The sequence below is a fragment of the Anomaloglossus baeobatrachus genome, chromosome 2 (genome assembly GCF_048569485.1).
Source record: "Anomaloglossus baeobatrachus isolate aAnoBae1 chromosome 2, aAnoBae1.hap1, whole genome shotgun sequence".
NCBI classification, from domain to species: domain Eukaryota; kingdom Metazoa; phylum Chordata; class Amphibia; order Anura; family Aromobatidae; genus Anomaloglossus; species Anomaloglossus baeobatrachus.
Window position 1 is genome coordinate 25,073,436 of NC_134354.1, and position 72,089 is coordinate 25,145,524.

Genomic DNA, 72,089 nt, shown 5'->3' on the forward strand with positions numbered 1-72,089 from the left:
GACAACACATGGATGTCTGAATGAGGCCTAAAAAATTTTATAAAGACATCACTGGGGTTGCCTTTGAATCTGAAGGGTTCACTTCATTATGGCAATTGTGCTTTTTTATCTATATTTGATGGTTTTCAACTGTTTTAAATTTGCATTTGCACCTTTATAAATTCTTTTTTATGTGTTCGGCTGTTGTTTTTTTTCTTTGTTAGTCACTGTGGCCAACGTACAGTTGAAACCAGATGAAGTTTCCCTCTACTCTCCATACAGACACATCTACAGATTTCTCCCTCCACTTTCTATAAAGACACATCTGCAGGTTTTCCCCCCTGTTCTCTATAAAGACACATCTGCAGGTTTTTCCCTCACTCTCTATAAAGACACATCTGCAGGTTTTTCCTCTGCTCTCTATACAGACACATCTGCAGGTTTTTCCCTCCGCTCTTTATACAGACACATCTGCAGGTTTTTCCCTCTGCTCTCTATAAAGACACATCTGTAGGTTTCTCTCACTATCTGACATGAAATAAAAATAAACCTTACCTGTTTTACAGAGAGAGAGACACACACACACACACTTTTTAAGGCATTATTATTACTTTGTGCAAAGTCAAAGGTTTCCATAAACTGAGTACTATGCCTTTAAACAATATGGAACAGCCCATATGAGGATGTCATGTCTTTCGAAGCTTCTGATAGGTTTATTGGAGACATCTGAGTTAATTAGAGACACACCTGTAGATGTATTTTAATGCACACCTAAAACACACTGCTTCTTTGTGTAGCATCATGGGAAAGTCAAAAGAAATCAGCCAATATCTCAGGAAGAGAATTATGGAGTTGCACAAGTCTGGTTCATCCTTAGGTTCAATTCCAGATACCTGAATGTGCCTCGTTCATCTGTACAAACAATTATACGCAAGTACAAACAAGATGGGAATGTCCAGCCATCATACTACTCAGGACGGAGACAGGTTCTGTGTACCAGAGATGAACGTGCTTTGGTCAGACATGTGCACATCAACCCAAGAACAAAAGCAAAAGACCTTGTGAAGATTGTTGTGAATGTTAGTTATGTTTTGGCTGCTGGGAGGCTCCCTCTGGTGGCCAGGAATGGTTTGGACTTGGACCACGTGTGTTGTGCAATGGGCGTTTCCTTTGCTAACTCTCTGCTTATTTAAATCCTGGTCTGATTGCAGGCTGTTGCCAGATGTCAGTTGTTCTTTGTATCTCCAGCCTGTTTAATCCTGCTCTACACCACATCTACTCCAGATAAGTGCTTGCCCTTTATTTATTGTCTGGTTCTTTTGCTTATCTGGGTTTGTCATTTGTTGTGGTTGGTTTCAGTTTATTTCCTTCCAGGGATTTTCCCCCTCAGTGGATTGTTGAAGAACTCCGTGCAGTTCTGTGTGGAGTATAGCTCCTTTGGGTCCATGTGTTTGTGGCTTGTTGAATTTGTTATAATTCTTGTTTTCTGTTCATTGGTATGACAAGGGCACCTGGTATAGGACGGAGTTCAGATCGTGTGATCTGAGGGCCTTTTTGTACTATCAGGAAGTTGGTATTTTGCAGGGTTTTTCTCTGGCCACCATCAGTCCCTTTCCTGTCCTTTCCTATTTTAGTCAGCGGGGGCCTCACCTTTTGCTAATCCTGTCATCTACCTGCGTATTGTGTTTTTCCTATATCACCGCAGTCTTTGAATGTGGGGGGCTAGCTATTCTTGTCTATTTTCTGAGGCAGAGAGTTATTCATCTTTCCTACCTTTAGGATAGTTAGTTCTCCGGCTGGGTTTGCGGTGCACAGGATGTTAGTTCACCCCTCGGCTTCTTCTAGTTGTGATGGTTAGTAGGGGAAGGCGGCCAGATTAGTTGCCAATGCTCTTGTCACCTTTTTGCCAATGATTTGTGGTGGTCTTCCATGGTTCCGGATCATAACAGTACATCCGGCCAACAAATTTAAAGGGTTCTCTTAAGAAGGAAAAAAAAAAAAAAAAAAAGCTGCTGAGAAAACATTTTTTTTTTTTGGTGTTTTTCCTCTTCTTCTTTGGGTTCCGTGGAAGATTTCTTTTTTTTAGCATGGATGAATTGGGTGAGCGTGTTGCTCATCTTGATGCTAAGGTTCGTCATATAGAGTCTTATCTTGCACAGACTCCCCTTGCAGAGCCTAAGATTCCTGTTCCTGAATTTTTTTCGGGAGATAGGTCGAGATTTTTGAGCTTCAAAAATAATTGTAAATTATTTTTTGACCTGCGCCCTAAGTCCTCTGGGAATCCCGTACAGCAGGTTAAGATTGTCATCTCCTTGCTGCGTGGTGACCCTCAGGACTGGGCCTTCTCTTTAGCGTCTGATGATCCCATTCTCAGTGATGTGGACTCCTTTTTTCAGGCCTTGGGTTTATTATATGACGAACCCAATATTGTGGACCAAGCAGAAAAGGTTTTGTTGTCCTTAACTCAGGGATTGGATTCTGCAGAAACGTTTTGTCAGAAATTTCGTAAGTGGGCGGTCCTTACCAAATGGAATGATGATGCGCTTGCGGCTCTTTTTCGCAAGGGTATTGCGGATGCTGTGAAGGATGTAATGGTAGGATTTCCCGTCCCTTCTGGTCTTGATGCCTCTATGACCTTAGCCATTCAGATTGATAGACGGTTACGTGGGCGCAGGAAGATACCTGCTAGTTTTGTGCCTGTGGAACAGCCTTTGGAGCCTATGGAGTGTGATAGGGTCCTTTCTAATACTAGTCGGCAGGGGTTCAGATGGAAGAATAGACTATGCTTCTATTGTGGAGACGCTTCTCATAACATCTCTGTCTGCCCTAAACGTGAAAGTAGATTGGCTACTTCTGTTACTGTGGGTTCTTTGCAACCAAAGTTTCTTTTGTCTGTCACATTGATTTGCTCATTGTCTTCCTTTTCTGCATTTGCCTTTGTGGACTCAGGGGCAGCGCTCAATTTGATGGATTTTGGGTTTGCTAGGGATTGTGGTTTTCCCATGGTTCCTTTGCAAACTCCTATTCCTTTAAGGGGCATTGATGCTACCCCTTTGGCAGAACATAAACCCCAATTTTGGACCCAGGTGCCTATGAGAGTTGCACCAGCGCATCAGGAAACTTGTACATTTTTAGTATTGCATAATCTACAGGATACCTTGGTACTGGGATTTCCGTGGTTGCAGACCCATAATCCGGTTCTTGACTGGAGATCCTTGTCGGTAGCTATTTGGGGTTGTCAAGGTTTGCATCAGGACCTTTCCGTGTCGTCCACGTCTGCTCTGGCAGTTGATGTTCTGGCCTTCCTGTCTGATTTCCGTGATGTATTTAATGACCAGGAATCTGATTCTCTGCCCCCACACCGGGACTGTGACTGTGCCATTGAGTTGGTGCCCGGTTGTAAATTTCCCAAGGGGCGGATTTTCAACTTGTCTGTGCCCGAACATGATGCCATGTGGTCATACATCAGAGAATCATTGGAGAAGGGGCACATTCGACCCTCATCTTCTCCTTTGGGTGCTGGCTTCTTCTTTGTTGCTAAGAAAGATGGGTCGTTGAGGCCTTGTATTGATTACCGTCTTCTTAATAAAATTACGGTCAAATATCAGTACCCTTTGCCTCTGATGTCTGATCTGTTCTCTAGAGTGAAGAGTTCCAAATGGTTTACGAAACTGGATCTCAAGGGTGCGTATAATCTCATCCGTATTAAGGAGGGTGATGAATGGAAGACGGCTTTTAATACTCCTGAGGGGCATTTTGAGTACCTAGTGATGCCTTTTGGGGTCACTAATGCACCCTCCGTCTTCCAGGCCTTCATGAATGATATTTTTCGGGACCTTATTGGTAAATTTTTGATTGTGTATTTGGATGACATTTTGATTTTTTCTGATGATTGGGACTCTCATGTTGGGCAATTACGGGCTGTTTTTCAGATACTTAAGGATCATGCACTGTACGTTAAGGGGTCAAAGTGCCTCTTTGGGGTGCAAAGGATTTCCTTTTTGGGCTTCATCCTGTCTCCCTCCGCTATCGAAATGGACCCGGTTAAGGTTCAGGCTATTTACGACTGGGTGCAACCGACTTCTCTAAAATCCCTGCAGCGGTTTTTGGGGTTTTCTAATTTTTACCGTAAATTTATAGCCAATTTTTCTGCCATTGTCAAACCTCTGACAGATTTGACAAAGAAGGGAGCTGATGCTGAGCATTGGACCCCTGAGGCTATTGTGGCCTTCCAGGAGCTTAAAAGGCGATTCACTTCTGCCCCAGTTCTGCAGCAACCTGATGTGTCTCGCCCATTTCAAGTTGAGATCGATGCCTCGGAGATCGGAGCAGGTGCTGTTCTGTCTCAACGAGACGCTACTTCGGGTAAACTGAAGCCCTGTGCCTTTTTCTCTCGGAAGTGTGCTCCTTCTGAACGGAATTATGATGTGGGGAACCGGGAATTATTGGCTATGAAGTGGGCATTTGAAGAGTGGAGGCATTGGTTGGAGGGGGCTAGGCATCAAGTTGTGGTGCTTACGGACCACAAGAATCTCATCTATCTGGAATCGGCCAAGAGGTTGAATCCTCGGCAGGCCAGGTGGGCTTTGTTTTTTACCCGGTTTAATTTTGTGGTCTCTTTTTTGCCGGGCACCAAGAATGTTAAGGCCGATGCCCTTTCCAGGAGTTTCTGCGCTGACTCTTTGGAGGTTGTCGAGCCGTCTACTATCCTGAATGATGGTGTAGTTTTCTCGGCTATTTCGCCTGATCTGCGGTTGGCACTGGCGGAATTTCAGGGGGATAAACCTGAGAGATGTCCTATAGGGAAACTGTTTGTCCTGGACCAATGGAGAGACCGAGTTGTCTCTGAGGTTCATTGCTCTGTTTTGGCGGGTCATCCTGGCATTTTTGGTACTCGGGATCTTGTGAGACGCTCTTTTTGGTGGCCTTCCCTGTCCTGAGATGTCCGTCGTTTTGTGCAGTCATGTGGAGTTTGTTCTAGGTCCAAGCCCTGTTGTTGTTCACGCTCTAGTGGGCTATTATTGCCTTTGCCTGTACCTAAGAAACCTTGGACGCACATCTCTATGGATTTTATTTCAGAGCTTCCCGTCTCTCAGAAAATGACTGTGATTTGGGTGATCTGTGACAGATTCTCCAAGATGGTCCACTTGGTTCCCCTATCTAAGTTGCCGTCTTCATCAGAGTTGGTGCCTTTGTTTTTCCAACATGTTGTTCGTTTGCATGGTATTCCCGAAAACATTGTTTCTGACAGAGGAGTGCAGTTTGTATCCAGGTTTTGGAGGATTTTTTGCTCCAAATTGGGTGTTCAGCTGTCTTTCTCCTCGGCGTTTCAGCCTCAGACCAACGGTCAGACTGAAAGGGCTAACCAGACCCTAGAGACCTATTTACGGTGTTTTGTTTCTGCGGATCAGGATGACTGGGTTTCGTTTTTGCCTTTGGCTGAATTTGCCCTTAACAATAGAGCTAGCTCTACCACATTGGTGCCCCCCTTTTTCTGCAATTTTGGGTATTACCCTCGGTTCCCCTCAGGGCAGCTTGAGGCATCTGCCTGTCCGGGGGTGGATTCGGTGGCCAATAGAATGCAGCAGATTTGGGGGCAGGTAGTGGATAAATTGTTTCAGTCCCAAGAAACTGCCCAAAAGTTTGCCAACCCGCGTCGGACTGTTGGTCCCCGGTTTAAAGTAGGGGACATGGTGTGGTTGTCCTCTAAAAATATTCCTATGAGAGTTCCATCTCCTAAATTTAAGCCCAGATTTATTGGACCTTATAAGATTTCAGAGATTATTAACCCTGTATCTTTCCGTTTGACTCTGCCTGCGTCATTTAAGATTCACAATGTCTTCCATAAGTCCTTGTTGAAGAAACATGTGGAGCCAGCAGTTCCTGCAGCAGCACCTCCTGACCCTGTTTTGGTACAAGGGGATCTGGAGTATGAGGTTGAAAAAATTCTGGATTCCCGTCGCAGTAGGCGTCAGCTTCAGTACCTTGTGAAATGGAAGGGTTATGGGCAGGAGGATAACTCTTGGGTTGTGGCTTCTGACATTCATGCGGACAGGTTGGTTCGCGCCTTCCATCATGCTCATCCCGAGCGACCCGGTTGCGTGGGTGAGGGTTCGGTGACCCCTCCTCAAGGGGGGGGGGTACTGTTGTGAATGTTAGTTATGTTTTGGCTGCTGGGAGGCTCCCTCTGGTGGCCAGGAATGGTTTGGACTTGGACCAGGTGTGTTGTGCAGTGGGTGTTTCCTTTGCTAACTCTCTGCTTATTTAAGTACTGGTCTGATTGCAGGCTGTTGCCGGATGTCAGTTGTTCTTTGTATCTTCAGCCTGCTTAATCCTGCTCTACACCACCTCTTCCCCAGATAAGTGCTTGCTCTTTATTTATTGTCTGGTTCTTTTGTTTATCTGGGTTGGTCATTTGTTGTGGTTGGTTTCAGTTTATTTCCTTCCAGGGATTTTCCCCCTCAGTGGATTGTTGAGGAACTCCCTGCAGTTCTGTGTGGAGTATAGCTCCTTTGGGTCCATGTGTTTGTGGCTTGTTGAATTTGTTATAATTCTTGTTTTCTGTTCATTGGTATGACAAGGGCACCTGGTATAGGACGGAGTTCAGATCGTGCGATCCGAGGGCCTTTTTGTACTATCAGGAAGTTGGTATTTTGCAGGGTTTTTCTCTGGTCACCATCAGTCCCCTTTCCTGTCCTTTCCTATTTTAGTCAGCGGGGGCCTCACCTTTTGCTAATCCTGTCATCTATCTGTATATTGTTTTTTTCCTATATCACCGCAGTCTTTGAATGTGGGGGGCTTGCTATTCTTGTCTATTTTCTGAGGCAGAGAGTTATTCATCTTTCCTACCTTTAGGATAGCTAGTTCTCCGGCTGGGTTCGCGGTGCACAGGATGTTAGTTCACCCCTCGGCTACTTCTAGTTGTGATGGTTAGTAAGGGGATGGCGGCCAGATTAGTTGCCAATGCTCTTGTCACCTTTTGCCAATGATTTGTGGTGGTCTTCCATGGTTCCGGATCATAACACTTGTGTAATTCCAAATCCCTGTATAGGGTTTAAAGGGTTTCAGTGTTTTAGGGGTCCTGCTTGGTGAGTGGCTTCTTTCTATCCTATCCATTACAGCCCGTCTGAGTCTGTGGATCAAGGCAGGCGTAACACTGTAGTTGACAGTAATGCCTCTAATCAAGAATCATCTGCAAATATTAGAACCAATCCTAAAAGGAAACATAATGGTCCCAATAACACTTATAACATCTTTCAGAAGGAGAAGAAAAGCAATTCATCAGCTCCACCTAAGGTAATTAACTTTATCTTATCATGTACTCAATATGACCCAAGTTTCTCTTTTGGAAAAAGTGTAGGATCTTCATCTTTTCGCACGTAAGTTGATTTATCAATGTTTGTATTATAAATCTGATCATCAGGATAACTTGTTTAGTAGCCAAGAACAGGAAGCCTTGGAAGCTCTTGAAGCATTGGAGGAAGAGAATGCCTCCTAAACAGTACATACATTTCCGGCAAATTTACTTCCCAAATCCAATAAGTTTCCATCATGGAATCTGTGTCCAGCAGTTGAAGTCTTTACTATAGTGGTATCAGAAGAATTTAAAGAATAGTTTAAACATCAATGTGTTGTATCTAAATTAAACACACAAGAGAGACTGGCTCTTAAAGAACTTCAATCCTGGCATGATGTAGTGTTTAAACCAGCTGATATGGGGGAAATGTGTCGCCCTCGGGGCAGTCACTCGGTCCTGGGCTTAACAGGTCACTGGTGGCGGTGCCCGATTCCGTGCCCTGGGGTGGCTCCACAATAAAAGGGGGATAGTTTAAGTGGAAAAGTTTGTGATGCTACCCACAGTAGTGTGGTCAGGTGGAATGGCCACCGCTGTTGTGTTTCACTCCTGCTGGGGCCGGTGTTATGAGCAGCAGGTTGGTAAGCCCTCTGTGGGTAGGACTGGCCCCACTGGAGGATGAGAGTAGTAGTCAGTGTAAGTGTGCACACAAAAGTCACTGGGACAACACAGGGAAGTCGTTTAAAAACCTTTTTACTCACTGGGAGTGTTGGTGGGCCCCGGCGGCTGGTCTTCACCAAACTGGCCTCAGGATCCCTGTCTCCTCAGGTTCCGACACTGGTATTCTGCCTTGCATACTCTTCCCACTTTGTGTCCAGTAATTTGGTCCCTGTGACCTGTGGTTCTTGGGGCACGCTTTCCTGTACTGGTCTTAGTACTGGCCTGCACATCTGCAGCAGGGAACCTCTTTGGGGTAGGCTTCCTCACTTGTCTACCCAGGCTCACTCTCTTGCACCTAGGTCTCAGGCTTCTGGTGGGGCAGACTCCGTTCTGTCCTTCTCTTCCACTTTGCAGATTTACCAGAGGCTTGGAACTTCTCCCTGATCTAGTTTTCTGCACCTGGCACACACGATTCCAGGAGTCCTGTCTGACTTCCACCAGCAACCATTCACTTTCCTCCTCACAGTCCAAAGAGGTTGCCAGGAGAGCTCCTCACTGCTCGATCTCCAACCCACAACTCTCAACTCCTTGTTTCTACTCTCCTCCCCCAAACTGACACCTTCCCCCTGGGCTTGGACAAGGGTGGGCAATTTGATCTGGCTTTTGCATACCGGTGCTGGTCCCTTGGAGTTCAGGAAGATATTACACCTTAAGTGGGTACAATGCCCTGTGGCACCTGAGGTCGCAGGGGCGCCATAGAAACGTGCTCATCTGGCTAATGACCATGTACTAACGACAAGCCAAAAAGTTGTTGAGTGTGAAATCATGCTAGAAAAAGCATAGATAAGAAGGAAAAAAGGTGATCCAGCTCAACTGGGGCAAAGTCCGGCATGCAAGGATAACACTCTGGCAGTGCAAGGGTCCAATAGAAGAAAGAAAAATCCAGCTTCCGGAGTAGTAGTAAAACTGATGCAAAATTTTTTATTATTAAAGGACGTAAAAATTAATGTGATGACAAAAATAGGGAGCCCATATGCGGCGTAAGGCTACGCGTTTGTCAAGCCTGACAAAGAACGCAGGCAGCGTTCGAAACGCGTAGCCTTACACCGCATATGGGCTCCCTATTTTTGTCATCACATTAATTTTTACATCCTTTAATAAAAAATTTTGCATCAGTTTTACTACTACTCCGGAAGCTGGATTTTTCTTTCTTCTATTAGAAAAAACATATGTCCAATCATCTTCCTTCATTTCAGGAGGAACTTTTGGATATCTTGACTGCAACTTTTGAATAAGGAATCATTTTTTAAAAAACTCCTGAATTATGTCAAAACAATGCACCCCCGACTTGCCACTTTTTACTTAATACCCAAAGTACATAAAAACATTAATGATCCACCTGGGAGGCCGATAGTGGCAGGTAATGGAAACCTATGTGAAGTTATATGTGACATTATTGATTTTTACCTTTTTCCGCTGGTGGCTGAACTTCCCTCCTACATCAAGGATACTACATCAGCATTATGTAGATTGGACAGGATCCAACTTGATCCGAATACGATTTTGGTGATGGCAGATATTGAATCGCTGTACGTCATTCGGATGGTCTTAAGACAGTATCCTGGTTCTTACATAACAGTACCATCGACAATTCCACGGTTGAACTACTTTTGATTCTATTGGAATTTATTTTATCTCCCAATGTTTTTACTTTTAAAAATGAGATTTTTTTTGCAGACTCAGAGAACAGCAATGGGGGCCTCTTGTGCCCCTCCTATGCTAATTTATTTTTAGGAGCGTGGGAACAGGAATATTTTTGAATGACACGATTCCAGGATCTCATCAAATTTTAAACTGGATGCGCTACATAGATGATGTCCTCTTTATTTGGGAGTAATAGAAAATAACTCCGGCACACTCCAAAGAATTATGTTCAAACAAATATCTTTTTATTGTAGTATAGTCCGTAGTGAAAATTGGTATTATACAGACAGTGTCACAGAACGTTTTCGGCAAGCTATGCCTTTCTCAAAGAACTGTCAGTAGAAACTAATGAAGGGCACAAGGAAAGCAATTAAAGCTAATACCAATGTGTATGATCCATAGAAGACGGCCTGAAACTTTAAATATAGGTTTCATAACATGTATAACGATGTTAAAGAAAGGGGAGAGGTGGTCAGCGATGATAATGACTATTTTTACTGACTTTATTATAGGAAACAAATCTTATATCTCACAGGTCTATGTCCGCATTACCGTAGACAAACTGCTTTAAGCTATGGGAAAGAGGAACTTGTGTTAGTGTTGTGTGCAGCAGCATGTGTGGAATATGGGTAGAACTAAAAGGAGGAGCTACCACCTCTATGGCCCCATAAGTGTCCGGCCTTTGTATATATATGGTAACACTCACTTACTACAGTCCACATTGAAAGAGGGAAAATGTTACATCCCTTTGGTGAAAACCTTATGTGTATGAGATGAGTCACACAGGCTGCAATTCATAATGGGCACGGGAAAGAGGAGACAAACTCCTGGAATGAAAGCCTGTGATAAGGACGCTCATTGGGCAGGTGACCGCTGTGAGGGAGCAGGTAACTTAATCCGAATACGATTATGGTGATGGCAGATATTGAATCGCTGTACACTTCAATACGTCATTCGGATGGTCTTAAGACAGTATCCTGGTTCTTACATAACAGTACCATTGACAATTCCACGGTTGAACTACTTTTGATTCTATTGGAATTTATTTTATCTCCCAATGTTTTTACTTTTAAAAATGAGATTTTTTTTTGCAGACTCAGGGAACAGCAATGGGGGCCTCTTGTGCCCCTCCTATGCTAATTTATTTTTAGGAGCGTGGGAACAGGAATATTTTTGAATGACACGATTCCAGGATCTCATCAAATTTTAAACTGGATGCGCTACATAGATGATGTCCTCTTTATTTCGGAGGGCACCACTACAAAGCTACAGGATGTAATGAAGAGTTTGAGCAATAACACACAAAATATCAAACTTACGTTTAGCAGTGGGAAAATTATCGATTTTTTGGACATCCATATCGAAACTTTGAATGATGGCTTTCCTTCAACTTCCATTTTCAAGAAAAGTACTATGACCAACACTTTGCTTCATGCCAAATCTTCACATCTCAGGTCTACTATTGCAGGTATTCCAACAGGTCAATTCCTAAGAGCAAAAAGGATCTGTTCTGATAAGAATTACTTCAACAGTCAATCATGTGATTTGGCATCTCATTTTGAAGAACGGCCAGAGATTGATTCACAAGGGATACCAGTGTGCAGTAAGAACTTCAAGAAACTCTCTTCTCTTCAACAATGAATTCCATATAAAAGAGGAAGATACGAGGGGAGATCCAAAATAATGATAATCGGTTATTTCTATTGCACACAGAAATTAAAATAAAATGTTTTCTTCTCTCTTAGGTACCCACTAGTCCAGGAAAAAAAATCATTTAAATAGGCCACGATTCCCGGGAGCTACATTCATTTGAATATGAACTGCCGACGAGTGAACATCAAAATGGAAAAAAATGAGCTCAGAGCTGTCATCAAATACCTCTGCTTGAAAAAAATGACTGCCAAAGACATACACAGCGACTTGACATACACAGCGACTTGGTGGAAACATTGGGGGACTCTTCTCCTCCATATTCCACAGTTGCACGCGGGGCCAAGGAATTTAAGCTGGGAAGAACATCGACGGAAGATGAACATCGTGAAGGACGACCATCCACGTCCCTCAATGAAGAAAACGTGAAAAAAGTTGAAGAAGTTGTATTGGCAGATGGAAGAGTGACTATCAGGCATGTAGCTGAGGTCACAGGGATCTCATATGGCAGTATTCAAAGAATCCTTGCAAAAGAATTGCACATGAGAAAGGTCTCCGTGCGTTGGGTGCCAAAAATGTTAACCGACGAGCAAAAGAAGAAACGAGTTGTCATTTCAATAGCAAATCTCGAAATGTTCCAATCAGACAAGGAGAATTTTTTGTCACATTTTTTGACCATGGACGAGACCTGGATCCACCACTTTGATCCCGAAACTAAACAACAATCGATGACATGGAAACGAGCCGACGCCGAAGAAATTCAAAGTGTCAAGCTCAGCAGGGAAGGTTATGGTGTTAGTTTTTTGAGACGCTGAAGGAATTATTATGGTGGACTATTTGGAGAAGGGAGCCACTATTACGGGCTCCTACTACGCAGAACAAATAAGAAGATTGCGGGAGGCTATCAAGGAGAAAAGGCGCGGCAAACTGCGGGCTGGAGTGCTGTTTCACCAAGATAACGCGCCGGCTCACAAAGCTGCAGTTGCCATGGCAACCATTCAAGAAGCGGGCTTTGAACTGGTGGAACACCCCCCCTATTCACCAGATCTAGCCCCCAGTCACTTCTTTCTCTTTCCTCGCCTCAAGGAACACCTCCGGGGCAAGAAATTTGACGACAATAGCGACGTGATAACCGCTGTTGGGGATTTTTTTTGAGGGTCAAGATCAAGAATTTTTTTCGAAGGGAATTCTAAGTTTAGAAAAGAGATGGACTAAATGTATAGACTTGTTAGGAGACTGTGTAGAAAATTATATATATGTTTTTTTTAATATATTCATTGTGTTTATTATTGATTATCATTACTTTTGGATCGCCCCTCGTACACAAGTACATTTTATTACCACCTAACACAATCAATGGCAAAAAATGAGAGATATCATCTGCAAGCATTGGAAAATTCTAAAATTGGATGCCATTTTAAGGAACTTTCTCCCAAAGGGGCCATCAATAGTTGCCAAACGTTCTCGTAATTTACGTGATACTTTGGTACGTAGTCACTACCTTACACCTGCTGCCCGTAATCCCACAGTATTAGTCTCTAATATGGGTTTCTTTCCCTGTGGATTATGCAAGGGTTGTGCCAACCGGGTTAAAGCAAAACATTTTTGTAACCAAGAAGGCACAAAAACATGTACCATCAGGAAACATCTAACATACTTCCAAAAGAGTAATTTACTATGGACAATGTTCGTGTAACAAAATTTATATTGGATTAACAAACAATGGAGCTTAGAGTTCGGGTACGGGAGCACTGTAGAGACATAATTAAAGCTAAGACTACAGAAGGTCTTACCTCTTTGAAGACAATATCCTTTTCGAAGTTTTCACGACTACAATCCCAATTCCTTCAAAATGAAAGATATTGACCAATTTCTTTGGGTATTCGAGTAGGAGACTTGGGAAAAGTTCTGGCCAGTTTGGAGAGTCGATGGATTTATCAGTTAGGTGTGCTGGCCCCGAGGGGTCTTAATGAGACATTAGGGTTTAGTGCATTCCTTTAGTATATGTATATCTATTGATATTTTTTGGTATTGATGTTATCTTGTATTCTTGAAGGGTAGGTTGATTGTTTTTGTATATTGTTTTTAACCTATACTGTTTTATCATGTTTTTAACTTTCTTTCTCCTCTTCTTACTGTAGTATTATTTACATATTGGGCTAGAAAGCGTGAGGCTTCTTGAAGATGGAGGTTATTCGCTATATTTCATCACTCAAAATCTTATTTGCACCTTCATCATATGTGATTAATTTCATGTTTGATATAATTCATCATTTATAAAAAATGTCACCAACATCACATTTATATTTTTATAAAATCTATGTATATTTGTTCTATATCTGTGCATATATATTTTTTGCATAGTAAACTATATGCATGTATATGTAAAAGTGTTTCACAATTTGTATGATTTTTTTACATTATAGATGTATTTGTTTATTTTTTATTTATTATTCATTATATTTTTGTGTTTATGCACTTTTTTATATTATTTATGTAGGGTCTTCTCTAGTAACACTTTATAATTGATATCGGTACATCTTGTATAATATATCGTTAAATGTTAGTCCTGTTGAGGATAAAGAATTGAGTATCCAAAAATACTTAATTCAGCCATTTCATAGACTCAGTTATATAGTTCAGTAGATGTGAACTAACACACATATTTGTGAATGCTTTGTTTCTTACTAACATGTATATATGTATATTGCATATTCAGTGTATTTTCCTTAAACTCAGTATATACTAGGATATATATGTATAGCTTGAATATGGCCACCATTTCCTGGTTTACACCCAAGACAGATGGACAAAGAGAAATTCCTGGATCCTAGACTGACCAATCAACGGAGAATATGTAGATCTCTCTACGTCATGAAGCCCTGACTTACGATACTTGATTGGACTAAAACTTTTGTTCACACCCCCTTACTGTTTGGTCTAGAGTCTCTTTCAAACAATAAAGAACACACTTGGTTAAGAGCCCGTCATGGAGATAGATGTAACTGACTTGCTGTGCAGTTATTTTTCATTCTCGTGTGCACCCATGACATTTTAATTAGAAGCAGCAGCAGCCGGATATCAAGAGATCCTTTGAGTCTCATCATCATCGTCATTCTGACCTTGACAGTTGGCGCACCAAGTGTGGGGCAACCGAGAAGAGTGAGTCAGAGCTTCCACTTTCCGGACGTCTGGGGCTACTCCACAAGTATCCAGGTGTTGCTCGATATCGAGGACTTGATCACCCTCCGTTTCACGGTAAGAACATCATATACATTGTGTGTGCTGTTTTACCTGTGGATCGAGACACCTGGCGAAAGTGGGTGGTCACTAGTCCGGAGAATGGTAGTGCACCGGAGACCTAACGGTGTGACTGTCACTCGCCGGTGGGCTAGAAGGACCCAGCTCCCATAGGGGCTAGGGGTAGGTTGTAAAGTATCCGGCTGTCTGTAATTAGAAATGGGGTGTTTTCTTGAGTAGCTGTTTATTTGTATATAAGTGTATGGTTAATCAAGCTTGTGATTTCTCTGTTTGGTTCTCGGAGAGTTAATTGCCTGTAGTTTTTCCTTCTTCGCTGTGAACAAAGGGAGAAGGGGGGTCTGGTTAAGCCCAGGGATATCCATGACAGTCTTTCTATTGAGAACAAGGAATGCGAGAGGGGGGAGCACATCCTTACATTCTTACACTCAGAGGAAGCAAAAAGGTGGGGGCTATATGTCCACCAGCTGCTTGAGGCAGAGCGGAGATCAAGTTACACAGCTCGGTCTCTGCTGTCTCTTAGCTAAGAAACAGGGGGGGGGGTAAAACAGCGCAGCTCTTTGGAGCGAGGAGAGAGGGGGGGGTCAGTGGGCTGCAGCCTTTGTATCCTAAAGCAAGCAGAGTTGTAATGATTTGAAAGAAAGACAAGTGTTATCTTGGTTTGGATTTGAGAGAAATTAACTAGTTTATGCGTTTTTCAGCATTTTGTAATCGTTGGTTTGTTTTTGGAACAGAGAGATAAGGGAATTGGCGTGTCCCCCAGTGTTTTATATATATATATAAAATACATCGATTCTTGTGTTAATAGCCGGAAATAGGAACACGTGGAGAACGGTATTAGTATCCACGTGTTGGACGCTGAAAAAGTGCGTCCGCTTACACGGGAAAGAGGGGGAGGGATTCCGGTGGTGGAGAAAAGTGTTTTGAACCAGCGTATTCCCCTGAGTATTAACTCATGCACTGCTATGTGAGACGCCGGAAAAATAGGAACGTACGAGGAACGGTATTGTATTCGTACGTTGGACGTCGCAGTATGTCCTTATTGCATAGTAGGGAAGCGGGAAGAGGGTTCAGTTGGATGTGGCCAATCCAGCTAGAGCACTGTATACTCTGTTCAAGAAGAGATTGTTTTTAGTAGGAGCTGAGAACGCTGTCGCCCTAGTTACAAAAAACGGAAAAAATATAAAAGATTGCAAAAAGTTGTGTAATATCGTTGGACTACCACTAGATGGCAGGCTGCAACCCATGTATTGAAGTTCAGATTAATCTGTAGTGAGTTTATAATGAAGAACAAAGACCTCATTCACTGTCTGTTGCTGTTTGTAGAATCACTAAATGTGTTTCTCTAGCGGTGCCTTATTGTTTTTCTCTAGAAGTCATTATATCTGGTGCTAATCATATCTCTCCTTTGTATGCTGAAATGCAAATTTACAGGCACCAAAAGTATCCCTAGTTTACTACGTAGTTCCAGCCACTCCCAGTACACCCAGGGAGTCACAACATGGATGCTACACCCGGAAGTCAGGTGCCTGGAACTTCCTGTGGCAGCCGTCTTGCTACACCCACTGATGGCAGTACACCTCATAAGCCACACCCCTCGCAATGGCTCTTTGTTCAAAGCTCTCCACCCATCCCCGGTGGGAGGTGTTCTCTGGTATATATGACTAACACATTTGAATAAGTATAAATTGTATATTTGTTTACTCAGTTATCCCATAAGTGCAAGTCAAAGATAAGTAAGTGAAACTTTTACAGAATTTTCTGTTCACATAAAATCAATTGGTATTTTAGAAGTCCTGCAGTATTATATCATAAAATAAAATAGAGGAAGGTAAATATATATATATATATATATATATATATATCTTTGTACTGTGTTAGTTAATTTAAAACAAAAATTGTAAACGACTTACCCCTACTGATGTCAAAATGTATCAAATCCATTTGTAAAAAAGGAATTAGAAAAAATGTATAATGCATTCAATGTAGATATGGGTAATGAATGTGTTCCCTGCTACGTCTTTGTTATAACAAAGGATGAGTTTTTTTCCTTCTTCCTCTCTCACTTTTAAGAAATAAGAGACAGGGATGGAATGTGTCTTGATGGAATGTGTCTCTCTCCAATAGTGACGTGAGTTTGGTTTAACCCTTAGAGTTCAGGATTTCCCATTTTTAGTTTGCTGTTTATACCTGAATAGGGAATATTAAATTTTATGGGATGTGCGATATAATTTGTGTTGTTTTGTGTTTAATGGCGATTTATTTGAACAATATATTTTTATTTTGTGACTCTATCACCTTTTCTGTTTTTACGATTATTTCTAAACCATTCATATATTTTTTGCCAGTTAGTCGCCCAGTCACAGCTGTCATTTCATCATGTCTCAGTCGTTTCTACTATGAAAGGTTTTTCTTTTCTTTATGGATACAGTGTTTATTGTAAAGTTTTAAAATTTCCCAGTAATGTATATTGTTGTGAGATATACGTTATTTTCAGTGTTTGTTCTTTTTAGGTTTTAGTATGTGGCTAATTTATTACCTGCTGTTTTATCTTTTCTTTTAGGGAATACCAGTATAAAAATGCTGAATTTTGCCATATTGGTAAATAAACAATTAAACAAGGGGGGAATAAGGTATTAATTATATTCTCCAGTTTCTTGGAGGGCGCAGCAGGCATATTAGATAGGTTTTGAAGTTGACCTTGGTTTTGAAGCTGACCTGTTTCCCATAGGTTATGTTTATTAGATTACTATGAGGTATATCTGTTAACTGAAATAGGAAAGTCTTGTCTTATATGTTTATTTGTTTATTTATTTGTTTGTTTATTTATTAAGTATTCTCAGTCATGTGAAGTATAGATGACCACTAACTGTATTATGATCAGAGATGAAGTTATAAGAATGATCTAATGTATATTTTTAAGTTTTTGTTTTTATAGATGAAACCAGATGGTGGTCGATTCTGCACTGGATATGTTGCTGTTTACACCACATGAGGTAGATCTAAATTCGACCACTCCCTCCGATCCTATTGATACAGGAGACAGTGATGCATTAATGCCTCTCTTGATGGGTAGAACAGGAGTGGGTAAGAGTCTTTAGAGGTGTATGTAGGTTGTAGATTTTTTCCTGTTGTCAAATGAATTAGGTATGCCGAAAAGAAAGTCTAGATCTGAGCTGATGGATTCGGATGGAGATCCTTGCACAGGTGCAGCTGACCAAGAAGCAGTGAACGGGCCTAGAGTTGAGAGTCTTTCACCAATACCGACCATGCCTTGGTGACATTGGTCACGTCAGTGACTTCTGTTACTCCTTGTGTTCTTACATCCCTACAGGAACAAGCGATACAACAAGGAATGGAGTGTGACATGCAGGGAGCCAGCTGAATGAGGAAGGTCTGTGGATAAAGGGTGGTAAGCTTTCTCTGCCATGAGAGCTCTTCTTAATGATGGCCCAGGTAACATCTGTGAAAGACAATTGTCAGCGTGTGCTTTGGTGACACCGGGTTCAGTACCCAGGTGGGCAGATTCACCCAGTCTTGTGAGACAAGTGCCTAGAACGAAGTGAGAAAAAACTGTAAAGAGTCCGTAGAAACACCCTGCACCTGCTCTACCCATTCTTAGAGACTGCAAACTGATTATAGATGTATATCATGAGCACGTTGTATGCAAGTCTGTGCGTGTTGTGTAAATTTCTTTCCAGGTTTGGTCAGAGGCATTCCAGTGCAGACAACGACATTATTGTTGAGAAGCACATGAAGGTGGTATGTAAAGAAAAATGTGTTTACAAAAAGTGTATATTTTATAGGAAAGTGGAAACTAGTAAATCGTGTATAAAATGTATATGTTTTGTTTTCTTTTTGCAATAAGCAGGTCTTTATGTAAGATGTTTTTTGGTTTAGCATAGGCATGTATATTTTTATATAATTGACTGAATAGTGTGCTAAACAGGTGTATTCTCCAATTCCAGATCTTAAATCAGAGCTATTAGCATATGGTCTCCAGTCAGGAGACTGATTGATCCTAAAGGACAAGCGAGAAAGAGCTATGAGTCAACACTAGAGGAGCTGATCCAACCACAGAAACATCTATGGATCCACACCTCGCATTGCAGAAGGGTTAATCAACCAGAGCTGCACTGAGTGTTCTGCTCATACTTATCCTTTTCAGAAAACCCTGTACAGTTTTAGACCAGTCTTGCCAGAACAGTTAGAAGAGAGGACTTAGAGAACCTTGAGACATGGGAAAGTCCAACTACAAAGGGTGAGGACTCGCCTAGGAGTCCTTGGTCTCAAACTGGTGAAGAAAACCCCTTTCCCCTTTCCGCCCATGTTTCAACGTTCAGTTAGGCAGGTTTTTCAACAGATCTTTCTACCTCTCTTCCTAAGGGAACACAGTACCCTTAGAATTTAGAAATGGCAGAAGTAAGTCTTTAGGGGGGACTGTTGAGGATAAAGAATTGAGTATCCAAAAATACTTAATTCAGCCATTTCATAGACTCAGTTATATAGTTCAGTAGATGTGAACTAACACACATATTTGTGAATGCTTTGTTTCTTACTAACATGTATATATGTATATTGCATATTCAGTGTATTTTCCTTAAACTCAGTATATACTAGGATATATATGTATAGCTTGAATATGGCCACCATTTCCTGGTTTACACCCAAGACAGATGGACAAAGAGAAATTCCTGGATCCTAGACTGACCAATCAACGGAGAATATGTAGATCTCTCTACGTCATGAAGCCCTGACTTACGATACTTGATTGGACTAAAACTTTTGTTCACACCCCCTTACTGTTTGGTCTAGAGTCTCTTTCAAACAATAAAGAACACACTTGGTTAAGAGCCCGTCATGGAGATAGATGTAACTGACTTGCTGTGCAGTTATTTTTCATTCTCGTGTGCACCCATGACATTTTAATTAGAAGCAGCAGCAGCCGGATATCAAGAGATCCTTTGAGTCTCATCATCATCGTCATTCTGACCTTGACAGTCCCATAAGGATATTTATTTTCTTCCTTATATACATTCCATTCGCATAACTTCTGCACTGTTGCACCATTCACCTCTGTTGCACTTCATTAGTTATAGCTACGTTGGTTGAGACTTGGGAGTGCGCCTGCGCAGTTGAAGAATCCCTCTGACTTCCACTTGGTGCATTTGGCACATGACGTGTGTGTATTCCCACTTCCGTGGCTGACATGCATGCTGCATTCCACCGTCGCCGTGGCTGGAAGTCACCTTTCCATCTGGAGGTGACGCTATTGACAGCGCTAGGTGCCGCCTTCCTCATGTACCTCAGCTGATCACCCTGACATCCTCATTGTGCCTTATGTATATATATACCACACACTTCCCCCCTCTGACATGCTCCCTGATGAACCAAGCATGAAGCGTGCGTTGGGATTGAGGGGCCACCGGTTACCCAAGGTCATAAATATCACTGCACCAACACTGAGCTAATGTAGCCTTCCTTTATCTTTGCAATCCCCCTAGGTATTACTATATTATTGAGAGACCTTTTGACTGTCTATTTAGATTACTTCACTCCTTAGTGGTACTTCTCACATAGCGAGATCGCTAGCGAGATCGCTGCTGAGTCACGGTTTTTGTGACGCACCAGTGATCTCATTAGCAATCTCACTGTGTGTGACACTGAGCAGCGATCTGGCCCCTGCTGGGAGATCGCTGCTCATTACACACAGTACTGGTTCATTTTTTGGACGTTGCTCTCACGCTGTGAAGCACACATCGCTGTGTTTGACAGCGAGAGAGCAACGATCTGAATGTGTAGGGAGCAGGGAGCTGGCTTCTGGCAGCCTGCGGTAAGCTGTAACCAAGGTAAATATCGGGTAACCAAGCCCTTTGCTTGGTTACCAGATATTTACCTTGGTTACTAGCGTCCGCCGCTCTCACGCTGCCAGTACCGGATCCCTGCTCCCTGCACACATAGCTGGAGTACACATTGGGTAAATAAGCAAAGCGGTTTGCTTATTAACTCGATGTGTACTCTGTCTAGGAGTGCAGGGAACCAGCGCTAAGCGGTGTGCGCTGGTAACCAAGGTAAATGTTGCGGGCGGAGGAGGGGACGCTGCGCTCTCCCACTGCTCGGTCCGGCTGATGCTCGGTGGTGGCTCGAGCGGTGGGCCGGATCCCGGGGACTCGAGCGGCGTTCCTCGCCCGTGAGTGAAAAGGGGATTGATTTTGGGGATGTTTGGTTATTGTCCGTGACGCCACCCACAGTTGTGGTGAGGTTATGACACCACCGCTGCTCTGGACGGGGATCCCGAAAGCGGTGACAGTGAGTAGCTTTGATGTTAGTTCTCCCCTCCGTGGGTAGGGGGGTTGGTTGTCCCGGGGCCCGGTGATGGGGTAGGGATGGATGGTGCAGGCGGGTTACGAGGCCTGGCGAGGTGCAGGGTCGCGGGGGCAGCGCTGTGCCGCACGGCACGGTGGTACTCACTCAGCCAATGATGAGGACACAGTTCTCGGTAAAACACACGGCTGGATGGACGGGTCCCACAGACGGCTGCGGTGTTGTTTCTCCCGGCAGGTTGATGGTGACTGTCTTTCCCTGCACCTATGTTGTGTAGTGATTCCAATAGGTTCCCACCGGTAACCCGCTCCCCAGCTTGGAGATGGGCTGAAGGAGCCCCTTTTGCCCGCGGCTCTGGCCCTGGGAACTTAAGCCTTGGCGGTGACTGTGTTTCCCTCTCTCGGTTGGACGGTTGCCTTCTGTCGGGACTTGGCTGCTGGGAAACCCAGAAGGTTTCCTTCGCTAACGGATTGGCAAATTCACGGCGACTCCTAGCCTTGCCGGGGTCCGTAAGCCCCTGCCGGATGGTGCTGGCTTCTCTTTGCGTACCGGTCCGGTACCGCCGGGCCACCTCCCGTCCACGGTCCTTACGGTAAACTCCGATAGGCCACTCCTGCAGACGGTCACCACCGTCTGCCAACCTTGCTAATCCGTCCGGGCCACACACCCGGACCAACTTCAGGCTGCTTAACTGCCACTTTACTCCTTCTACTTTCACCTCCAAAATTCTATCTCTTGACTGAGCTCTTTTCTCGCCTCCAGGACTGTGTACTCCTTGGTGGGCGGGACCAACCGCCTGGCCCACCCCCTGGTGTGAACATCAGCCCCTGGAGGGAGGCAACAAGGGTTTTTGTCTGACTTCGGTGTGCCTGACCGGGAGTGTGGGGTGTGCTGGTGTTGTTCTCTGTGGCCCCTGGCTTGTCCAGGGCACCACATAAATATCAGGTAACCAAGCGCTTGGTTACCCGACATTTACCTTAGTTACCAAGCGCAGCATCGCTTCCACGCGTCACTGGTGGTTGGGGACTGGTCACTGGTCGCTGGTGAGATCTGCCTGATTGACAGCTCACCAGCGACCATGTAGCGACGCACCAGCGATCCTGACCAGGTCAGATCGCTGGTGGGATCGCTGGGGCGTCGCTAAAGTGTGACGGTACCCTTATACTGATTTTTACATTTTGAATTTTTGCAATAATCTATTTTCTACGGCTACACTGCCCTCTTGTGGTGCTTTTGAGGAATTACTTTGTACATAGCTATATATAATCTGGCAACTATATTTGGTTTATGTTAGATTTACTCTGTTATTTTTCATTACAGTATACTACCATTATTATGTATATATTTGTCTATATATTGTGTGGTGTTTTTGAGGCAGTATTCTTTATTCACATTTTAGTGTTACATGGTATGCTTTCTGCTTCATTAGACATTTACTACCTCTTTTAGCTAATATATGTTGTAGTATTTACATTTGTACTCTCTTTTTATCCATCTACCTCTTTGACTTGCTCTTTGCACAAGTATTATTTGCTTTATACTTTATAAAATACATACTGTTATATCATCTGTGCACTGGTAGTGTCGCGGGCGGAGGAGGGGGACGCAGCGCTCTCCCACTGCTCGGGTCCGGCTGCGGCTCCTGTTGCTCGGTGGTGGCTCGAGCGGTAGGCCGGATCCCGGGGACTCGAGCGGCGCTCCTCGCCCGTGAGTGAAAAGGGGATTTTGATTGTGAGGGTTGTGATTATTGTCCATGACGCCACCCACGGTTGTGGTGATAATGGTGACACCACCGCTGCTCTAGACGGGGATCCCGGGAACGGTGACAGGGAGCAGCTGGGTTGTTATGTCTCCCCTCCGTGGGTAGGGGGTTGGTTGTCCCGGGGCCCGGTGATGAGGGTAGGGATGGTTGGTCCAGCCGGGCTACGGGGCCTGGCGAGGTGCAGGGTCGCGGGGGCAGCGCTGTGCCGCACGGCACGGTGGTACTCACTCAGCCCAATGACGAAGACACAGTTCTCAGTAAAACACACAGCTGGATGGTTGTTTTCTCCCGGCAGGTTGGTGATGACTGCCTTTCCCTGCACCTAGTTACTACTGTTGGTTACGATGGGTTCCCACCGGTAACCCGCTCCCCGGCTTGGATGTGGGCCGGAGGAGCCCCTTTTGCCCGCAGGCGCTGGCCCTGGGAAACGGTTGCCTTGGCGGTGGCGGTGTCTCCCTCCCTCGGTTGGACTGTTGCCTTCTGTCGGGACTTGGTCGTTGGGAAACCCAGGAGGTTCCCTTCACTAACGGATTCGGCAACTTCACGGCGACTCTTAGCCTTGCCGGGGTCCGTAGGCTCCTGCCAGATGGTGCTGGCTTCTCTTCGTGTACCGGTCCGGTACCCCTGGGCCACCGCCCGTCCACGGTCCTTACGGTAACTCGGATAGGCCATTCCTGCAGACGGTCACCACCGTCTGCCAACCTTGCTGTCTCGCCCGGGCCACACACCCGGACGCTGTCAGTCAGTTGCTCCACTACTACACTTTGCTTCCTTCCACTTCCACTTCCCTAGCTTAACTGTTTTCCCTCCTCCAGGACTGTGAACTCCTTGGTGGGTGGAGACCAACCGCCTGGCTCCACCCCCTGGTGTGGACATCAGCCCCTGGAGGAAGGCAACAAGGGTTTGCGTCTGACCTTGATGTGCCTGCTGGGAGTGTGGGGTGTGTTGTGTTGTTCTGTGTGGCCCCTGGCTTGTCCAGGGCGCCACATTCCCCCCTTAGTTAAATGCAGACCGTCCGCGGGCTGCCCGTCCATCACCGGTTTTATTTTAAACTGCAAAAGATAAAACGGTAAACATATTTACAAGTATATTAACATCTTCCCACATCGGGAGGTACTCTTACTTCAACGTTGCCAAACGGTACGGCTTCCGCTCTCTCCCACCCAAGCAACCTGGCCCTGATGCTGCCCCTAAGCAAATGGGCAGCACCCCTTGACCCCAGTCCAGCACAAGTTGCCCGAGCGGGTTCTGTCCTTTTCAGGGGACCCACGTCCATGGGGAGCCCCTGAAACCCCCAGAGGATTGCCACCGGTTCCGGTGGTGGCTGGGCCCCACCCTGCTCCACTGCGGGCCCTTCCTCCAATCTGCCTCTCCGGAGGCGGTAACGGTAGAAGCCAACAAACATTTTTATTTACAAGCCACCAAGTTTGTGGTTGCCCTGCAAGTTCTCGGGCTTGTCCATAAGGAGTTCCTTATGCCATTTTTTTTAAACGGTCCCCACGGGGACAACGGTGCCGGCAACAACCGGTTTCAATCACTGCTGAATCAGGTAAATCTTCGGGCTAATCATTTACTTATCATTTTTAAACTTTCAACACACAGAGGGTCCCAACGGGGACAACTTGCGGTGAGGACCGCTAACATCGGGACGGCTACCACCGGAGGGGGTCGGCCCACTCGGGGACCGAACGGTACTTCGGGTTCTCTTTCCACATGCAGTGCAGCCCCGCACCACCGATTGCTCTTGGGAATCGTGGTGGAAGCAGCGTACTCGGGATCTCGTCCTCGACCTTGATGTGCCTGCTGGGAGTGTGGGGTGTGTTGTGTTGTTCTGTGTGGCCCCTGGCTTGTCCAGGGCGCCACAGTAGCACTTTAGGTTTTTGTATCTGTGTGCAATTCTGCCTTCATTATTACCTCGGTGCGGTATTTTGGTTCCCCATCTTTTTTGTTCTGGTAGTATTTAAGGACCACCACTGCAGCAGAAAATTGCCTCCTGTGTTGGAACAGTTAAAACAGGCAGTATAAGAATCGGTGCCCTGCTGAAAGCGCAGACTGGCACCTGAGGACCATGGGATTCTTTCGTCAACATCACCCCCTTGAAAACGACCAAGGAGGGGACTGGGATAAGAGAGGTAACCCCAACAAATAGACAAACAGGGGGGAAAAAAATAAAACTCAGTCACACTGCACCCAAACACAGAGGTATAAGACAACAAATGGTAAAGGGGAAAACCCAAAGCAGGGAAGAGAATGCAAGACAAAGGGTAACTCCACAACAATCACAAGCATACAGCAAGACTTGCACCAGCAGCTGCGCACGACTCCCTCTCTCCTCGGCACAACTTGGTAGAGTGTGACTCTATCAACTGCAAGGAAGAGGTGACTGATGCGACTTTTTAATGAAGAGGGAAAGGGCCACAAAAGACTACAGCTGAGCTCCAATCAAGCAAATTTGCAAACAACTTGCAGCAAGGGGAAAGCTGACATTAACCCTTGCTGCGCCAACAGAAAACAAAGTGCATTTAACCTCTTTCCGACATTGGACGCACTGAGTACGTCATATCTCATGTTGGTATAATCACCGCCAGCTGCTGCGTTTAGCCGGTGGTGAGTCCCGCACATATCAGCAGATTTGTACAGGCAATCCACTTGCGCCTGTTAACCCCTTAGATCAAAATATGACAATGCGATGTAAATGGCAACGCGATGTAAATGGCCACGGCTGTGAAATCACCTTTCCCCATCGCCATCGGAGGACCCATGACATGATCACGGGGAGCAACTGGTTGCCATGGTAGCACAGGGTCATGTGATGACTCCTATCACTATCATTACTCACTTCCTCTTACTGCCGAGAGAGCGCTGCCTGTAAGAGAAAAGCAGCATTTCTCCTGGTCTGAGCTGTGTAGCTATGATCAGGAGAAATGAACAAGCAATCAGACTGCTGATCCTTATAATCCCCTAAGGGACTAAAATAAAAAAAAAGTTAAAAAAAAGTTTTAAAAAATTAAAAAAAAAACCTAAAAGTTCAAATCACTCCCCATTCGCCCCATTGAAAATAAAGGGTTAACCCTAGAACGCATACCTGGAGCCTCGCAGGCCTGCTAGGTTACTTGTTTTCTATGGTAGATTTCTATGGTTGCGCATTCTAGGGTTAAAATATAAAAAATATCCACATATTTGGTATCGCCGCATTCAGAAATGCCCGATCAAAACATAAAATCAGTTAATCTGATCAGTAAATGGCGTAGCGGCAAAAAAAAAAATTGCAAATACCGAAATTACATTTTTTGGTCGCCGCAAACAGGCGATAAAAAAAGTAGCATCTGCGCAAAAAATGTATCATTATAACCGCCAGCTCAAAACACAAAAAATAATCCATCACTGAGCCCCATATCCCTAAAAATGAGAACGATACGGGTTTTGGAAAATGGTGCAAAAAGTGCGCCACTTTTTTTGGACAAATTTCTGAATTTTTGTTAACCCTTTAGATAAAAGTAAACCTATACATGTTTGGTGTCTACGAACTCGTACTGACCTGAGGCATCACAATGATACATCAGTTTTACCATTTAGTGAACACAGGGAATAAAATACCCCAAAAACAATCGTGCAATCGCACTCTTTTTTGCAATTTGTCTGCACTTGGAATTTTTTTGCCATTTTCCAGTACACTGTATGGTAAAACTTATGATTTCATTTAAAAGTACAAGTCATCCCGCAAAAAAAGTTACGGCTCTTGGAAGAACTAAAGCAAAAAACGGAAAATCGCCCGTAGGTGAAAGGGTTAAATTTCATGGGTGCCAATAAGGAGAACTGTAGATATAAACTAAAAAAAGTAAAACTGAAAATAGGATGCGCAATATTTCAGTTGAAACCTCTTTAGAAAATACATAACATGTCATAATCGTGTGGAGCATGTGTTGGCAACTACATATGCATTCTGCATGGGGTCACATTGACCCCATGGTACTGGACAAGGGATAAACAAGGAAGAAGCTGTCAATGAAGCCAAGCCTGGCTCTTCAAACACTAGTGTGAAGGTCACAAAGATATACTTTAGATCAGACATTACTCGATCGCTCGATTTCCAGAGTGTGTTGACGAAGGCCAATGCTTCTCCCGACCACAGACACAATGACGACCACCTTAGCTTTTTTTTTTACAACATTTTGTCACGAATACTTCAAAATGTGACTAAGGAACTGAGAGCAGGAGAACCATTTCACAAAGTAAAACTATAAGATGTGAGAGAAAGTGTGCTAGGAGGGAAGTTCAGCTATAAAAATAATCCCATATCTTCTTTCAATATGTGCCTACATCAGAGTCAAGAAATGGAGCACCTACGGCCAGTAAGTTTTCTGATGGGTCTGGTTCTCCTGTACCCGGGCGCTGTATCCTCAGGTAAGTGTTCTCTATCATTACAGATAACATTACAGGAAAGTGACATTGATGGAGGGTAGGGGAACAGCTGTGGCCCATTGTCTTAAAAAGTTAGTGAATTACATGTTTAACCTTATTAAGGTCGTTCATCTTGGACAAAAGGAAAAAACTGTGGAGGAAGAAAGCGCAAAATAGGGTCTTATCTGGTGGACAAGAGATTAAAATGTAAAGAGACAGGTACTCACCTGTTTCAGTTGTGACAGGCACAACTCCTCTGCGAGCATTTAGGCAGAAAGTGCATATGGTGGTCAGCAAGGTTATGCTGTTCTTTTTTGCTTTGTATTGTCCTGATGAAGAAGGCGGCTGTGCCTTCGAAACGCGTTGACCCGTGCAAATAAAGAAAAGGATTTCATCAAATCCCCTGGAGTTGTGGTTTTTAGCGCAGCATCAAACCCGTTTTTCTCATACATCTTGTGATCTTGGACAAAAGGCAGAAGTTACTGTATATATGGAGTAATGCCAGTATCTTCTCACTCTACACAGGATGTAAAGTTTGGAGAATATTCTCCCCTGAATTAACCTCACGAAGATTCATTCAGTTTTATATTCCGGGGATTTTATGTTAGTCCAGGTCTTTCCAGGGACTGTGACATCTCTACCTGGACCAAGATGTTATGGCCAATAGTTCTTGGTGCTGTAGGCTCTGTTGAGCCAGAGATACTGTTATGGCTAGGACCTGTGGTGTAGGCCAATTAGGATGTACGGGTGTATGCAGTTTAGCAGCTATGCAAGAGTAACCACCTCAGTGCTATGGCTAAACGGGCACAGTACCATGCACTATTTAAATACCCTACAGACCACTGCATAATGCCAGTTCTAAGTTTCTACTGACCTTGGTGGATTCTTCTGTTTCTCTGCTCTGATTCTGCTTGCTAGATTCCCATAAATTAACACAGACTGACAGCCCCCCATTGGCCTTAGGATGTTGAGCACAAGATGGTAAAAGCGATTCGGTCTCACCCTTCTGCTGACTCACCAGGAATAATTTTACCAAAATGCATTTTTTATCAAAAATAGTACATTCTGAAAGATATACAAGGGAAAGATGTACATTTCCTTGAAAATAAATGGTGAAACGCGCGTTGGGGGTGCTCCCTGGCTATGTAAGTGTACATATTCCTTATATTGTTAAAATTATGCCAATATACTAACTGTGTGTAGGGATACTATATTGTAATTTAAAGTCCTACACTTTTAGTTAATTTTCCTTGGAACAACCTGTGTAAGCTACATATTATTTGAGATGATATGTTTTAAGTGTATTCATATGCTGCTATTAGAATTATTTATTACATGAGTGAGATTCATATTCTGCTGCTATTTTTGATTACATGCTGCTATTTTATGTTTATATTTAGAACTTTATTTTGTACCTATGCACTTTACTATACATGCAGTTTTTAATTGAAATACACAAAATACACACACACTCACACGCACATATACATATATATATATATATATATATATATATACACACACACATTAACTTTGGACACACTGTGTTCTTCATTTATTATTATATATTTTTGTACATACATTTTGTCTAGTTTCCCTATCATTGAATATATTTTGCGTAGTTTCCCTATCATTGAATAACTTATTGGATATTGTTAGTCAGGGATGCTTTTGTTGTTCCAGATTTTTTTCTCCCTCTATACTACTGCTTTAATAAATGGATTTAAAAAAAAAAAAAAATCTTTAATAAAATTAATATATTTTATTACAACATTGTGTAGTGCATTGTCCTTACAGGTTAATATATGGTTCACCAGGGATTAGGATTTTTCTTGACTTTGGGGGTTCGAGGGCCAACTATCCCAGCCAGCAGCACCCCCACTTTTGGAGATAACCCACTGAGAGGAGATATCTGTAAACTTAGGAAGCTGCCGAGCAAAGCAAGATATGTGGCTAGTCGACTGAGTTGTCCCAAACTGGGATCTCTAAGCAAATTCATTGGCTGAGCATTGAGCAGTGAAGCAGTTCTGTGATCCTTCAGCTAGAACCGTGGATCCTAGGCTGAAATCCTGCAGAATGAATCTTGAAGTAGTTCTGTGATCCTCCAGCTGGAACCGAAGCTCCTCAGCTGAGGTCATGTAGAGTAACTTTTGGTGACAGAAGCAAGACCCTTTTATACCACTCAATTTTCGATTCTTGTAGGATTGGTTGGAGATGACTGTAGTCTAATTGGTATATAGTTAAATCCTACTGCATCATTTTCCTCTCAATTATGTAGTCAGAAGGGCTCAGGCAATCCACATTTCCAGAAAATAGGGTCTGAAATGAGACAATTGCTAACTTCTCTTGATTTAACAAACAAAGGAATCATACGTCTGGCCTAATTAAGAACAGTTCACTCCCCACACAAGTGGCCAGAAGCTAAGTAGTCACACTGACCTCCCCATGTACAATGACTTATAACACCACTATATACGGTAGATAACACAGGATCCACAATTCACAATATGTGATGGCACAGCTCATCTCCTCCTCCTTCTGTACAATGACTGACACAAAATTAGTTATAGTTAAGGGGTTTCTAGAGGCTAATAGGGCATTTCAGAAGTGTAAACAAGCCTTCTGTAGGCAACCAGTGTTGGTAGAGTCGGATTTCTTCAAAAATTTCAGGTGTTGGTTGTCAGGCTAAGAGCTGTTATGCCCAGGAGATCAATGGGTAGGAAGAACAGATAGTCTAATAAAATAGAAAGCTTTCCATGTAGAAGAAAAATTACTCAATAATAGAGCACAGACCCCATAAGCTACATGAAAATGTAGATACTCAGTCAAGGGTAAGAGTGTTTATTGGCAGATGGTGCCCTGCCCTGGAAGGGCAAGGCTATGTAAGAAAGCAGGAGGTAAGGTCTTGAATGGCAGGTATTTGCCACCAAGTTGGCTGCCCACGGTAATGTAAGTCCCTGGAAGTCTGTATTATTAACACTAGGTTACTAAGAGGGTTTTGTTTGGGCTGGATTTTAGGTGTTGGGTTTAGTAGCAAACAAAAGAGTGTGGATGGAAAAGTTGGCACCCATACTCCAGTCTGGGTCTTAAGCCCGCTTTACACGCTGCAATGTATCTTACGATGTGTCGGTGGGGTCACGTCATAAGTGACGCACATCCGGCATCGTAAGGTACATTGCAGTGTGTAACAGCTACATGCGATTGCGATTGAACGGTAAAACGTTCATCGCACGCACGTTGTTCATTCCTCATGGATTGAACGTCAGATTGTTCATCGTACCCGGGGTAGCACACATCGCAGTGTATGACACCCCGGGAACAATGAACAGATCTTACCTGCGTCCTGCGGCTCCCGGCCGGTAATGCGGAAGGAAGGAGGTGGGCGGGATGTTTACGTCCTGCTCAGCTCCGCCCCTCCGCATCTATTGGTCGGCTGCCGCGTGACGTCGATGTGACGCCGAACGTCCCTCTCACTCCAGGAAGTGGACGTTCGCCGCCCACATCAAGGTCGTATGGACAGGTAAGTACGTGTGACAGGGGTTAATCGTTTGTGCGGCACGTTCAACAAATTGAACATGCCGCACATACGATGGGGGCGTTGCAAATCGCATATGATATCGTATGCGAAATTGCAACGTGTAAAGCAGGCTTTAGAGGCCTAATAGTAGACAGCTTGCTTAGCTTAGCAAAGTGTGTTGTGTTGATGCTGGAGAAAGGTTGATAGTCTACGCTACACACTGAAAAGTGTCTGTACAACCAAATGGGAGAGACTGTATTGATTTACTTTGAAGAAGGGAAGAGTGGACCCAGCACCACAATCCAGTATATTAAAATATCACAAATTTATTAGATATTAAAAAATCCAACAGATCCAAAACTTGAGAGAACACGCATAAGGGCACCTTAAGCGTTTCAAACAACCAGTAAAAACAAGTCCTTAATCATTGCCTTACTCAGAGAAAGGACGATGTTGTTCATTGGGGATGAAATAAGCACTGTTTTGTTATACATATGAGCTGAAGAAAAGTTGTTTTCATTTGGAGATATAAAGTTTATGAAGGACAATAAACTTTATACTGATTTGATATAAAAGCCCTGTGCCTGTGCCATATCCAAGTGGCTACTAGACAGCAGAGACCTCTTGTTACGGTTGCTGCGAGTACTGGAGACTATGTCCAGATTTCTTGCTACTGCACATGTGCGAGCGCTGGAGACTAAGTCCTATCTTGGAGCCATTGCACATGTGCGGGTGACATCATCGCTGACACGAGGTCACATGTCTCTGACACCTTCTATGCCGATTGGTCGCTGGTCATGTGCTTGTGACGCCTTGCTCGGTGATAGGCCAGCATGACGTCACTCCTGTCGTTCTGGCAGCGGATTGGCTCTGGTGTCCTCCATCTTGGATGAGGCACAGAGTCTATATAAGACCCTGACACACGCCGCATGGCGCTCAGTCCTCTTGGTTTATGCATAAGAGTAGACGCTCTGTGCGCGTTCCTCTAGGCATTCCTCTGTCTATGCTAGGTGAGCGCTACCGGCAGGGTAGCGTTCTTATACCTTACAGCTTCGGCTGCTGTCCGTATCCTTACCTCTTAGGGGAGCGGACATAGGCAGGTGCCTGAGGCACATGGTCTGGCTGGGCCTTGTGATTCGACTCGTAGGTGGACGTTGCCGCTAGGGTAACGTTCCTTATACTGCGTCTGGCAGTTGTTCGTATCCTCGCACACTAGGGGAGCGAACAGAGGTAGGAGCTTTGTGCGGCTTACGCTGCTGTTCGTCTCTTTTGCACCACTAGAAGAGCGGACCTAGGTAGGTGCCATTTCGCACACATTGCCTTTGTCTCTGTGATTATTAACAGAGATCATTCCACACACCCTCCAAGTAAGGGAGGAATTGCTTTACTTACTTATTATATCCTTCTGTGAGTTAACAGAGGTATTGCACTCTGCCATAGTCTGCAGCAGAGTCTTTGCACGGTGGACCCTGACTGTCTGATACTCCTTTAGGTTATTATCAGACAGCCCCCCGTAACACCTACAATACATACAGACATGAGATATGTATTTGCAGAGCACAAACTTACATACAAAGACTTATATACATACAGAGACATACGCACAGAAAAAACATACAGATACAGAGACATACACACGCAGAGAACATACATACAGATACAGAGACATATGCACACAGAGAACATACATACAGATACAGAGACATATGCACACAGAGAACATAGATACAGAGACATAAATCCAGAAAAAAGTGGAGTTTCTTTCAGCTCACCTATTCAGTTTCCATATTACTGGCTGTGAGTCCACTTGATACTGGACGGTGCAGGGAAACAAGATGCCAGGCAGTCCAGGATACTAGTGAGTGGAAGGAGATCCAGCACTGGTCCAGATAAAATCAATTTTCTTTATTTCAAAAATTCATTAAAAAACATGGCTTGTTTTATTATGGGCCATGTTTTTTAATGAATTTTTGAAATAAAGAAAATTGATTTTATCTGGACGAGTGCTGGATCTCCTTCCAGATACAGAGACATACGCACACAGAGAACATACATACTGTTACGGGGGGCTGTCTGATAATAACCTAAAGGAGTATCAGACAGTCAGGGTCCACTGTGCAAAGACTCTGCTGCAGACTATGGCAGAGTGCAATACCTCTGTTAACTCACAGAAGGATATAATAAGTAAAGCAATTCCTCCCTTACTTGGAGGGTGTGTGGAATGATCTGTTAATAATCATAGAGACAAAGGCAATGTGTGCGAATTGGGCACCTACCTAGGTCCGCTCTTCTAGTGGTGCAAAAGAGACGAACAGCAGCGTAAGCCGCACAAAGCTCCTACCTGCGTTCGCTCCACTAGTGTGCGAGGACACGAACCACTAGATATGGCACCTGCCTAGGTCCGCTCTTCTAGTGGTGCAAAAGAGACGAACAGCAGCGTAAGCCGCACAAAGCTCCTACCTCTGTTCGCTCCCCTAGTGTGCGAGGATACGAACAACTGCCAGACGCAGTATAAGGAACGTTACCCTAGCGGCAACGTCCACCTACGAGTCGAATCACAAGGCCCAGCCAGACCATGTGCCTCAGGCACCTGCCTATGTCCGCTCCCCTAAGAGGTAAGGATACGGACAGCAGCCGAAGCTGTAAGGTATAAGAACGCTACCCTGCCGGTAGCGCTCACCTAGCATAGACAGAGGAATGCCTAGAGGAACGCGCACAGAGCGTCTACTCTTATGCATGAACCAAGAGGACTGAGCGCCATGCGGCGTGTGTCAGGGTCTTATATAGACTCTGTGCCTCATCCAAGATGGAGGACACCAGAGCCAATCCGCTGCCAGAACGACAGGAGTGACGTCATGCTGGCCTATCACCGAGCAAGGCGTCACAAGCACATGACCAGCGACCAATCGGCATAGAAGGTGTCAGAGACATGTGACCTCGTGTCAGCGATGATGTCACCCGCACATGTGCAATGGCTCCAAGATAGGACTTAGTCTCCAGCGCTCGCACATGTGCAGTAGCAAGAAATCTGGACTTAGTCTCCAGCGCTCGCACATGTGCAGTAGCAAGAAATCTGGACATAGTCTCCAGTGCTCGCAGCAACCGTAACACATACAGATACAGAGATATACGCACACAGAGAACATACATACAGATACAGAGATATACGCATACAGAGAACATACATACAGATACAGAGACATACGCACAGAGAGCACATACATACAGATACAGAGACATGCGCACACAGAGAACATACATACAGATACAGAGACATACGCATACAGAGAACATACATACATATACAGAGATATAAATCCAGAAAAAAGGGGAGTTTCTTTCAGCTCACCTATTCAGTGTCCATATTACTGGCTGTGAGTCCACTTGATACTGGGCGGTGCAGGGAAACAAGATGCCGGGCAGTCCAGCATACTAGTGACTGGAAGGAGATCCAGCACTCGTCCAGATAAAATCAATTTTCTTTATTTCAAAAATTCATTAAAAAACATGGCTTGTTTTATTATGGGCCATGTTTTTTAATGAATTTTTGAAATAAAGAAAATTGATTTTATCTGGACGAGTGCTGGATCTCCTTCCAGATACAGAGACATACGCACGCAGAGAACATACATACAGATACAGAGATATACGCACACAGAGAATATACATACAGATACAGAGACATACGCACACAGAGCACATACATACAGATACAGAGACATTCACACACAGAGAACATACATACAGATACAGAGACATACGCACACATAGAACATACATACAGATACAGAGACATACGCACACAGAGGACATACTGTATGTATATCTAGATATACATGTACATACACACATACACTATTCAGAACTTATAGAGTTTTGATTACATGTATGATGAAGGGTAAGAATGTCTATGATGATTTCTTTAACTCCTTAATATAACTTTTGTTACTTTTAGAAGTACTAAGAGTTAGAAGAGGCCACCCCGTTGTCCTGCAATGTGAGGTTAATCCAGGAGGCACATTACCATCCGTAACATGGAAGCTTCATCTATATAATTCATCCTGTGTAATATCCTATAAGACAGAGGAAGATAATACAAAGACGTCATTCAGCTCCTGCAGCCCCAGGATGAGAAGTGACAAGTTATCACTGATGATCAGTAATACCGACATATCTGATGAAGGGATGTATATTTGTGAAATTCCATATGATAGAGACACAATTTACAGAAACTATTTACTGCTGGTATTAGGTAAGAACTGGTGCGATTACTATTACAATAATACTGTCATTCATTATTATAGGATCATTCCTGTACAAGTCACACAATGCACCATCCAATATAATATTTTGTAATGTTTCATGACTATGGAAACGTCCCATTACCCTGTAGATATGTGGATTCGTTAGTTCTGTTTTCATTCTTGTGCTAATTTTTGTTTTGTTTTATGCAATTTTTTGGAAGTGCACATACTCCGAAACGCTCCTGTGTTCTTCATGAGAGGGTCGCTGCCAATCGTCTCTGGCTATGGTTTATCTCCAGGAAAAAGGATCATCTAGTATAATCCAACAGACCAGATACTTCTCCCCCTCAATATCTTTTCTCGAGGGATCGTCTGGAGGCCTCCATACTCATTAGACTGTTGGCCCAAGCTGACGATATTAGCAGATCCAGCCCACTTTTTCTCATTTGCATACTAAATTTCTGTTGCGGTGTTTGGCCATGGTCTTCTCTTACATTTTTAGGAAAAATAACAGTAGCAACAAACGAAAAAAAAGTTACAAAAAGTGTGCAAAAACCCAATGTGCCAAAGTTTGCAGCTGCCCTAGAAAACTGGCGTACTGGAGACATGAATTTCCAGTAATGTGTCCTGTATGTGCCCCGGAAACATACTAAGCTCCCATGTTTTCCCAAGTATAGACCTGATCCCAGACCGATAACGTGAATTATTTTCACAGCAGTTTTCTTTCTGGTCATATTCTGGAATTTTATGTAGACAAAAATGCATATAAAAGCTACATATGAACATAAATCTTGTGAGCGAAATACACTCCTTCTATTCATCTTGAACACCAAATTAATAAGATTTGTTTTGTGAGCGCTCGGGAAATCAATACAGCACACACTGCTTTGTGGTGTGCTCAAAGAAGCAGCTTTATTAGTACATGTAACCAGTTTATATAAGGTCACAGTAAAGAGGATTAAACCTGGCTCAACTACCTGTATAACAGGTATATAAGGTCACAGGCAAAGGCCTTGCCCATCTGAACTATGCACCAATAAGAGCGGTAGGATCATTCATGAGCAGAAAGGTGAAACTTCCCGCCCATCAGTGTTAGCTGAACTCTATGACATTATTAGCTATAGGACATGATGGAAACTATAAGAACAAAATGGAATCTATTCTCTCACACCCTACAGTATATTCTGGCATAAAATGCACCCTGAATTGTAAGACTAACCAAATTGTCTCTTCAGGGAGGAAGAATACAAACTCTAGTGCCACCTATTGGAAGTAGCAATCCTAAAAGTCAAAAGTGGCTCTTTAAGGAGCTTTTTCATATAACGTAGAATTTATGGCAAATCAGAACCTCAATTTGCAGACACGGTGTTTCGGGGTTATTGCCCCTCATCGGTGCAAAGTATGAGATCTGATCTGGCTGTATGAGAAGCTATAGTGGGGTCTAAGGGGAAAACTTTTCTCCTTGCAGAGACTGACAAACCAATCTGGCTGTCAGTGGGGAGGAGTCTTATAGCTGCAATGCTCTTCTGGGAAATATTCATATTGTCTCTTTAGGGAGGAAGTAGATGAACTCTAGCGCCACCTATTGGAAGTAGCAATCCTAAAAGTCAAAAGTGGCTCTTTAACAAGCCTGAAGAAACACTTTGAATATTTTCCAGAGGAGCATTGCAGCTATAAGACTCCTCACCACTGACAGCCAGATTGGTTTGTCAGTCTCCTCAAGGAAATTGGTTTTCTCCTTAGACCCCAAGAATAACCAAAAGAATTAATTATTCCGTTCTAGTTGTGATTTCCCATCAGAATCACCCATATCTTAACTGGGGCAGATCAGGAATCATAATTTTGGGAGGGCAGAATTTGGCTTAGGGTGGTTTCACCCATCCGGCAATTCGGCGGATTGCCATATCCGGCACACTCCAGTACAGTGCAATACAGTACAATGGCATAGCGGCAAGCTCCGGTCACATGCTTCGGTCACATGACAGCATGTGACCGGAGCTTGCCGCGATGCCTTTGTACTGTATTGCACTGTACTGGAGTGTGCCGGAACCAGCAATCCGGTGAAATGCCGGATGTGTGAAAGCACCCTTATTTGGTCCCACTCCTCATTGTTCCGTAAAGATGTAAGAAACACCATCAACACGAGAAAAAATAAAATAATTTCCAGAAATGAAACTGACAAAGTCCTGATGTGACTTTTAATAAAATTTACTCTATTGTTTCTAAATCGGTGCTTAAAAGTTAATATAATTTTGATCTAAAATTACTTCAAATTTTGATATCATCCTAAAAGTAAACAGAAGAATCGCAAACAAATGAGTAAAAAAATATTAACATTTGCTTTTTTTTTTTCTCTCGAAATAATAAACTATATTTCCAATATAACATGTCTGGGAGTGGTAAAAATATGTGAACTTTTGCTTTCAGTATATCTTGTGAACTCTTGTGCAGAAATAATTGCATCTAAACATTTCAGGTTAGCTAATGTTACAGAGGCCTTTAGTTGCTTTGAGGGATTATCTTGGGTTCCCTTTTGATCTTGAGAACTATTAGACACCTTTCTCTTGGCGTGATCTTTAATGGCCGACTACTCCTGTGGAGGATAATAATAGTCTTGAATTTCCTCCATTGGTACACAATCTAGCCATGGACTTAAGGGTGCTTTACACGCTGCGACATCGCTAACGATCTCGTTAGCGATGTGACATTCCAGATTGCAGATGTGATCTGCCGAGATCGCACATAGGGCGTTTTTATAGCGCCGGTCACATGTGCGATCTCGGCAGATCGCATCTGCGATCTGGCGTGTCACATCGCTAACAAGATCGCTAGCGATGTCGCAGTGTGTAAAACACCCTTTAGAGATGGCATAATGAGCATCAACAATGCTTCTTCCAAGCTCCTTAGAAATGTCCTTTGTGCCATGAAGGGGTGTGATGGGATATCTAGGAGCAGGGGAGCCTAAACTGGCCCTCGAGCTAGGGGAACCCTGGCTGACCCTGATCCCAAAGATACGTCTGAAGGTGATGATGTTTGGACTGCCTTCCTAACCCTAGCTCTTGAACAACCCTGATCAAGAGGCCTCCCTCCCTCCACCCAGGGGAGGACAGGGACAGGAGTGATTAATCCCACATAAATAAAAAGACGGGGGGGGGGGGGACCAAAACTCAAACACACAGCAGTCACTCGTAGAGGTAGAGACAATGGATGATCAGGCGGAAACTAAAGGAAGGGAGGAAAAAATCAGACAACAAGAGTATTTCCACAACACACCAAACACCACAAAGACGTTCACCAGCAACTGGATATCAAAGCACAAGGACTGGCATCGCAAAAGCTATCATCGGCATGGGAGACCAGGCTCCACCATCTTAATAAAGGTGACTGTGATAGATAGGTTTCCTGCAACATGTGACACAAGCAGCAATTCACAGGCTAGCAGAAATTAACTCCTGCAAGCTGGATTACTAATAAGAGCACAGCTGGCCGACACCAGAGTCTATCTGTGCAACTCAAAATCAGCATAGTGTGGAGTGTCCAACTCTGCTGTGTGAACAGCGGCAGAAGTAGTCCTGACGCTCGGCGAGTTTTCAGCCAGACACCATGTGACGAAGATGCTTCCAAAAATGTGTAATGAATATCCCACTTTGCAAGATCCTTGTTGTTTAAAAAAACAAATCTCCTAACACCTGACTTGACATCCCACTGATTAAACACACCCGACTCTAATTTCGCCTTCAAATGATATGCTGATTTTGAAGATTCACACACTTTTGCATTCACAGGCATGCCAAAATATGGAAAACTCTGAAAAGCTTACAAACTTTCATGCACCACTTTAATTAACTCTTACCTACTGATAAGTGATGGACAGCCTTAGCCTAGAACACTAAACACAAAAATGATAAATAGATCAGAAAAAATATAATAAACCAATTGAGTTTTATTATTTATTAAAAATGTTATAAAAAACAAAAATCAAATACTGGGGAGTACACAAAAGAACAGGGTACATGGAAAAAAGAACAAATCTGGATTAGGGCGTAATGGTGGTAATTATTAAATCATAAATGTAATAGTGGCATAATGTTTTAATATCACATAGTTTAGGGTATAGTACCAAAATAGAAAGATAAATTAAGTTAGACTATAAAAAGGTGTCACATACCATATAATGTAAAACTTCCATTAAGGAAAGGCCCACAGTCCCCGCCGTACATTTCGCGCAGAGCTTCTTCAAGGAGTAACTATAAGAGCTTAATAAATGGAACTTTTCTTTATCTTTTAGTTCAGCCATCTACATTTCTGAAATTAAACAGTGATGGATCTCCAGAGTGTGGAGCCATCGGTGGGAGTCCACCTGCAGAAATTTCCTGGATCCCAGATTTAGATGATATAAACACAACAAAACTGGAAGATCCGGACCGGACGTGGTCAGTGATCAGCACATTCAATAGCAGTGGAATTAATGAGACGTCGGTGACTTGTGTTGTCTCTCATCCAACATTTGTAAATCCATGGAAGGCAGACATCACACTGAGTGGTGAGTATGTGTGTGGCTAATAGTGAACCTACCTCCATTTTATAACAGTTTACACTAAAATCAGTGCCAAAAATGTTATGGGTGGAGAAAGAAAATAAACGTTGTTGCTTTGAGGTTAACTTTCAAATAATCTGTCCTGTATGCATAGGGAATATCACAATTTCTGGCCATGATATGACTTACTGTATGTTCTGCATTTTGATCAGTTTTCCCATCTGCAGCTTCTATCTTTTAATTCGCAATTGACCTTGACAGGACTAGCTGCTATGATGTCTCCCATTCACACCACACACAGACATGAGGGATTCCTGCTGCTCTTCATTCCTTAGTTATCCCACAGAGTGAAGAAGCAGCTGCAGGGAGAACATTGAATAGATACGGTGATCAGTGTAGATGTAAATCCAGCTCTGGGGTGAGATAATAGACTTGTTAGAAAGCTCAGCATGATCCTTCTTTGTCTCTCTGCCTGTTTTTTTCACTTTGCTGCCAATTTCTCTTTCCCTCTTTAGAGAGTATATGTTACGCTAGGTGCAGGGAAGTACCAAGTGAATGGTGAAAGGGAAAGAAAACCCTGTTTCAAGGAAAAGAGAAGATGGTGACCCATGACCAAACCTACTGCTGGTCCCTGGGGTCCCTCACCATCCTAGATAGGTTATGCACCTATGGGCCGAGCTGGATACCTGACCCTAGGTATCCCTAGTGCTGGACCCTAAATAGGGAACGGGTGGGATGATATCTTCATCAATCCCACTAAACACTATAGAAGACACAAGAGGACACACAGGGGGAAAAGCATGAATTACTTATCCACAGATGAATCAGGTAGAAGTTCAGCAAAGTTTTCAGCAATGATACCACAGAGAAGTACAAGCCACCTGCTTGCAACCAAAGTGTGACTGAACTGAAAAATATCACCAGCACCAGTCCAAGGAAGGAAGGGATTATTGAAGCACCAAGAGAATACTGATAATCAGCAGCTGGGTGAAAGGCGAGTTCCTTCTGGGTCCAAAAGGTGGAGAGATGAATGCAGCAGGAAAGCTACCTATACCAATGAATACTAACAGCAGGAACAATGGAAAGTCAGGGAGCATTCTGCGCAGCCAAACGCTGTGACCTTCTATGGCCAGAGACCACATGACTGTAGAGCACCCGTGACAGTATATTACCCTGTGCCCCTGACACATCACAGTGCTGACAGTCAGTCTTATTAATCTTGAGGAAGACAAAATTGAGCTGCTTTTTTTTCTAAGTGGATGATGAGTCCACAAACCAGTTCTAGGGGGAAAAAAATGTCTCAAATGAAAAAAAAAAGCAGATTGCTTTAAGAAATATTACAAGACTCCTTTTTATCAGTCCATTTTTTTTAGATAAAATGCTTTATATTTGGGTCTTAACTTTACTTATCAGTCCTTAATACTCTTACGGTCTACATATCACAGTTACTGCACACCAGTCCCTCACACTCAGGCACCAGTCTCCAGCCATCTCTAACATAGCACTCATCTGTACAATCAGTCATCAGCTTCCACACTCCCTTGATGTGGCAACTTCTTGCCATTCTTCGGTACCAAACTTCTTGCCCAACTAGTCGACGCATATTCAGCCATAAGCCACAATACCACCTTCTGAAGTAGTGATCCAAGCTGTCTTCTAATGGTTTTGCTCCATAATATTGAGTGCTGCTCTTTACTAAGATGAAAGAATCAATTCTAAAGTTATAATTTCCCAAAAGTTTCAGATATTAGTGAGTCCAAACTTTGGGGTATTCCATTTCCATGAATCCGAAAAATATGGTGGCCATTTTTTTGAATTCCTATGGCCAGGAAAACAGTTAAAAAACAATAATAAAAATTCATATTCGTCTAGCCCCTCACCTGTCCAAGCCATCACAACTTTATTGGCTTCCGAAGCCTCCACCCCCCGTGTCCATCTCATCTTCACTCTTCTTCAGATAGTTGAGGAATTAGATATGAATGTTCATTCATCTTTAACCTCTCGAAGACTAGTTATTAAGTCTTCAGGTTGGGTAACCTAATGCGGGCTTTACAAGGTACGATCTATCGTGCGATTGCACGAGCGATCGTACCCGCCCCCGTCGTTTGTGCGTCACGGGCAAATCGCTGCCCGTGTCACACAAAGTCGTTAACCTGCCATCACACATACTTACTTGATGAGCGACCTCGCTGTGGGCGGCGAACATCCTCTTCCTGAAGGGGGAGGGACGTTCGGCGTCACATCGACGTCACACAGCCGCCGGCCAATAGAAGCGGAGAGGCGGAGATGAGCGGGACGTAAACATCCCGCCCACCTCCTTCCTTCCGCATAGCCGGCGGGTGGCGCGGGACGCAGGTAAGCTGTGTTCATCATTCCCGTGGTGTCACACAGAGCGACGTGTGCTGCCACGGGAACGATGAACAACCGGCGCCATGTTAAATAAACAATTTTTTAAAACTGAGCGACGAGTACATGACTCACGATTTGTGAGCGATTCTGTGTCGCTAGGAGGTGTCACACGAGATGACGTCATGAACGATGCCGAATGTGCGTCACGAAAACCGTGACCCCTACGATGCATCGCACGATAGCTCGTCTCGTGTAAAGCCCGCATAAAAGTTTACTAAATTGTTAGGTCTGAATCAATTTGCAAATAATACATTTTATTGCAAATTACATTTTCCATCCTATTTTGAGTAAATCTGTTGAATCTTGGAAAAGTCTCATTTTTATTCCTTGCTAGTTTCTACCAAGATATGGGTTGGGCGCTTCTCCGTGTTGCACAACTTTTGTTCTACTCTACCATTCTGCAAATTCTTTGTGCCTGACTGCTTCTCGAAAGCATGAAGGAGCATAATCATTTTATAACAGAGTGGAAGATTCTAATTTCAACCTCTTAAGGGGGCTTTACACGCTACGATATCGCTATTGCGGAGTCGTTAGGGTCACGGAATTGGTGACGCACATCCGGCCGCATTAGCGATGTTGTTGCGTGTGACACCGATGAGCGATTTTGCATCGTCGCAAAAACGTGCAAAATCGCTCATCGGTGACATGGGGGTCCATTCTCAATTATCGTTACTGCAGCAGTAACGAGGTTGTTCCTCGTTATTGCGGCAGCACACATCGCTCAGTGTGACACCGCAGGAACGAGGAACCTCTCCTTACCTGCTTCCCAACCGCTATGAGGAAGGAAGGAGGTGGGCGGGATGTTACGTCCCGCTCATCTCCGCCCCTCCGCTTCTATTGGGCGGCCACTCAGTGACGTCACTGTGACGCTGAACGGACCGCCCCCTTAGAAAGGAGGCGGTTCGCCAGTCACAGCGACGTCGCCGGGCAGGTAAGTATGTGTGACGGGTCTGGGCGATGTTGTCCGGCACGGGCAGCGATTTGCCCGTGTCGCACAACAGATGGGGGCGGGAACCCATTGGTACCGATATCGCAGCGTGTAAAGTAGCCTTTACTTCTTACTGGTGCAGGAGTAGACACTAACATAGGAGGTCCCCTGTGCAAAAACAAGTCCACCTGCTTTGGAGGTAGAAGTGGGTCCCTTAACTCCTGAGCCTCCGTGTGGCTGTACGGTAAGCATCAAAGGGTGGACATATCTCTGGTGCAAGCTGGGTAGCCACACAAGGGCCTATAAAGTAAAGGGGGCCACTGTCATCTCCAATGCAGGTGGGGTTGTGCATTATGATGAACTCTTGGGTGCAAAGGGCCCATAAATTGTTTCTGTACAAGGGTCCCTTTTGTCTGTCTTAATTGCACTTGCGGTTTGTCAGCCCCTGTACTGGGGGACACCAGTAAAAGGCATTAGATACCCATGATCTGTCATTCTTTCAATAAATATATAACTTTTTATTTTGGCTTCTAGGATATAAACTTCAAATAGATAACATCGTGAGATTAATCGTCACCCTTATCATCACTTTTCTACTCTTCGTAAGATTTCTTCTGTACCTGAAAATCAAGTGCCAGGTAATAATAATATTATCCGAAGTATTGAAATAATGATGAAACAACCCACAACTTCTGTTTACATAGCATTATAGCACAGAGGGAATGCGCTGATGATTATATACTACTACATGTCAAAGAATGATAACCCCAAGTCAATGAAACTTCAAGGATATCAATTTGTCCAGGTAGGAAACAAAGGCAATTGTGAAGCAATTTCACTGGTTTTGGTGCAAATGGAGGTGATGTCACAATCGTCTCCCTGCAAGTAAAGACAATGACAGCCTTTGGACTGGAGCCTCTCATCTGGCTCTCTTCATTTAGATAGGTTTCATTTCTCTTGGCACTGAAGTGGTTAAGTGCCAATTTTTCTACTGCAACTTTTTCAAAGCAGTTCTTTGCTGAGTGCTCAGCTGCACTTACGAAATAGTCATGCCCTTCAGCTTTAAATAGTGGTGTATCCCAGCATTCCCTGCTGATGATACAAACTCATTTGTGTCCTGGCCGCCTTTGAGGAAGGTTCTGCTAGTCTAGTTCCTGTGCTCAGGCTTTATCCTTTTGGTTGTTAATTTTCAGCCTGTTTGTCTTTTCTTCCCAGTTATGTTCTTAGTCCACCAGTGAGGTCTAGTGAACCACACCTGCCCCTCACTAGTCAGGGTTACTATAGGGTGTTCTGAGGGTCCCATGTTCCTGTTCGGCGACAGTTGCGGAAAATGTATAGGGACTGGTGAGGAGAGAAGGGACAGTTGCAGGTGAGGTTAGGAGATGCCCACTTACCCCTCTCACTAGTTCCAGGGCCTCCCGTTGTTTTTGTGTCCCCCGTGCCCCTCTTTTTTGTGTGTTTTTGTTGTGCATGAGACGCACAGAGTTTTGAACGCACCTCGCCATGCTTGCTACAACTGATGAGTGTGACAGGTGACAATTAGAGATGAACAGCAAGACAATGCCCCAAAAGAGAACAGTTTTGGAGGTGCTGATCACAAATTCTTCTACTCTCTTTATCATTTTTGACTGATTCTTCTCTAGTTTTGCTGGTGTGAGGTGGAATCATTCATCCACCTCTTTCAAAATGGCACATTCATATATGCTGTCTGAAGGAAGTTTGTTGCCTTTCAACACTTGCTCAAAAATATGGTGCAGATAGCAGGACATGGGACATTACTCAAGGAGAACTGTACAGGACTGAAGAAGGGCAGCAACCCAGTAACAGAACTGGCATCTGCACCTTTGTATGGGGAAAAATAGGAGGCGCATTAACCAACTGTTACACACCGGTCAGGGCTCCAAGTCCAGGCTCTGCTCCCTTTGATGATGGCCACCATCCTTTGCTCTGGACCATGTTGGGTTTCGCTAGTTGTCCCGGGAAATTCAGTGACATCATCACCGAAGGACTTTAAAGTCTGACTCACAAACTCATATATGTCTGAGTATTAAGAGGGCCTAAGATGTAATGTTTTTCCTTGTGGAGAATGCAAAGCCAGCATATGGAGACTAATAATCCATGTAATGCTCCTCTGTGAAATTAGATACACAAATATAATCCTCTTCAGAGAAGATTAGGGGGTAGCAATCCTAAAAGACAATATCAACCCTTATGCTACTTTCAATAGGTGGCACTAGAGTTCCAGTTTTGTTTTTCTCTGAAGACATTATTTGCATGTTTAATTACCCAGAGGAGCATTGCATAGCCCATAAGTCTCCTTCTGTGGGTTTATGAAATAAGAATGGGGTGCATCAAAATACTGCAGATAACAACCATGGGTGCCACATCATGCAGACAAGAGAGTACATGTAAAGGAGAAAAAAGCTCCGCATGTAGTCATGTGCACACCAGGGATTAAATATAACAATAACCTTAAAATTACAAGACTTAAGTGCCAATTACAACAAAGGGTTAAAAATAGGAATGATCGAATACTTCGATTATTCGGCTTTGCGAATATTTTCCGAATGCCTCGCCGCTATTCAACCATCTGCGAATATTCGATGCGCAATGTAAGTTTATGGGAAACCCAAATAACAACTATTTGGTACTATTCGGGCTTCCCATAGACTTACATTTTGCATGGAATAGTCGAATAGCGGCGAGGTATTCGGAAAATATTTGCGAAGCCGTATATTTGAGGTATTCGATCATCCCTAGTTAAAAACATTTAAAATGACACAAAAACCCCACATAATAGCCGTATCTGCAAAAGACAGTACAATTAAACAATATGGACCCTTATAACACCAAATAATAGGATACAGCAGCAAGAACACGTATATAAATACATATATATCTCACAAAGGAGATAATAGTAGCCTCAATTAACCACCATATAATAATGAAACATAGCAATAGTTATGAAGCCAATAACCCTCAGTAGCAGAACCCAATCCACTGATAAGTAGAATAACGGAACTATTGTGTGGTGTGGTAGAGAGGCTGGCGTCAACCCAGGGTCAGAAAATACTGTACCCGGGGTCAGAGTTTCCAAGTCAGGGCATGCATGAGTTAATGTTACCCTTAATAGGAAAAAGAGGCTGGTATGGCTGTCAAGAAGTCAATGACCGGCTGGGGATAGAGGCAAGGCGACCCAACGCGTGTCGCCACGCTTGACGACTTCGTCAGGTGTGAATATCAAACAAAGTGAGGAACTTATATTCCCGATGTAAAGGGGACGGAATTCGGAAGTGCACTTCATTGTTGCTATGGGAACCAAGGATGCTAGTTGCATGAGAAGTAACTGAAAGTGGGTGTTACCATCTGGAAAACCAGAAGTGGATGTTACCATCCGGAAAACTGGAAGTTGGAGTTATCATCCAGAAAACTGGAAGTGGCAGTTACCATTTGGGAAAACTGGAAGGGAGTGTTACTATCCGGAAAACTGTGAGTGAGTGTTACCATCCGGAAAACTGTGAGTGAGTGTTACCATTGCAACATCGTTGTCATGGAAGCTGGGAACTCTGGTAGCAAGAAGAGTACACGAGCACAGGCCACTGTGAGAACACATGACCACAAAGGGGAAGGCCAGAAATAGATGATGGAGAGAAAGCTAGGAACATACAAAGCTTAATACGTGCACATAGACAGGCCATCACCACAGAGCTGTAGCCACACCGAGTCTGCTTGCGGCTTGTACACAGATACTCTACAGCCGGTGTCTTGTAGTGGTCACAGACACAGGCACAGTAGGGAAGGCTCTGGATATATTAAATACATGCATGGTTTTTTAATCTCAATCATAATGATGAGTAAAAGTAGAACGGACAATACAGTGTCCTTATTATACACTCTCAACATAGTTGGCAAAAAAAAAAAAAGTGCATTACTGGAACATGGTGAATACCGGTGGTACGCCGATATGTATGATAGAACCTATGCAATGACGTTATAAATCGTAAACATGGTGGATAGTACACAAAAGATGCACATGATACACCATCTTATATATATCGATCTGTGCAGCAGCGTTACTATGCACAGTAAAGCGTGGTAGTTGTTATGTGAATAATTTTACCCTTTGTTGTGATTGGCACTTTATAAAGTCATGTAATTTTAAGGTTGATATATTTAATTCCTGGTGTACACATGACTACATGTGGAGCTTTTTTTTCCCCTTTACATATCCTTCTGTCGGTTTGAGACTCTCCACAGGTTTGAGACTCTCCACAGGTTTGAGATGACCCTCCACAGGTTTGAGAATCTCCACAGGTTTGAGACGATGCTCCACAGGTTTGAGATTACCCTCCACAGGTTTGAGACTCTCCACAGGTGTGAGACTCTCCACAGGTGTGAGACTCTCTACAGGTTTGAGACTCTCCACAGGTTTGAGACAACTCTTCACAGGTGTGAGACTCTCCACAGGTGTGAGACTCTCCACAGGTTTGAGACTCTCCACAGGTTTTAGACTCTCCACAGGTTTGAGACGACTCTCTACAGGTTTGACACTCTCCACAGGTTTGAGACGACTCTCCACAGGTTTGAGACGACTCTCCACAGGTTTGAGACACCTCTCCACAGGTTTGAGACGACTCTCTACAGGTTTGAGACTCTCCACAGGTTTGAGACAACTCTCCCACAAGGAACTCTATAGGTTCCTCTCTTACCATGTGACTTTTATAACACTAGTGTCCCATCATAACTGAGGGTCTGATATCTTTTTCAAATGGATTCTGCCTAAAATTCTTCTGCAAAATGTGTCTCATAAATTAACTAAATGCATAGCAATGTCAAAACAACAATGCTGTGCACATGTTCATGTCTTTTAACCGATCTGTGGTGGGGGAAACAAGGGCGCAATAGGGTCTTACCCGATATTTAGGGTGTAAAAAAAGAAGAGATGCACTCACCTGGTCTGGTTGTGATAGTCACAACTCCTATGACAGCGTATGGGAGTGCTGAGCTGGTTCCAGCTGCGGCCCCGTCAGGAGTGGTTGCTGTAAAAACGGGCATGAAAGAAGACGGGTTTTCCAGCCGCGCTATGAACCACACCGTTGAAGATTCCTTAAGATATTTTTATTGAGTCAATTCCAACGCGTTTCAAAGGCAAACTGCCTTCTTCCTCAGGGAATAAAAATATTTTTATTCCCTGAGGAAGAAGGCAGTTTGCCTTTGAAACGCGTTGGAATTGACTCAATAAAAATATCTTAAGGAATCTTCAACGGTGTGGTTCATAGCGCGGCTGGAAAACCCGTCTTCTTTCATGCCCGTTTTTACAGCATGTCTTTTAACCGGTTGAGGGTTTGGAAACCCCTTTAGAGGTTAAAAGAAGTGACCTACTGACACTTTGGGCGGATTCTGCTAGGAATCTACCCACTCTCTAAACTAAACACCATAGAGTAAGACACACCATCAGTGGAGTCCCCTCAAGAATGACAGCAAAACTGCCGGTGAATCCGATTCAGGAAAATGCTGGCGTGGGCTAGGAAAACTGGCAGTTGAGCCGTCTACAAGACGATATATGCACAGAGCCTTACCTTGTACCATAGATAACAATGGCATTTTGTTAAGTTGTCAAAAGGCCATTAGGCTCCAATTTGGAAAGTATGATTTCATCCTCACCGCCCTTTTTCCTAAACCTTTGCCTCCATATAATGATTTGCGGATCATTTAGCAATGTGGCGCACCACATCAGTATCTGTTATTCGCCATGAATCTAAATGTTGTTACTTCTAATTCTATAAACTGTAGATTATTATTACATAGAGTGAACGATCTATTATTTCTTTCTTTTTTTTTTTTTTTAAAGGGAGAAAATATTCCTTAAAAACTGAAGACTGATGATCAAAAATAGGAAAATCGATTCTACCAAGCAAATAAATTATCCGGGATGTTCTTTCATTGAAATACTCATCATTAATGATTGTTCTTTATTTTCTTTACCTGTACATTCTGTATTTACTCCACTGCCGCTTTATAAACGTCTCTAGAGTTTGATTACTTGGTCGTTCATTGGTTAGATCTCTGGTCAGGAAACAATAGAATTTCTTGTTACAATCCGAAATTTTTGCTTTATTGAACACTGATGTAAAATCCCAGTATGATGCAAAATCTTAACAAGATACAGTATGCTGTCCAGAGCCCGATGTGCATTGCAGCAGGCGGTGGCCACTTTGAGCATCAAAGTTAAATGAGCGCCATATGCGTAACCAGCATTTGATGTTTTGGGGGGCGGTCATGGGTTTCATATCATAGCATTTCTGTATGCAAGGTGTCGATTCGTATTGAATTGATGATGCCCTGCAACTTTGTAATTAACTTTTTTCTCTATCTTGTTCCGTTTTCAAAATAAAAATGCTAGTTCCATTGATTTCCACCAGGTGGTGCTATAGGTGGTTTCAATGCTTAGCATTTGATCTAATGAGTCTAACAAGCAGCCTAGCAGAGATTAAAGGCCCAGTAACACACAACGACTTACCAGCGATCCCGACAACGATTCGACCTGATAAGGATCGCTGGTAAGTCGCTGGAAGGTCGCTGGTGAGATGTCATACAGTCCGACCTTACCAACGACGCAGTAGCGACCTGTATAATTATCTCGGCAGTTATTGGGACCCTGTCAAACAGCGTCAAACACAGCGATGCGTGCTGCCCAGCAGGACATCGCCTTTGAAGAAAATGGTCCGGATCATTCGGCAACGACCAGCGACCTCACAGTAGGGGCCTGATCGCTGGTAGGTGTCACACATAACGAGATCGCTGGCAAGATCGCTACTGCATCACAGAAACTGTGACTCAGCAATGATCTCGTTAGCGATCTTTGTTGTTTGTGACAGGGCCTTAAGGGGGCTTTACACGCAACGACATCGCTGACGAGATGTCGTTGGGGTCACAGGAATTCATGACGCATATCCGGCCTCGTTAGCGACGACGTTGCGTGGGAAATGCACGAACGACAGCTAACGATCAAAATTACTCACCTAATCGTTGATCGTTGACACGTCGTTCTAATCTCAAATATCGTTGCTGTTGCAGGACACAGGTTGTTCGTCGTTCCTGCGGCAGCACACATCGCTATGTGTGACACCGCAGGAACGAGGAATAACATCGTACCTGCGGCCGCCGGCAATGAGGAAGGAAGGAGGCGGGCGGGATGTTTTGGCTGCTCTTCGCCCCTCCACTTCTATTGGGCGATCGCTTAGTGACGCCGCTGTGACGCCGAACAAACCTCCCCCTTAGAAAGGAGGCGGTTCGCCGGCCACAGCGACGTCGCAAGGCAGGTAAGTATGTGTGATGGGGACTAACGATGTTGTGCGCCACGGGCAGCGATTTGCCCGTGACGCACAAACAACGGGGGCGGGTGCTTTCACCAGTGACATCGCTAGCGATGTCGCTGTGTGTAAAGTGGCCTTAAACTCTTGCTAGCCTGCCTATTAACCCCTTCACGACCATGGACGGATCTTTCTGTCATGGATCGTGTCCCGGTAAGCCCCGCCCCCTGCCGCGGGCAGGTGGCGTGGATCGGCACACATATCAGCTGTTTTCAACAGCTGACATGTGTGCCTACATGATCCGAGTGGAATCGCATTCCACCCGGAACATTAACCCCTTAGATCTCGCTGCCAAAGTCTGGCAGCGAGATCTATATGCGCGCGGCCATGTTTTCTACTTACCGCCGCCCCCATCGGAAGTCACGTGAGTGATCACGTGACGTTCGGTGGTTGCCATCGTAGCACAGGGTCATGTGATGACGCCTGCTGCTACGAAGTTTCACTTTCCTTTTTCCTCGGCACGGAGCAGAGGAAAAAAGAAAGTGACTATTTCTGCTGTTTACAGCGGTATAGCTGTGATCAGCAGATAGCGATCAGCGATCGGATTGCTGATCGCTATAGCCCCCTAGGGGAACTAGTAAAATAAAATAAAAAAAGTTAAAAAAAAGTTTTAAAAAATTAAAACAAAAAACCTAAAAGTTCAAGTCACCCCCCTTTCACCCCATTGAAAATTAAAGGGTTAAAAAAAATAAATATACACATATTTGGTATCGCCGCATTCAGAAATGCCCGATCTATCAAAATATAAAATCAATTAATCTGATTGGTAAACGGCATAGTGGCAAAAAAATTCCAAACGCCAAAATTTCATTTTTTGGTCGCCGCAAGTTTTACGCAAAATGCAATAACAGGCGATCAAAACGTAGCATCTACGCAAAAATGCTACCATTAGAAACATCAGCTCGAGACACAAAAAATAAGCCATCACTGATCCATAGATCCCAAAAAATGAGAACTCTACGGGTTTCGGAAAATGGCGCAAAACATACGCCACTTTTATTGGACAAGCTTGTGAATTTTTTTAACCCCTTAGATACAAGTAAACCTATACATGTTTGGTGTCTACAAACTCGCACCGACCTTAGGCATCATACCCACACATCAGTTTTACCATATAGTGAACACCGTGAATAAAAGATCCCAAAAACTATTGTGCCATCACACTTTTTTTGCAATTTTTCCACACTTGGAATTTTTTTGCTGCTTTCCAGTACACCATATGGTAAAACTTATGATTTCATTTTAAAGTACAACTTGTCCCGCAAAAAACAAGCCCTCATATGGCAAGATTGACGGAAAAATAAAAAAGTTACGGCTCTCGGAAGAAGGGGAGCAAAAAACAAAAACGCAAAAACGGAAAGTGCCCCGGGGCTGAAGGGGTTAACTACAAGTCTGTGGATCAACGCTGATGCCAGCATGACAGTCTGCGATGTTTGTAAAAACCTCCTTGTGACAGATAAGATCTGTTAACTCATTCTGATTCAGACCCTTCCAGAAGGCAGCCATCAATGCTTTATTATGCCATTTCAATTCTGTAGTAAGAGTAGTGGGTAACAAGAGATGCTGCAGATGAGCAGCAGAATTTCTGCAGATTAGACGTAATCTCAATACTCTTTTTCCATACTGGAGTGACGAAGGCCATTGCTTCTTATGAAACAAAGACATAAAGAAGCCTCCTTTTTTCACATGACCTGGTACACCATGAATTCAAATTGGATCATATATTGATTCAGAAACCTTCTGCGGGACTTGGGATTGACCTCCGAGTAAGAATGTTTTCGCATGATTAGCTATGATGGATGAAGGGGGGAGCCGGATGATGGCTGGCAGTGCTCTACTCGCTTTCTTCTGTGACACCCCTGAATCTATCAGGGTGTGACAGGGAACTGCACTCCTTTCTCTTTTGGTGCAGAACTCATCCTCCATGGATCTGGGATCCTAACCTTTGGTATTGCTCCATCAGCATTCAAATCCTAGCCACACCTCACACCACACCCTGTCAGGCACACCAGTGGGTGGTCTAGCTGGAAAAGGGCCATCAGCCTATGGGTCAGGCAGACTGGTGGGAGGGACATAGTCAGTTGAGTAGTAGCCCTCATCAGAGAGAGTAAGGAGCTGGAAGAGTTGTAGCTCCCTGGGAGACTTTGGCTAGGTTGCAGACGGTGGTCTGGGACAGGAGGAGTCGGAGACCCGGTCGCAGGGTATTAGAGAAGGGTGCCCAGACTTAGTTTTGGAGAATGGTCGGGTTCCGGAAAATCTAGTAACTGGACTGGTACCAAGCACGGCGGGGTACTGGACCCTACAAAATAGCTTCACGCAACCTGATAACTAACCTGTGGAGGATAGTCTCTTTATGAACTTTCCCCAAGAGCTCAGAAATCGAAGGCACCAACACAACAAGGGGGATAGGGCTTTCCAGCTTATGCAGCCTAATGAAATCCCAAATGTCAGCCATCGAGAGCACAGCTCCTCTAACTAATTGTAGGGAGTGGGAACCCGAAAGCTTCAAGCTGAGGGGTCACTCATAAACGTCTAAATACAGTGCATGTGTGACGCCCTGGGCAAGCCAGGGGTCACAGGTCACAACACCACCACACCCTACACCCCAGATAGGTACACCTAAGCTAACCAAAAATCCTTGTTGCCTTCCTCCAGGGGCTGATGTCCACACCAGGGGGTGGGCCAGGCGGTTGGCTCCACCCACCGAGGAGTTCACAGCCCTGGAGGCGGGAAAACCAGGCAGATGAGTTTAGGAAGTGAAAGGAAGTGGTAGAGGAGCAAGTGAGAGGAGTAAAGTGGAAGAGACAGTAACAGTTGAGAAAGCCTGAAGTTGGTCCGGGTGTGTGCCCCGGACTGAGACAGCAAGGTCAGCAGACGGCGGTGACTGTCTGCAGGAGAGGCTGCTTGGAAGTTGCCGGAAGGACCGTAGATGGGTGGTGGCCCGGCGGTACCGGAGCGGTATACGAAGAGCAGTCAGCACCATTGGCAGGGGCCTTTCGGATCCCAGCAAGGCTAGGAGTCGCCGTGAATTTTCCAAATCCGTCAGTGAAGGGGACCTCTGGGTCTCCCAACAACCAAGTCCCGATTGAAGGCAACAGTCCAACCGTTAGAGAGAGACACCGCCACCGCCAGGGCACCAGTTTCTCAGGGCCAGCGCCTGCGGGCAAAGTAGGGCTCCTCCGGCCCATAACCAAGTCGGGGAGCGGGTTACCGGTGGGAACCCATCGCTACCATCATCATCTCAGGTGCAGGAAAAGGGACCGTCAACTACTGGGGAAAAGCAAGTGCAGCCGTCCGTGGGAACCGTCTTTCCAGCCGTGTGTTTTTCCGAGAACTGTGTCACCGTCTCAGGCTGAGTACCACAGTGCCGTGAGGCACAGCGCTGCCCCCGCGTCCCTGCACCCCACCAAGCCCTGCACCGGCCCTGCCATCCAGCATCCCCCACCTCATCACTGGGCCCCGGGACAACCACCCCCTACCCACGGAGAGGAGAATTAACAACTTTGCTACTCCCTGTCACCGCTCCCGGGATCCCCATACAGAGCAGCGGTGGTGTCCACACAATCACCACAACCGTGGGTGGCGTCACGGACAATAAACTATCCCAAAAACCAATCCCCTTTCACTCACGGGCGAGGAGCGCCGCTCGAGTCCCTGGGATCCGGCCCATCGCTCGAGCCACCGAGCAGCAGCAGGCCGCAGCAGCAGCGGCAGCCGGACCCGAGCAGTGGGAGAGCGCGGAGTCCCCTCCTCCGCCCGCGACACATGGAGGCAGGTCCAGAACCATCAGCAATACCAACGGGGACGGATTCCCAGACGAGCTCCTCTGAGTGGCAGCGGCACCCAGAGACTTGGTTTACTCCTGTGTCAGAGTCTGCTTAATGGTTGCACCAACGTCCACACGGCCTGAGTGAGTACACTGATCTCCCCCGAGTCTGCCCGCCTGGCCTGCAACACGCTCCCCTACATATCCACCATCCAGAGCCCTGGGGCCTACCCTACCCATGGAGGGAACGTCATCTGGCTTTCCCGCTTCATTTCCCCCAGGTACTCCCATCGGCAGCGGCGGTACTCCCCTTTTCAAACCATGGGTGGTGTCATGAACACTACCCCCTGTAAATAGTCCCCCTTTCAATTTCGAGTGTCCGCAAGCCCCCGGGTCCGGCGACCCTTGAGCCACAGTAACCCCGGATCCGAGCAGTCCGACTGCTGCAGGGGCGGTACACTTCAACCTGAGGTTGTGCATATATTCCGCCCTAGTCGGGGGGTGCGACATTTACTTGCGTCTTCAGAGGCTCGTCCGCCACCCCGTCGCCGGTCACTGTCATAGACGTAGTTGGACAACACATCACAGAAATGATTCCCTTTTTATTCAAACATCAACTTCTTTATTCAACATTCAATCTTCATAAGTGACATCTTCATAATAAAACTTCCTAGGACAGACATTCCACTTTGCTCCTGCATTACCGTTCAACTGTAACTGCTCAATGGAGTAACCTTCTGTCTAAGCCTCGCTCTGGGTATTATTCCTCCAGCAGCCAAGTCTGACGCCTGCGCTCCCCATCTCTTACCTCTTCGGCATGCCGTGCCCATTGAACACAATGGAGGAGACCTCCTAAGGTCTGGGCAGACCCTGATACAGAGCTCATTGTCCCAGGAACCTCTCTGCAGAACTTCCCTATACAGTACTGAACTGACTTTCTGGCCTGTCTGCCTCACTAAGGCTGCTTTCACACATCCGGCTTGAGCTGTGCGGCTCAATCCAGCTGTGCAAGCTATGCAACGGATGCGGTGAAAACACCGCATCCTTTGCATAAGTTTTTCCCATGCAGCCTGTCCGAATTTTGCCGCTTACGGCATGCTACCGAGCATGCGCAGTGGAAAAAACCGCATGCGGCGGCCGGATGCGGTTTTTGCCGCATCGCGCCGCATCTGGCCACCATAGGCATGCATTGAAAAATGCACCGCATCAGCCGGATGCGGCGCGATGCGTTTTTTTTTTGCCGCACAAAAAAACATGCCAGGCAACGTTCCATCCGGCCGCCGCATCGGCTAAATCTGCCGCATGCGGCAAAAAACGGATGGAACGCAAGCCCATGCGGCACAATACGGCACTAATGTAAGTCTATGCAAAAAAACCCGCAACTAGCGGCAAAAAAAAACGGTTGCGGTTTTTCTGCAGAGCGCCGTATTGTGCCGCAGAGCAAAAACCGGATGTGTGAAAGTAGCCTCACTCTCTGCTTCTCCCTCTGTGCGCTATTTCCTAGGCTACCACTGTATCCATACCTGATAACACCTGCATTTCCTATAACAACACACTATCTAACACGTAACCCACTCCTGCATGCTTGGTCCCTACGTTGCACTAAACCTTAAATAAAACATTCTACATTGTTATTCCTATGGCTGGAACTTATGTATACTTACTCCATTTTATCCTATTTAACATTCTTATACCTCACACATCATTAAAGGGAACCAAACACCAGGATTTTAGTATATAACCTAAAGCCAGTGCTATACTGCTACTATCAGGCTGATTCCATACATACCTGTAGTGGTCAGCTCGGATGTTTAGGTTTTGAAATCCAAGAAAGTAAAGTTTATAAAATTATCATCTTCTTGAGTGACAGCAGCTGAGGATCAGATAATTTCTGGGGGTGAATTCATAGTTATCCTCTCCCCCTGTTGGAATTGGCATAAGTATTATAAAATTGATTTACTTTTTGACTTGCAGGACCTGTGCTGATGTCATACCCATGTGACCAGAAGAGGTGGGGCCTCAGCCAACAAGGCTGATACCAGGAAGCAACATTTTTCTGCTGCTTCAGGCCACGCCCCTTCTGGTCACATGGGTATGACCTCACTCAAGAAGCTGCTGATTTTATAAACTTTACTTTCTTGGATTTCAAAACCTATACATCCGAGCTGATCAATAAAGGTATGTATAGACTCAGCCTGATAGTGCCAGTATAACACTGGCTTTAGGGTATATACGAAAATCCTGGTGATCAGTGCACTTTGATACAATATTTCCTGTAATAAAAAATCTTATATCAAACACATTACACTCTATATACTAAACCATCTGTTAGGGAAGAGTAGAAGAATCCACTGCAATACACTTAAAGATACATTTACATTTATATAAACACGATGTACATTCAGTAGGAGTGGGGGAATCAGCACACCTCCTATATGGAGAAATTTGGCGCCCCTGAGGCGTCAGGTGACACAGGGTATTGCAACCAGTACCAGGTGCAGTGCTATCCCCGGGAAACCTGGAAGACCAGTGCCAGTAAATACCATGCCCTTTTTTCCAGACTGGGTAACAGGCTAGAGACGAACCTGATGGATGGCCACCTATTGGTCGGGACTTATCCAATCCGCTACTCAGAAACCTGGGAGGAGGAGGGGCTAGTCAGTGCAGTGGACAGAGATGGACATCTTGTCACATAGTCAAAACGTCAGTCAAAAGGTCAGTCACAGTCGACGTGCTGACAGAGATAGTGTAAAGTGACTTGTTGAGCTAAAGAAGTACGGGTTGCCAGGGAGAGTGCGGTGTGAGTACTCACTTGACCGAGCACCAGCGGGGTGCAGATCTCTAGTTCAGGAAGACTGTTAAAAATACGGTTGACGTGACATATGCTAAGCCAGTATATTAATGATTGGAGCGAAATAGGTGCAAAAACATATGTGGATTTATTCAGTAGAAGTTAAAGTCATTACAGAAAAGTAACTTCTTGTCTTTAGTTAGTGTAGAGAAATAGATAAGAAGATAGAGAAAAAGAGTTCATTTATCTTACATAGCTGTAATGTTGTGATAAGCCGTCGTCTCTCTGGATCGTCTGGTTGAATGGTCCCATTCTACCTCTTCCTCCTTCTTCTTCTTTTCCTTTGAAGTGTGGTCTGCTTTTATAATTCAAACCTCACCCCTTGATTCTCCTTATCTCTTTACATGGTCTTACAAGAACTAACTATCATTCTTAGTTAATCGTTATGTCATATCACGTGATTCATAATTTGCAGAATAAGTGTCCTGCGCAGTGGAGACTTGTAAAACTAAACCACTTTGACATAGAATGTAGAATGTATAGACCCTTTTGAAGCTCGCTGACCCTTTGACCTTAGTGTAACACTAAGAAGACTCTCAATGTTAATTTCAGATCTTTGCTCAAATTCCAGATAGAATATAGCACTACGTTGTCAGCTACTTGATGAACAATGGCAGATGGCTTGGTTCTACCATGTCAAACCTTTAGTTAGTAATTTCAACTCACAGGCTCTCTTAAAGGGATGGGCAAAATACACACATTATATGAATGTATGTATTCAAGTTTATGAATCAAATCTCCATAAACTCACTATTTTACAGTCCCCCCTTTTTGAAGATTTGATTAATCCCCGGGAAACCCTAACTCATTCATCATCATTCGTATCACATACATTCTTGTTGAAAATTCTAGACCAATATTTGACTTGATAAACCAATCTGAAACTTTCTGTCAAAAAGTCATCTTGCGATTTAACATTCCTCTAAGAATGTTATCTTCCTTTTTCATTTCTATTTTTATATTCTTATATATCTTCTGAATTCTACACATCACAAAAACTTGATAAATAATACACATCAAAACTAATAAAAATATGATTATGATGGGATTAAATAAAACATTTTCAACCGCTGACTGAAAAGATGACTGAGACCAGGAATGTACCGATTTCCCAAAACTTCTCCACCAAGTTCTACCTGACATTCCATTCCATTCGTGTTCAATATCACTTAATTCACCTTGTTCATGCCTGAATATAATTTCTGCTTCCTTTAACTGTTTCGTTAATAAATCTAACAAACCCTTATCTTTCTTTATTTCACTTGTCCACATATCCCAAGGAAAATCATTTATTTGTGATAAATTGAATTGTATGGGAAATGCCGTTAGGTTTCTCTTTCCTATAGAAGTGGTATTAAAACTTCCTTCCTTCTTTGAAAGAGATTTCACATTTCCTTCTATACAATACAAACCCATAGGTAGTGTACTTATGTACACAAGTAGAATAGAAAACAGAAACCATCTCTGTCTCAGACATGACCTGGAAACAAATCTTATTTGGACTTACTGGAGTCACCAGATCATGTAGTGTCTGTACAGTCTCTATTCTCGCATGACAAGAGCAATGATTATGAAAACATGAATGATAGATCACCTTATCCTGTCCAGGTAAACACATCACCTTAGAAACAAAATGTAAACATGAAGAAATGTCTACTAGTTCAGTGTTCACTCCATCAAATGCAAAATCTGTGTACTGTGTACTGCAGTTGATAGAACACTTGTTGTGTGTTACTCACAGGTATACCCAAAACTGTCACAGGAACAATAGTCTCTTCTCTTCCGATCACTGGGATTAGCGATGTGCCAACACAAATGTTTCGTTCACATCCTAACCACTTATTTACCCACAAATCCGTATGATTCAATGCAAAGTCATACTCTACAGGTAAATTTCGCAGTATTCCCAGTGGAGTAATTCCACTCTGTAAAGCCTGAGCAATCAGCTTCAGATTAGAAGAATACTCTATCTGTATCTCCAGGCACGCTTTAGCTACTTGTGTTTCGTGTGTGCTTTCCACGAGAGCTAATGTAGCATCCTGTAGATGTGACACGGAAGACCCTAGTACAGCAGCTGTATTCATTACCATCTTTTCAAGGAGTTGATTCAAACTCTTCTGAATCTTTACTCCTTTTCCTCCAATGAAACCAATATTATCCAAATCTGACTTAAGTGTCTGTATATTCATGGCATTAGTCAGACTTCCCACTGTCCCAATTCCTCCCAGAATTCCTTCTAACACTCCTCTCTTACTCCTAGTCTGAGTTGTTCTTCTCCCAAACCATTGTTCTATCCCCATCTCCATGTTTATGAGATGTGATTGACACTGAGGAAACCTGGTAGAGATCTTCCAATGAGACATATTGAAAGTCCATACCATTGTCATAAATTCTCCATCCCTTAATAAGGACTTGGACTGAAATTGATTAATTTGGAAAGGAGTAGACGGCATGAACCTCGTGTTTGTGCATGCACTATCTGCTGCTGACCAAATATTCACACTAACGTCTTTACAATGTCTGTAATGTATCTTTGTTTCAACGCAACACTGGTAAATTCCAGAGTCCCTGGAAGATGGATTTTCTATGGAAAAAATGAAATTATCATCCATCCATCTGATATTACCAATCTGACCTCTGTGAATGACATTAGTTGGACTGTTTAAAAAACTTCCCAAAAATGATGAATTCTTGGTCCATGTCAGAGACTCAGAAGGCAATTTCAACCTTGTGTTACATTTTAACATTATGGGTAATGTATTTTCTTTGTTATGTACTGTCTGTGGTGAAACCCTTATTTCCGGAACTATAGTGTTAGTAACGGTAAACACTACACATACCTGAACTTGTACAGGTTCCCGTGTTATCTGGAAATTCCATGTTTTGACCCAATCTTTATCTCCTTCTGTAATGGAGAGTAAAGAAGGATCCAGAATTTTCCCAAAAATCTGAGTTTTTAACAAAATTTCTGTTTTGGATCTTCCAAACTTTCCCTTAGCAATCATGTCATTTGTAATATCACCGGACCATACAGCAGGTTCATCACCTCTGATCTCTATGTTCCAGTATAGTACATCTGTAGGAAAACATTCCCATTTACCCGTTTTATTATGGTGTACATATTCTCCTTGTAATTGTGTGAATCTAGTTTTAGGTCCTGCAGTAGCATGTAATATTATGTCTGTGTCGTGTATGAAATGTAATTCAATGCAACATTTTGTTCCATATCCCATGCAGATATTCCCTGTTATCTCCACAGAATCATCCGTGATGTTCTCTGTCAATAAGTTCAGTGTCTCTGATCCTCTCGGTCTTCGTGAATGTTGAATCTCTCTAGTCCGCTCATTCACATCATTGGTGATTGTTCCTTGATGTAACTTGTAGACAATGACTGAAATAAAGCAAAGCAGCAGGAAAGTAGTTCCCATCACATAGAAGCTTGTCTTGAGCTTGGGAAAATGTTCTTTTTCTGGAAGGCTTGATGTCATCTTTCCTTCAAAGTCTTTAGGTTCCTTATTCCAGTTCGTATAGGAATCCATTTCTTCCTGGAAAGAAATGCAGTATCATTATTTTGTCACAAATATTTTGCACTGGTCAACGTGAACCCACACTTTTTGTGTTTTCCGGGTCTTTTTTACCACATTTGACACTCGTTGCACAAGAATCATGACTTGTCCCATAGTCTCAAGGACTTCAAAAGGACCTTCCCAATTACACTCCCATGATCCACTCTTGCGAAAGGTTTTGATCATCACTAGAGCACCTTTCTTGAATTTGGACTCAGAGGGTGGCTCCATTTTCTGCATTCTCGATGCCGCATATGGCAGAATCGCTTTCAGGTTCTCCTGTAGTGATCTCAATCATTGGGACCTTGAGATAGCATCTTTTTGTGGAGTGGATAAAAATGGCTCATGTGAAAACCACAATGGCATTTTCCTTCCCGTCATCAACTCAAACGGAGTGAATTGAGTTGTAGAAGAGATTGTACCTCTTATACTCATGAGTATGAAAGGTACCTTGTCAACCCAAGTGTTACCTTTGTCCAAAAGCATCTTTGCAATTCTGGATTTGATAGTTCTATTCATTCTTTCCACAATTCCCGCAGATTGTGGATGATAGGGGACATGAAATTGCTGTCGTGCCCCTAGAATAGCACAAGCAGTTTGCATAATTTTACCTGTGAAATGGCTTCCTCGATCGGAGGTAATTATCCTTGGGATCCCCCAAGTACAAAAGACATGTTGTACCAATTCCCTTGCTGTGGACAAAGCATCATCTTTCCTAACAGGTAATATTTCTACCCATTTTGAGAACACGTCTACCACAATCAATGCATACCTGAGACCATATTTACCTGAGGGTAAAGGACCAATATAGTCTATCTGCAGTGTAGACCATGGACCATCTGCAGGTGCGATTCGTAGAAGCGGTGGCTTCTGTCCTTTAGGTCTTGGATTTATTTGGGCACAAATGAAACATGATAGTACAACACTTTGAACTGTTTCGTCCATTTTTTCCCAATAAAAGTTCTCCTTGAGAATGACTAACAATTTCTGTTGACCAAAGTGACCTAAACTCTCATGGTTGTATCGAGTGAATTTTACCTGTAGATGGTTTGGTACAACGGGACGCAATTCTCCATTTGAATTGTGACACAAAACCCCATTTTCACAGATAAAAGGAGGTTTTGGATCATCCTGAGAAGTAACAAGAGAAGGATCTTTTCTCTGTTCTTCTGCAAATGAAGTGTTTCTGTGTATGTGTCTGTTCTTTGAACCGCTGAAATCTCAGAAGGTTCAGAGTCAAACACTTCCTCTCCTGTCAGGGCAGCTTCTTAGGCTAGAGCATCTGCGGTTGCATTTCCTACAGATAACTCATCATCAGATCTTTGATGTGCAGCGACTTTCACTATAGCGAATCTATTTGGGGCCCTAGATGCCATCTCAAAAATTGATTCTAGAGTATCGCGGTGCACCAAGGCTTTGTTAGAGGAATCTACATAGCCTCTCCTTTCCCAAACAGGCAGATAATCGGTTAGGGATCTGACAACATAAGAGCTATCACTGTAGATTACCATTGGAGTTTGATCATCAGCTTCATTCAGCTGTAGGACCATTCTTACCGCTTCTATCTCTGTCCTTTGAGCTGAGAAATGACTCGGTAACTTGTGTTTTACCACTTGTCCTCTCTTGGAATAGAAAATTCCATATCCTGTGTGATAGTGTCCTTCCAGAGAAAATCTAGAACCGTCTACAAACACAGGTTCATCTGCGTCTTCCGACTGTCGTCTGAAGAGAGATGGACTTGGTTCTTGGAACGTTTGTAGGCAATCATGGGTTTGTAGGCAATCATGGGTTTGTCCTTCATACTGCATCAATTGAGGAAGAACATATTTGGCCTTATAATCTACCTCAATTTGATTTGGAGACAATGAGAGCAACCAATGGGCAAATCTCTGATGTGACACACCTGGGATGTTTTTCTCAAAGAGACGTTTCAGTGTGGAATGTGGCGTTTGGAGAATAACCTTTTGGAACCCGATGATGTGTTGAGTGATTTCTATCGCAAAATACACTCCCACCAGGTGTCTTGCGCACACCTCAAACCCCCTCTCAACAGGTGAGAGAAGCTTAGAGAAGTAACCCAAGATTCTCCATTCCCCCCCTTGCAGCTGCAGCAAAACCACAGAGATACTTGTCTCTGAAGTGTGTGCTTGAAGCGCAAAAGGTGCGTTCTTTTCCACCATACTTAACGCAGGTGCGTGTTGTAGATCATGTTTCAATTGTGTAAAGGCTTTTTCCTGCTCAACACACCAGGGACCAAAATAATCATCATTATCACCTTTTAAAAGATCATACAAAGGTATGGCTTTGTCAGCAAAATTTTCAATGAAATCCCTTGAGTAATTTACAAGTCCTAAAAAATGTCTTAGTGCCTTGTGTGATGTTGGAATTGGAAGAGATGCAATTGCCTCTATTCTGTCCTGTAGGGGTCACCGTGTACCTGGATTTAGCAGAACTCCTAAAAACCTGACCTCAGTCTGCATCAGCTTGACCTTTTTGGTATTCAGTTTCATGACGCATCTATAAGGGATAAGCAGGTTATCCTGTAAAACACACCCCCCCGTACCATATCTACCTAAATGAAGACGAGAACCACGACTTTATTGCAGGAATGGCCACAGTTTTATTTTACCGTATATATGTATACCAAACTTGTGGCCCAACATGCCACTCAATTGTTAAACTTAACCTTATACATATATACCCGTATAACCAGAAACACCGATAGATCCGTCCGAGAGGCAAACCATCATTCCTAACCCCCCGGCCGTAACCTCCAAACCGGCCCAGAGGACCACCTCGGCCGTGACCACCCGGCCCGAGGTGAGGGGTAACAACGTTCCATCGTTAATTACCCCTACCCAGAACCTGCGGGACCTCCGCCCACAAGTTCCCATCCACTCCGAAGCCACTCCCCTTGAGCGACTTCGTACCAACAAGCCGACTGTCGGTACTCCCAACCTCTCAGACGGACCTATCACCCCGCTGTGACAACAATAAATTAGCAACTCAACCTTGTATTCTCCTTTATTCCTCTTTTTTTTTTTTTTTTTTTTTAAAGTTCTTTTTTTTTTTTTTTTTGAAAACCATCACCTTTTCACCTTTTTATTTTTTTTTTTTTTTTTTTTTTAACTTTTTTTTTTTTTTGAACATATACATATAATTATATATCAGGGGCGGGCGGGTGGGACACAAAGATCAATCGACGAAAGGGGAGGTAAACAGCACACCCCCCTCTCTTATACCTCTCCCAACACCCCACCCCTTCCTTGCTCCCCCCCAATCCCCTTACAGCTCCCTACTACCAATCCTGTACTCCCACACATCCCCCATCCCATGCAAACCTATTAACCCTTTCCTAACCTTGCACCCTCCCGATCGTCATGGGGTCCATTCACCCCTATGGGGCTCACTGCCCTTCTTGACGCATCTATAAGGGATAAGCAGGTTATCCTGTAAAACACACCCCCCGTACCATATCTACCTAAATGAAGACGAGAACCATGACTTTATTGCAGGAATGGCCACAGTTTTATTTTACCGTATATATGTATACCAAACTTGTGGCCCAACATGCCACTCAATTGTTAAACTTAACCTTATACATATATACCCGTATAACCAGAAACACCGATAGATCCGTCCGAGAGGCAAACCATCATTCCTAACCCCCCGGCCGTAACCTCCAAACCGGCCCAGAGGACCACCTCGGCCGTGACCACCCGGCCCGAGGTGAGGGGTAACAACGTTCCATCGTTAATTACCCCTACCCAGAACCTGCGGGACCTCCGCCCACAAGTTCCCATCCACTCCGAAGCCACTCCCCTTGAGCGACTTCGTACCAACAAGCCGACTGTCGGTACTCCCAACCTCTCAGACGGACCTATCACCCCGCCACAGGCCGGCCAAGTGACACCCTTACTTGGCCCGGGCCCCCCACACCCCCAGTACTTGCTCCAGGCCATCCCTCAAACCCAACATCCATAAATCCAGACCCACATCAGTCAGGTGAACCCCATCTCTACTTAGATACTGCTCCGTGGACTCCTCCAATTCTCTATGCCGCACCACCAACCCACCATTTCTCGCCACAAACCTGCCAATAGCCCGGTTCAGCTTGCTCCGAGCCCTATTAATACGGTCCACCGACCTCCCAAAACGCCACTGCGTCCGAGCTATAATGTCCGACCAAACGATAACTATGCCCGGGAACGCCCTCCACAAATGTAACAGGTCCAGCTTTATATCCCTTTTCAATTCCCTCGCCGACCTTACTCCCAAATCGTTCCCTCCCACATGCAAAATTAACACATCAGGGACACGATCCATACGGCTATAATAAGCCACCTCAGGGCGCACCCTACCCCAGGTCATGCCCCGAATTCCGAGCCACTTTACTCGAGCTTCCGACACCGACACTCCGAGCTGCCGACCGTCACGCCGCACATCCGCCCGTAACGCTCCCCAATACACATAGGAGTGCCCGAGGATCCACACAAGGCATGGACCTATAAAATACAAAGACCACGAATAAAAACAGCAACAGCACAAGAAATTGCCCACAAACCGGCATCTAACACCAACCTTGAATCCCCCACCCCTGACCATCACCTGACCAAGTGAGGCCTAATGTACAAACGGAACCTGGAAGACTCCCACCTCCCAATCCGCCGGATACAATCCTCACTCAAACCCCACCTGGCGGCCTCCGTTGCCGCCCCAATCCGGAAGGAGTGAGACCCGTACTCACGTGGCTCCTCCCCCACCCTTGCTAGAGCCATCTTCAGCACCGCATTGAATTGATACCGCGACAAAGCCAATCCGTCCGTATGTCTAAGAAAACACCAGGGTAACCGCCGCGCACCTTTAAAAACTCTGACACATGTAACACTGGGCACAACTGGTGCCCCGGTAAAGCGTACAACACTACTAAGCGCCCCCGGCCCCTCTGATCCGTCTTAGAAAAACGAAGCCGACATTCCACTCTATCCTCCCCCAGCATCACATCACCCAACAGCAAACCACCCATCGCTTGCTTAGTCGGGCTGACCAATTCGCCAATACGAAAGGCCCCAAAAAACGCCAGTACAAAAGCTACCGAGAACAACACCCGCTCATAAGGAGACGAACACAACTCCCCTAAACACCCCACCAAACGCACTAACAATGGCAATGACACCGGCCGCCTACAGTCACGCGACTGAGCCCCTTTTCAAAAACCCTTCATCGCCTGTCGCACCAGAAAATCCTTAGTCGCGTCCCGAACCCCTTGCATCTGGAACAAAAAGGCCAACGCCGCCAACTTGCAACCAATCACCGAAACAGACCTGCCTTCCGAAAAATCCCCACTTATTAACATCAGTACCCCCAACACTCGACCCTGGTAACCCGACTCCATGAACTCCCTACTTTCCAACTCTGCCCATTCCTGCCACACCGCCTGATATCGGCACCAAGTAGCCTCAGACACCGATCTCCGAATTCCCTCAAAAGCTACACCGATGCCAGGTCCCACAGCCAGTTCGGGCAAGGTTCCCCTTCCGCGTCCGCTTCCGGCACCAGCTTCCTGAACCTGCAAAACTGAAACCGTGATAGCGCATCAGCCACCTCGTTGCGAATCCCAGGCACATGCCGAGCCACCACGCAAATGTTTAACTCCAAACAACGCAACACTAGATGCCTTAAATACCCCACAACCGGCGGGGATTTTGCCGACAGTGCGTTGATGGAATGCACCACCGCCATGTTGTCACAATGCATGCAAACCCTTCTTCCAGCAAAAACAGGGCCCCACAACTCCACCGCCACAATAATGGGAAACAATTCCAACAGCGCCAAATTCCTCACCAAACCTGCTTCCACCCACCGCCGCGGCCACTTTCCCACACACCAGCGCGTTTGAAAAATTGCTCCAAAACCTGTCGCCCCAGCCGCATCCGTGTACAATTCCAGCTGGCTATTGGACACCGCCTCGCTCATCCAAAGGGTCCGACCGTTGTACCGGTCCAAGAACTCCTCCCACACCAACAAATTCCCTTTCATCATTTTTGTCACTCTGACAAAGTGATTTGGAGCTTTTACCCCTGCGGTTGCGCTCGCCAGTCTCCTATTAAATATCCGCCCCATCGGCATAATGCGACAAGCGAAATTCAATTTTCCGAGCACTGATTGCAACTCGCGCAACCGCACCTTCTTGGCCTGAGACAAAAACCGCACCGACGCCTTCAAATCCAACAGCTTTCCCTCCGGCAACCGGCATTCCATTGCCAGTGTATCAATTTCGATACCTAAGAAACATAATACCGTCACCGGCCCTTCTGTTTTGTCTTTTGCCAACGGAATACCCAGGCTCCGCGCGATCCGCTCTAACGTAAACAACAACAAGGAGCAAACCGAAGAGCCCGCCGGACCCACGCAAAAGAAGTCATCCAAATAGTGAATCACCGAATGGACTCCTGCCACCTCCTTGACTACCCATTCCACAAAAGTACTGAATGCCTCAAAATAAGCACACGAAATGGAACAGCCCATCGGCAGGCAGCGATCCACATAGTATTCACCATCCCACATACACCCTAAGAGATGAAAGCTCTCTGGATGCACCGGGAGTAAACGAAAAGCTGCTTCCACATCCGCCTTTGCCATCAGGGCCCCCCGCCCCGCTACCCTTACCAGCTCCAAGGCCCTATCGAACGATACATAACATACCGCCGACAATTCCGGTGATATCCCATCATTCACCGACAATCCCGCCGGATAAGATAAATGATGAATGAGCCGAAATTTGTTCGGCTCCTTCTTAGGTACCACCCCAAGGGGGGAAATCCGTAAATTAGAGAATGGCGGGTCCTGGAATGGGCCCGCCATCCTCCCTAACTCCACCTCCTTCTGCAGCTTTTCCTTCACCACCGCCGGATGTTCTTTTGCGGACCGCAAGTTTCCCGGGCGAAACACCGGCGCCTCAGATTCAAACGGAATCCGAAAGCCCTCTGTAAAACCACGTTCCAACAACTCCGCCGCCCGCACATCCGGGTATCTACTTAAATAGGGAAGCATCGCCTCTACCCTCACTGGTGTCCTCCCTTTTTCCAGACCCCTCCCCCGCCTTTCCTTTGCCTTTCTTGAAGCACCTGGCCAGAGGGTGGGACCCTCCACATCCGGAACACTCGTGTCTGAACCGACAAGAGGCCCCGAACTTACACTGTCCCTCGTTATACTGCCAACAAGCTCCCTTTTTCTGTCCAGCCGAGGACCCGCCACTCGCACCCGGGCTCCCGGCACCCCCTCGAAAGGGCTGAGCCGGCGCCGTCATTAACCGCATCCACAAAGAAATATCCTTGTGGCCCCACTGGACTCCCGGCCGCAGAGCCTTCCGCTGCCGGAACTGCTCATCATATCTCAACCACCCCAAACCGCCGTATACTCTATACGCTTCCCCTATCGCGTCCATATATCCAAATAGGGCGGAACAATGCTCCGGCTCCTTTTCCCCGATCACACTGGCTAAGATAGCAAAGGCCTGCAACCAATTGGTAAACGTCCTCGGGATCAACCTATACCGCCGTTTTTCCTCATCCTCCTTCTCCTTTTTTGTATCACTAGGCTTCACCTTATCCAAATTAAACTTTTCCAAGGGAAGCAGGGAAAAAATTTCCACATACTCCCCCTTCCAAATCTTTTCCCTCACCTCCTTTTTTAAATGAACCCCTAACTGCCCTTCAAAGCACACATAAATTTCACTCCGTGCCCTATCATCCAAACGCACTACCTCATCCTCCTTTTCTTTTTCCTTTTCCGCCTCCTTACTCGCACCCACGGAAGCCGCCCCACCAGCCTCCTGTCCCGTACCTGCCGCCGAGGTCGTGTCCCCCGCCGCAACATCGCGCACCGGCGCTTCTGTCCGCACCACCTCCGTGGGGCCCACCCACGCCCCCACCGGAGCCCCAGGCCCGGTCCGACTACCCCGTTCCGCAGACAACCCCTGCAACACCCCCAAAAGCTGCCCCCAAAACTCTGGACCCGGTAAACCAGACTGCCCGACCGCACTCGCCCCCAGCGCAATGCGTCCCGCGATGGAACCCCCGCCCTCGCCCGCGCTACCCACAGCATGTAACATTTCTGTTGTCTGCTCACCAGGCTGCCGTTGAGTCGACGCCGGAACAGCCGTGCCACGATCTTCCAGCTGCCGCTCCGTCCGACCTGCCGCTGCTCCTTCTTCCTCGCTGGAGTCTGATGCGCTGCCGAAATCCTCAGGGGGGACCAGCGAGGGGACAGCCCGCACCTGGCGGCCGTCGACCCCCACGGTCACCGCACCCCGCTCGTCCGGGCGACTCCTGCTTGACCTCTTCCTTTTCTCCCGCCGTGGCGCCCTGCCGCCGTCTCTTCCCGCTGTAATCGTGATATCCTGCTGCGCCGCCCCTTCTCCTGTCGTCCTCAGTGGGCTCCCTCCCTGCCGACTGCCGGAAGGCCGTGCCGAGCTTGCTCCTCGCCGGGACCCACCCCCAGCACGCTCCTCGCCGGGGGGGACCGTGACTACCGATCTCCTCTGTGCCTGCGGGCCACCGTACCCCTCCTCCGATCTCCTGACCTCGCCGCTCACATCCGCTCCCGTCCCCCGTCCTGTTGCTCTCCCCTGCGGCCTGCAGGGAGTCTCCTCCGGCAATCCGGCACGCCGAGCGCCACCCCCAGCCGGCACATCACTGGGGGCTGCCGTCATCCATGCTCCGGTCTGGTGCTGCGCAGGCCGCGGACCGGAAGTGGGCCTCGCAGAGGCTCCGCCCACCCCCGACCCACGGGATCTCCGTCGCGGATTCCTCCCGGTGGCCGGCTGCTCCCCTAGGTTAGTTGGAGGGCTCCGCCGCTGCTCCGGAGGGTCCCCGCAGGGGCTCCTTGATCTGATTCTCCCCCTCCAGCTGGGGGAGTAGCGCTCCGGCGGTCGCGCCCGCCGAGCACGTAGCCACGGCCCGGGCGCTGGAACAGCAGGCGGCGCCGCTCCAGCCCCACAGACCGCTGCCAGCTGCTGCCTCAGGGCATCCACTCCCACGACCTCGGATGCCCCCCGCACCATCTCCAGGAGTTCAGCAAGGGCAGCCATGGCAGGAAGCAGCAGCAGCACTACGTCCTGGGACACAAAGATCAATCGACGAAAGGGGAGGTAAACAGCACACCCCCCTCTCTTATACCTCTCCCAACACCCCACCCCTTCCTTGCTCCCCCCCAATCCCCTTACAGCTCCCTACTACCAATCCTGTACTCCCACACATCCCCCATCCCATGCAAACCTATTAACCCTTTCCTAACCTTGCACCCTCCCGATCGTCATGGGGTCCATTCACCCCTATGGGGCTCACTGCCCTTCTATCCTGCATCATGCAGCAGCTCAAACAATTCTGCAAGTAGAGTCACGTGCAACTCCTCATCCTCTGTACTCAACAAGATATCGTCCACATATTGCAATAAACATTCTGGACGAGAAAATTTCGACAAAACGTTTGCTAGCGCCTGATGAAAAATGCTTGGCGACATACTAGCGCCTTGAGGAAGACGACAACATACGAATTGTTGATCCAGGTGGTTGAATGCAAACCTATATTGACAACTTTTCTCAATCGGTATACTGAAGAAACCATTACTGATATCCAATACTGAGAAATACTTTGCCTTTGCATTCAATCTCGACATCATGTCATGTGTATCAGCTACAATCGGTGCAACATTGGGAGTAAACTTATTGAACATCCTCAAGTCCAATAACATCCGATAGCTACCATCGCTTTTCAGAACACACCACAATGGATTGTTACAGACAGAATTTGCCTTACGTATCACACCTTGATCCAACAATTCCTGAATAATTTTAGACATCGGAGCAACTGACTCCGGAGGCAACTTATACTGACGCTGTGGAGGCGGATCTCGGCCTTCAATTTTAACAATCACGTCTTTCATCGTTCCCACTTCATTTCTGTACTGAGCCCATAAAGAAGGAAACCGCTGTACTATCTCAGTCAATACTTCATCACCACCAGTTTCAGGCCACAAATGATCTGCTGACACTACATCGGTCAAACAAATCGTCCCGACATGACTATATTCATTTGGATCAATAACTACCGCCTTACAACCGTTAGAGTCTTTCCAAACTGTTTTGTTACCCAAATCAATAATCCAGCCATGCTTTTCCATAAAATCAGTGCCAATTATATTCTCAGTATCCTGACAACACCAAATATCCACTTTCGTTTTAAAAAAAACAGATATTTCCAAAGAAACATCCTGCGCTAATGTCACCTTTGTTCCATTTTTACCACTGAAACCAACAATTGTACATACAGGGGAATCTGGCTTTAAATGTAAATCAACATTTGTGACACTCAATTGCGCACCTGTATCAAGGAGAAATGTTACATCCTGACCTTCAAGATTTACCTTTAAAAATGGTCGACCACAGCTATCCATTGAAACTCGAGTGACAAATTCCAGTGGATGGAGCCTGGGCACCGGCTTTGCTAGTCAGGATGATGGAGAAGGGAGAAGAGCAGCAGGTGTCTTGCTCCTTCCATCCAATCCCTGTATGGTCATTTCCCTTATTTGCCTGGTCAGAGGTGCATATGGTGATTGGTTATTTCTGTTGTCAGTATGAGTGGGCGTGTATGAAGGTGGAGGTGCTGAAGATGGGGGAGGTGCACTGGATGTGTTTGGCATCAGTCCATTTTCTTTACCCAGCCTTTCCTCAGCTCCCGCCCTCAGGAATTTCTTGCATTCCCACTTCAGCAGTCCGGGTTGGCCGCAGAAAAAGCAGTGAATTGTGCTCTTTCTGTTACCCCCCCCTGAATTCTTGTTTTTAGAATTCAACACCGGTTTTTTGTTTTTGATCTGTTTTTCCTGGGATACTAATGTGTCAGTGGTCCCCTCTATCATGGCTATTTTTGATTTTACCTGATTTTGCTTCATTCGTCTACGTATTCTATCAATAAATGATGTGGTCTCTTGTAGATTTTCCATCCTAGAAGCTATTTCGAATGAAGCAGGGTCCAAATATTTAAACTTTTTAACAAAGGCCTTGACCATGGAAGTCGGTTCTTGATCAGATCCGATTTCCATTATCAATCTATACCCTTGTTCGAATTTCACTAAAAAGACAAATGGATCCTCCTGTAAGTGTGTTTTGAGGTTTTCTAACAATTCGACTGTTGGGGTAGACTCTCCTGTGGTAAAAAGAATTAACTGTCTCAGCCTATCTTCCTTTGTGTCATGGATCAGGTCATCGTGTTCATTTGGCCTAGGTGTTGCTTGTAACCTTTTTGCCATGTGGGAGGGAAGCCATACCCTAAATATTTTATTTCTCTGATCATTCGTCAGATTATATTTATCCGGATGTGACTCAAAAATGTCCGCATTATGAAAGGTGTCCATTTTATCATCATATTTGGGTATGTCTTTAATGATTTTCATTAATTGGTCATGGATTTTAATGTTAAGACGGGCTGCCTTATCATGTAACTTCTTTTTTCACAGTCCCTCCTCATTTAGACTCTCGTCCTCAGCTGTATCCAGCCGGTCCGGTATGTCGGAACCTGAGGCATGTGCTGCTGAGGCATCTTTCGTGTTCTGCCTCGTATTAACAGATACATATTTAATATCTTTCCGTAATTTTGATATTAAATCTGCTCTTGTTTCCAACTGATCTTCCAGATGTTCGATATGTTCTGCTAATATCGAACAATTTGGACAATCTGTTGTTTCTGCATCTGTGATGTGTGTATCTGTTGTATTGGGTGTATCTGTTGTATTGGGTGTACCTGTCACCATGCAGATGGTGTGTGCTGATTGCTGTGCCCCACCCACCATGGAGTTGTAAGTGTATACC

General features: G+C 44.9%; 1 protein-coding gene across 1 annotated transcript; it reads left to right on the plus strand.

Moving 5' to 3' along the window:
- The first annotated feature begins 26,941 nt into the window (after positions 1–26,941).
- LOC142285519 (cell surface glycoprotein CD200 receptor 1-B-like) lies at positions 26,942–48,599 on the plus strand. The gene is made up of 6 exons (XM_075333277.1): positions 26,942–27,035; positions 34,505–34,801; positions 39,082–39,336; positions 41,839–41,841; positions 43,202–43,305; positions 48,519–48,599. The coding sequence occupies exons 1-6, from the start codon at positions 26,942–26,944 to the stop codon at positions 48,534–48,536; spliced, it is 771 nt and encodes a 256-aa protein (XP_075189392.1). The 3' UTR covers positions 48,537–48,599.
- Positions 48,600–72,089: the final 23,490 nt, after the last annotated feature.

Bases quoted from the DNA above. Each gene is read 5' to 3' on its own strand.
- LOC142285519 (XM_075333277.1), top strand. From the start codon at position 26,942: ATGTGCCTACATCAGAGTCAAGAAATGGAGCACCTACGGCCAGTAAGT. The intron at 27,036-34,504 runs GTAAGTGTTCTC...TGTTACTTTTAG, and splicing joins CCCGGGCGCTGTATCCTCAG to AAGTACTAAGAGTTAGAAGA. The intron at 34,802-39,081 runs GTAAGAACTGGT...TTTATCTTTTAG, and splicing joins CTATTTACTGCTGGTATTAG to TTCAGCCATCTACATTTCTG.